Raw genomic sequence first — 72089 nt, forward strand, 5'->3', positions numbered from 1 at the left:
GACATGAATACCTGCTGAGGAGAAAGTCATGGTGGTAGGACAGTGGTAATTCAGCAGCTTCAGCAAACAGACTCTCAACCAGGCTAGTGTAAAAGGTGCCGAGGGCCAAACAGATGCCACAGTGACGGATAGTGTTGAAATGCCATAAGAGTGACTGACATGAAGATGCATACGCAAAGCACACAAAGTTGAGTTTTGAACGGACAAAGGACTGGTACAAGCAGAGGAGGATGGTTCTATCTGCACCGCAGGAAGTACCATTGAGGACACGTGGGACATTGAGGGACCGCTGCCAGGTAAGACGCATTGTAGGACCAAGAGAGTTTCCTTTCAAGCATGACCCCCAGGAATTACATAGTTCCAATGCATGGAAGAGTAACAGGCCCAAAATGTAAAGGTGGTGGGAGAAACCAATTGCGCCACCAGAAATTCAAAGAGAGAGTTTTGTGAATGGGAAAACGAAAGCCATTGTTGATGCTGCTGGAGTAAAGACAATCAAGAAATCGCTGAAGACGCCGCTCAGTGAGACAGGCCCGCAGAGAACTACAATAGATGGCAAAATCATTGACAAAAAGGGAGCCAGAGATGCCCGGCAGGAACAGGCGATTACAGGGTTAATGGTGATAGCAAAGACGATGGCGCTCAGGACAGAATCCTGAGGCACACTGGTTTCCTGGATAAAGGTGTCCGACAAGGCAGAACCCATATGCATCTTGAAAACTCTGTCTTTTTCAAATTCCTGAAGGAAACAGGGCAGGCAGCCATGGAAGCCCTACATGTAAAGAGTATGGATGGTACCAGTTCTCCAGCAGGTGTCTTAGGCTTTCTCCAAGTCCAAAAACATGGCCACAGTCTGGGATTTCCACAGAAAACCCTTCATTACATGGGTGGATAAAGCAACAATATGGTCAACTGCAGAATGCCGCCGCACTCAAAATCCACCCTGTGCAGTCATTAGTAAATTGCGAGACTCGAGCCACCATACCAGCTGGCGTTAATCACACGTTCCATCACCTTGCAAACACAGCTGGTGAGAGATATGGGGCAGTAGCTAGAAGAAAGGTGTTTGTCCTTACCGGGCTTAGCTATGGGTATGACAGTGGCTTCACACCAACGCCCAGAAAATTTATATTCTGAATGGACAGCATCTGGCTTTGGGGCAGAGGATCGGGAGGAATTGAGAGCACCATCTAGCTCCCTCATAGTAAAGGCAGCATTGTAGCACTCATAATTCTGAGAAGAGAAGGGTATCTCCCGAGCCTCCTCCGCTTGTCTCCGATGGAAGAAGGCAATGTGATAGGGGGAAGGGTTCGAAATTTCCATAAAATGGCGGCCCGAGGTGTTGGAAATAGCAAGAGGGTCCACGATGACATCGCCCGCTACTGTCCGGCTGGAAATTTGTGAATGGATCTTGGTCCCAGAGAGCCATTGGTGGTTGGCCCACACAACTGAGGAAGGGGTGGAACTGTTAAAGTAACTAGTGAATTAAATCCAGCCAGCATTTTTTCTACCCTGAAGAACGCAATGACGTTTTGCATGCATCTGTTTATAATGAATGCAGTTTTCCATCATAGGATGACTGTTAAAAACGCGGAGAGCACATCTCCGCGGGCAAATTGCGTCATGACACGCCTCAGTCCACCAAGGGACTGGGACACAGTGTGGTAAAAAGGAGGTGCCAGGTATGGAATGTTCGGCAGTGGTAAGGATAATGTTTGTGAGATATACCACCTGGTTATCTCAACTGAGGTTATTTTGTTCTTCAAAGTTCGCCAGGGAGGAGTAAAGCCACCAGTCAGCCTTAGTAAGCAGCGATTTTGGTGTGCACGCATGTGGGGCAGGAGTCAGCAGATGGATAGCACATGGGAAGTGGTCGCTCAAGTAGGTGTCAGAAAGAATAGATTACCCAAGACGATGGGCAAGCCGGGCAGTGCAGAAGGATAGGTCCAAATGGGAATAGGTGCGTGGGAGTCAGAATGGAATGTGGGTGCTCCAGTGCTAAGGCAGAAGAGGTTGAGCTGATTAAGAAGATCAGCCAAGAGGGCACCTCTCTGACAGGTTTTGGGAGAACCACAAATGAGATGATGCACATTAAAGTCACCAAGTAGCAGAAATGGGTGAAGTAGGTGCCCAATAAGCTGAAGGAAGTATGCCTTGGTGACATTGAATGATGTATGGATGTAAATGGTACAAAAGGAAAATGTCAGGTGAGCAAGGAAAAGGCAAACTGCAACAGCCTGAAGATGCATAGTCAGAGGATGGGTTGTGTGGTGTCACCGCCAGACACCACACTTGCTAGGTGGTAGCTTAAATCGGCCGCGGTCCATTAGTACATGTCGGACCCGCGTGTCGCCACTGTCAGTACTTGCAGACCTAGCGCCACCACATGGCAGGTCTAGAAAGACGGACTAGCACTCGCCCCAGTTGTACGGACGACATTGCTAGCGACTAGACGTACGAAGCCTTCCTCTCATTTGCCGAGAGACAGTTAGAATAGCCTTCAGCTAAGTCCATAGCTACGACCTAGCAAGGCGCAGTTAACCATATCTGGAGAGAGTCTTACTTGTATTCACCATAAACGATGTATACCAAGGATGAATTAAAGTTAAGTATTCAAGGAGCTGCATATTTTTCTCTATAGCATTCATCAAGTATCCTGTTCCATAACTCACGCCAGCCGGCGTGTGTGTACGCGTGCCTATCGGTAACCTCACCCTGTGTCTAGACTCTTGTCTAGACACAACAGGTTGACTATGAATGTCATCCTGTATGAGCAGCATGATGCCTCCATGAGACGGAATGTCACCTTTAGGGGGAAGGTCAAAACGAACTGTGAAGAAACATGAGAGCCCAAAGCAGTCATGAGGAAGCAATTTTGTTTCCTGAAGGCAGAGTACAAAGGGATGCTGCAATGTTAAAAGCAGCCATAAATCGCCTTTGTGGGGCCAAAGGCCACGAACGTTCCATTGGATGAGAATCATGAGGTGGAAGAAGTAAAGGGGTCACCTCAGTGGCTGCCGAGTGACAGTCTGCGAAGACACTCAGCTACAGGGCACAGAAGCATCGGCTTGCTTGTGCTGTTGGTCTGTAGAGTCCAATGCAGAAAAACAGGTGGTGGTGTCCACCGGTGACACGGAGACCAGCCGGGCTAAGGTATAACATGGCAACACCATCAAAGAGCATCATCTTCAAGTCTGGAAAGGAGAAGATTGTTTGCCTTTGTTGGACTTATTTGAGCCTTTACGGTTAGCAGAGGAAGACACAGGTGTCAGTTGGTTGGAGGGACATAGGATGTCTTCACAGGAGTACTCCTTCTGTCCTTTCTGGCCTCCTGGTTGTGTATCTGGTAGCTTCGCCCCTTGAGGCGAGAGTTTGATAGCTTGTTGTACAGCTGGATGGAGGGATGGTGATGCTACCTTGACACTGGGTGATTCCACAAACTCAGAGCTGAATGTAAGGACACACGGCTCTGTGGCCATGTCCTCCATGGAGCGAGAGGTAGCAAGAACAGAACTGTAAGTGCCAGGTGGGAGAACACAGGGTTTGCGACTAGACAATAGCTTGCAGCCGACTGGGTAAGGCACTTTTTCCTTTACCTGGATCCTCTGCACAGCCTGCTCATTAAGATACATGGAACAATCCCCAGAGAAGGTGGTGTGGCCACCATTGCTGTTGATACAGTGGGGAGGAGGTGGTGCATAATCACCCTCATGCGCATCCCTACCACATGTTACACATTTGGCTACATGTCGACAATACATTCTAGTGTGGTTGAAACAATGACACTGGTAGCAGTGCATTTGGCTCGGAATGTACAGTTGGACTGTGATAATTTCACAGCCTGCTTTGATCTTGGATGGAAGCACGATTCTATAAAGGTGAGAAAAAGAGTGCAGATGGGCACTAAGGAGGAATCTACCTTTTTTCATCACCTGATGGACGGCAATGATACTCTGATCAGAGAGGTAAGACTGGATTTCAGCCTCTGTCAGACTATCGAGCAGCGTAGTGTAGGTAACACCATGGGAAGAATTCAGAGAATCAGAAGTTGTCTCCGAAAGCAAGTGCCATTCCATAAACGAGAGCATGATTTCACAGGGCCAGCAATACCATCAACACCTTTCTGAATAGTAAACGGATTTATCGTTGTGAAGCACTGACTGTCTTCATTACACGAAAACATGAGGAACAGTGGTGCAGCTGGCAGTGTCTTTGAACCATTATCCTCATTCCATTTACGTTTTGTAGACGTTGACTGTGAAGATGATCGGCTCATTGCAAGAAAATCCCCCATGATTTCCAGTATCTCTGATGGCCACTCCTTCCAACTGGGGGATCCCTTCACAAGGGGGCGCACCCACCTTAGGTGATTGTTCACACCTCAGGTCACACTTTCCAAACACCTGACAGAGGGACCAATCAGCAATATGGTAAGGTAGCAGCTCAGGCAATCACCCCTCCCTGGGCCTGGCCTGTGCCTGTCAACCTGGGGCTAGGAATTACCCAGGCACCTGTTCTGAGTCAGAGGTATGGGCTTGCCATCAGGAGTGCACAGGGAGGAAGATGAAAAAGAGTGATCTCTAACTCTGAAACGGAGGAATGAGACAAGAAGGGAAACAAAGAAAGGAAAAGGAAACAAATTACAGTGGTGAGACTGTTCTTATGTCGGCGACACACAATGTGGATCATTCCAATAACACACCAGACATTTTCCCCAAGAGAGGGGAAAAAGAGTAGCAAGAGGATAGACATACAACACAGAAGGGAAAAGATTCTGCAAAGGCCGGGGCCCATGGTACCCAAGCACGAACCTGCCACAGAGTGGCGTGCTCCCTCGGGGGTGAAGTATGAGTGCCTAAGATGAAAGAGACACTTAACAGGTGGATTACTATTAGAAGCATCAAAGCACAAGAAAGACAGGATCCAGAGTACCGGCTGGCAAGGAGAATTTGTAACAGCTAACAATGCTACATATACAAAAAGTAAGAGGTCAGGGAAGAAGCAATACATTCTCCATTGCTTCTTTCTTCAAATTGATCCACTACAATGTTCAGTCTCCCTCCAACAAACCGAATTAAATAAAAATCTTGTTAAACAATGTGAGTGATTTCTGTTTCATGCTTTACTGAGCACTGGTTGAATAAAGACTTGTTAGAACAGTTCAAATTAGTTGCCAAATTTTGTAAATTCTCAAGCACTCTGGTAGCTGCATATGTGTCAGATAATATATAATCCTCTACTATAACGAAATTTGACAACTCTCACACAGAATGAGACAGTTGTCAGATCAAAATATTGTGATCTGTGTATATAGACCACCAAATTTTAATAAAGTTTTTTATTATCATACCGTTGTTGTTGTTGTTGTGGTCTTCAGTCCTGAGACTGGTTTGATGCAGCTCTCCATGCTACTCTATTCTGTGCAAGCTTCTTCATCTCCCAGTACCTACTGCAACCTACATCTTTCTGAATCTGCTTAGTGTATTCATCTCTTGGTCTCCCCCTACGATTTTTACCCTCCACACTGCCCTCCAATACTAAATTGGTGATCCCTTGATGCCTCAGAACATGTCCTACCAACCGATCCCTTCTTCTGGTCAAGTTGTGCCACAAACTTCTCTTCTCCCCAATCCTATTCAATACTTCCTCTTTAGTTATGTGATCTACCCATCTAATCTTCAGCATTCTTCTGTAGCACCACATTTCGAAAGCTTCTATTCTCTTCTTGTCCAAACTATTTACCGTCCATGTTTCACTTCCATACATGGCTACACTCCATACAAATACTTTCAGAAATGACTTCCTGACACTTAAATCTATACTCGATGTTAATAAATTTCTCTTCTTCAGAAACGCTTTCCTTGCCATTGCCAGTCTACATTTTATATCCTCTCTACTTCGACCATCATCAGTTATTTTGCTCCCCAAATAGCAAAACTCCTTTACTACTTTAAGTGTCTCATTTCCTAATCTAATACCCTCAAAATCACCCGACTTAATTCGACTACATTCCATTATCCTCGTTTTGCTTTTGTTGATGTTCATCTTATATCCTCCCTTCAAGACACTATCCATTCCGTTCAACTGCTCTTCCAAGTCCTTTGCTGTCTCTGACAGAATTACAATGTCATCGGCGAACCTCAAAGTTTTTATTTCTTCTCCATGGATTTTAATACCTACTCCGAATCTTTCTTTTGTTTCCTTTACTGCTTGCTCAATATACAGATTGAATAGCATCGGGGATAGGCTACAACCCTGTCTCACTCCCTTCCCAACCACTGCTTCTCTTTCATGCCCCTCTACTCTTATAACTGCCATCTGGTTTCTATACAAATCATACCATAGAGTTGACAAAAAATTTCAACATCCTCCAGATAAATATAATCATGCGTTAAGACTAACACTAATTTCCCCAAATCCAATACATTCCTTGGCTTAAAACCAGCTGTAACTAATCCAACTCGTATAACCAGTACTTTCGAAGAAGGAAAAAAAAAAAAAAAAAATAAGTGGTTTGTTAGACTACAACTAGGAACTTCATGGAAAAAACAGTACAATAACTGACCCCACTGTAGTGGCTGGTAAATTTTAAAGGTACTTTTCAAATATAGCACAACACCTGCTTACCAAACATAACAATACACAAATCAACAGAATAAACCACAACCAGATTCAAAAATCTGTACAAGAATACATTTCGTGCCTCCTATAACACCTGAGAAATTATCTAATGTTATAAACAACTACCCAATAAAAATATCTTGGGTGCTGAAGAAATACCGGATATTATCATCAAAGCAAGTGTATTCATTGTAGAACATATTCACAATTCGTCAGGCACGAGTGGCGTATTGCCTAAAAATCTGGAAACTGCAAAAGTAACACCACTGTACAAGAACAGAAGACGTGTGAAGCTGCAAACTATAGGAGTTTTTACACGCTTCAGCAAAATTCTTGAGAAACTGTTTGTTAGGCGATTAACAGCCTTCCCAAATAAAGGGAGGATAAGCAATTCACAATGTGGATTTCAAACTTGCAGATCAACCCTGTCAGCTGTTTTTGCCTTCCTACACAAAAACAGCACGTTTCCGGCATACTCCTTGACCTTGGTGAAGCTTCTGATGTAACTAATCATGATATTCTGTTGCAGAAACGAAGTAACTATGGAATGCCAGGCCTACCAAACAACTGGTCCAGTCTTACCTCCATTATCAACAACAAATCACTCAAATTGAATACTAAGATACAAAAACATACAAAATTTCTAATTTATACAACTAAGTGCAAAAAAATCAGATGAGGACATTAAAGGACAGTTCTTGTGTTCATTCTTTTCAATCTCTTAAGTTAACAATCTAGCAGAAAATGTAACTAATGGGACCACAGAACTTCTCACAGATGACATAAATACCCCAATTAAGTCACACCATGAAGACACTTAAAAAAGTTGTGGATTTAATAGAATACTTAACACAATGGTTCAGAACTAAGTGGCTAGTAATAAATATCTGAAGAACCAGTGACTCAGTTCCTACACTGCAAAGAAACTCAACCCTGCAACATCTATTTTTTAGATTAGCGGAAAAACTGTCATTGGTGAGTGAAATAAAAATTTTAGTGAACATATAAAAAATAACTAAATCTGAAATGGGAGAAACAGCTGGATAAAATAAATGAAAAATTAAATACACTAACACATGCTACAAAAATGGGTTAACGGAAACGTCCGATTCCACCAGTCTGCTCTGAGTAATGATTGGCAGAAACGACCATTCACAACAACTCCCATATCACAACTATGACATCATTACATAAACATGACAACAAACAGAAAAATAGATCGAAAAACCATGAAACACATATTTCTCCAAAAACAGAAAGAAACTAACGGGACAAGCAGGGGAAATTAGGGGTTTTTGGGTGGGGACAAATTAAAAAACACACGCACTAAACCAAACGATAAAATAAAATTACCACAACCTTCCCAAAATCAACTGAAAACAATACCCACTGGAATCTAACACTTCCCTTGCCCTATACAGGTCAACAGGAACTACCGGGAAAAAAAACACAATAATCACTACCTCAAAAAAGACAACAAGACAAAATTGGAATCTAACACTTCCTTTGACCTATATAGGTCAGCAGAAAATACAGATATCAAACCACCCACAGCTACAGCCACAGCCACACATTGAAACTGAATACTTCCCTTCACTTATAAAGACCGACAGAAACTCACAATACCATATCACAAATACACCCCCCCCCCCCCCCCCCCCCACACACACACACACACACACACACACACACACACACATAACCAACCATATAAACAAACAAAAAATAAACAAAAGGAAACAACTTGCCACAAAAAAGCTCTGGCACTGCCCTCTAGGCCACACACACACACACACACACACACACACACGCACACACACACACACAAAATCAAAACCCTTGAAACAAATAATAACCAAAAACAAAACAAAAGACATCAGAATCACATACTACAACTAAGAAACTACAACAAAACAAATCCTCCACAGCATAATCAAAAAACCACGACCACCCCATACCCACCTACCTCCCCAAACCTTACCAACACCCCCACCCCCTCCCTCCCAAGCCTAACTAACCCACAACCTTCAACCTATACATCATACTGACAGCCCTTAAAAAAATCCCTAAAAATACAACAGCCTTCAGGGACGCTCTTCCGCCAACAGTACTCATCTACATGAGCCTGAAGGCTAGAAGAGCGCCTCTTCCCCCTCCCAATAACAGATTTAACAGCCTCGCAAAACCCCTCTATAGTATTAGTACAGGCTCCACTCTCAAAATTCTTAAACTCGACATTGTGGTTAACTACTAACCCCTCCCGACCCAACCCGCTATAAGAAGAAAACCCATCTGAAACTACAGTACTACCCTCTTCTACATATTCCTGAACCAAACCCACTAACTCCCTTTTTGTACAATGCTCAACAACTCTAAAAACACATTCTGAAGACCCAGCCCCCAATACCACAGCTCCCCACACCCATAAACCAACCACAGGCTTATCCCTCCCATACTTTCTCCTCCCAAACTGCGACTTGTCAATCTCTATAACCACCCCAGGCCCACCCAACTTACCCCTGTATTTAATGTATTCAGAACAAACCTCATGACAAAAAGAATACCAGTCAAGCACCGTTCGCTCAATCACACCCACCTCATGCACACCGAAACTGTGAGAGGATTGATAGCAAAAAATGATAACTCATCAACACATTCTCACGCATGTCCAACCTAGATTTCTCGAACCAGGAACCTCAACATATGGAGCGCTATACGTTATCCCTCCGACAGCTCCACATACAGCTGTCCCTGGTCCATGACACCAGAACTTTGGTAAGCATCATAGGTTCTCCACACAACAAACGCCGCACAAATTCTGCCAAAAGACCGAAAAATTGTAGGAACTCTAAAAGCGACAAGCGAGTGTCGCCCATTAGCCCCCATAACCAAAAACTATTAATCTTCTGGGTCATATCCATACCTAACAAAGACATAACAACAGTAATATAAAAAATTCACACACGGCAAACCGAAAACGACACTACAGTAACTTAGGCATAAAAAAAACTACACCATCAACTCACCGCAAAATACTCCACTAGACACAGTCAGCACCACAACAAAGCCCATCAACGTCTACCACTCAAATGAACCCAATACGACACACAACCCACAAACACCACCAGATAGCACCGCCAACTGCATCAACCTGACACCTACAAACACGCGAAGCTCATGAACTAAACTTCACGCCGTTGTGACGTCTCACACCACAACCACCTTACATCACGGGTCAAAGCCGACGGGTGGAATTGGTCACTTTGGTTGACCCATAAAAATCCTTTCACAAAAAAACAATGTACCAGCAGTCACTGTGTACCATGGCACTATCCAGTCATTAGCCTACTGCTGCATGGAATTATCTTATGTTCCTTCCTTGTTTATGAATCTATGAAGTACTTATCTTCACAAAAGTAAGCACATTAGCAGAAGAAAATATCTTCAAGAATAGCTGTGATTTTTCACTCATATTATGCAGAAGCATAACCTACATGCCAAGAGTTCATACGTACAAATATTTCTGTAGTAGCGTATGATACTGGTATGTTGTACAAACACATGTCATCTCTTCTGAAACAGGATACCATATTCACGTAAGTTTAAAGTGAAAATGGAAAAGTACATGCTCGACCACTGCTTCTGGTCTGTTTCTCTGTTTTTGGAACACCATAAAAAGCAGTGTAAATAATCAAATGTTCTTAACCATACTATTCCTTCTATCATATTATATGTTTTTAAAAATATGTTTCTGACATGTGGAATATATACTCTATTATTTTTCAAAAGCTTAATAGGGCCTATGTACTTACCATATAAAACCTGATCTGTCCCATACTGTGTGGGAACTATGTACTAAATTACTATTTGCATGGTCAATAAAGAAATACAAATATTTAACAGTATTGGCTAGTAAATGGATGCATCATCTGTATCAACAGCATGGTCGCGTGATAGTCCAGTACGCATGGAAAATGCAATTACATCAGATTCAGAACCTCAAAGGTTGGTAAGTTTTGATCTTTTGCGTAGATGTTTTTCTAGTTTAAAAGAAATTAATTCTGTGGGGGTTCTTGCATAATTGCAGATACTTGTGGGCATGTGCACTGGCTTACCCTTCTGCAGAATAAACTGCAGTCTTTCGAACTTAAAACTTTTGATATTTTTGTAGGTTTCAATTTTCCATTTCTTGGCCTTTTATTTTATTGATATGCTAACACCATGCTCCGTCAACGTGACACGAACAGCGCAACTGTTCAGTTCCTGGCCCACACAAACAACCTACACTATGTGATCAAAAGTATCCGGACACCTGGTTGAAAATGACTTACAAGTTAGTGGCCCTCCATCGATAATGCTGGAATTCAATATGGCGCTGGCCCACCCTTAGCCTTGATGACAGCTTCCACTCTCGCAGGCATACGTTCAGTCAGGCGCTGGAAGATTTCTTGGGGAATGGCAGCCCATTCTTCACGGAGTGTTGGACTGAGGAGAGGTATCTATGTCGGTCGGCGAGGCATGGCACGAAGTCTGCCTTCTAAAACATCCCAAAGGTGTTATACAGGATTCAGGTCAGGACTCTGTACAGGCCAGTCCATTACAGCGATGTTATTGTCGTGTAATCACTCCCCCACAGGCCTTGCATTATGAACAGGTGATCGATCGTGTTGAAAGATGCAATCGCCATAGACGAATTGCTCTTCGACAGTGGGAAGCAAGAAAGTGCTTAAAACATCAATGTAGGTCTGTGCTGTGACCCAGCTAGCACTCAAGCTTATTTCAAGGTGGATATTGAGTTTAGGTTCAGTTGAAAATTCAAGATTGAAAAATCAACCTGTTACACAGTTTACATCAAGCTGTAAAAATTTAGCTTGAATTAAAATAATTTTCCCAAGCTTGAAATAAACTGTAATTTCCCTGGAAGGCTGTACAGCAGATGCGCGCGCAGCATAGCTTCCATAGACGTCCACGGGAAGCGCCACAAGCGTTTTTTTTTTTTTTTTTGTGGTTTTAGGGCGCAAAACTTCTATGGTCATGAGCGCCCAGCCCGTGACTTAAGACAGTAAAAAACCGAAATGGAAAACCAGCAGCAATGGGAACAAACTCAGAAAATTGGAGAAACTAAAAGTAGAAAGAATGCTTAAAAATCCACTACAGACAGGGGGTGAGTGTCCCCACAAAAAAAAAAAACTTCAAATGACTGACGTCATTTCACTGTCACTAATAAACTGCAGAACGCGGTCGGCTGAGCGCGTGTCATCTGCTAAAATCGACGATAGATCAGGCGATAGCTGTAGACGGGAGCGTAACTGATTAAAATAGGGGCAGTCAATTAAAAGGTGTCTGACCGTCCACAGCTGAGAGCAGTGGGGACAGAGTGGGGGAGGATCGCCGCTTAAAAGATGTCGATGGCTAAAACGACAGTGCCCTATCCGGAGTCTAGCTAAAATTACCTCCTCCCGACGACGCGTTCGGGAGGAAGAGGTCCAAGCGCAAGGAAGGGCTTTCACTTCCCGCAATTTATTACGGGGAAGTGTTGACCAATGCGCATGCCATAAATGAGCAACTTGGCGACATAAAACGCTCCGTAGATCGGTGAAGGGAAGCGACTGAATAGCTGGCCGAGGAAGAGAGACTGCAGCCTTGGCCGCCATATCGGCCGCCTCATTCCCACAGATACCAGCGTGTCCCGGGAGCCAGAGGAACGCCACCGAGACGCCCCCCAGGTGGAGCAAGCGCAGACAGTCCTGAATCCGGTGGACCAGAGGGTGCACAGGGTAAAGAGCTTGGAGACTGAGGAGAGAGCTGAGAGAATCGGAGCAGATAACGTACTGTATCCGCTGATGGCGGCGGATGTAGTGGACAGCCTGGAGAACAGCGTAAAGCTCCGCAGTATAAACCGAACACTGGTCGGGAAGTCTAAAGCGATTTGGGGTGTCGCCAACAATATAGGCACTCCCTACACCTAAGGATGTTTTCGAGCCGTCGGTGTAAATAAATGTGGCGTCCGTCATTTGTGCACATAGAGCAGCAAATGCCCGACGATAAACAAGTGTAGGGGTACCATCCTTGGGAAATTGACAAAGGTCATGGAGTAGGCAGATCCGGGGACGGAGCCAAGGCGGTGCTGTACCCCAAGTTGTCAAGAAGGTTTTCGGAAAGCGGCAGGAAAGAGAATGGAGCAATTGGCGGAAGCGGACTCCCGGGGGTAGTAGGGAGGAGGAGCGGCCTGCATACCCTACATCAAAGGAGGCGTCGAAAAAAAGGTCATGGGCTGGATTAGCAGGCATGGAAGACAGATGGCTAGCATAACGACTCAGGAGGACTGCTCGCCGATTGGACAGCGGAGGTTCAGCAGTCTCAGCATAAAGGCTTTCCACAGGGCTAGTGTAAAAAGCTCCATACACTAAACGTAATCCACGGTGGTGGATAGAGTCGAGACGCCGAAGAATAGACGGCCGAGCAGAGGAGTAGACTATGCTTCCGGAATCCAATTTTGAGCGCACTAAGGCGCGATAGAGGCGGAGAAGGACCACTCGGTCCGCTCCCCAGGAGGTACCATTCAGGACACGGAGGGTGTTAAGCGATCGCAGACAGCGAGCCGAAAGATAGGAAACATGGGAGGACCAGCACAGTTTTCTGTCAAACATAAGACCCAAGAATTTAGCGACGTCTGAAAACGGAAGGTTGACAGGACCTAGATGTAAGGAGGGTGGAAGAAACTCCTTCCGTCGCCAAAAATTGACACAAACGGTCTTACTGGGTGAGAAACGGAAGCCGGTTTCGATGCTCCACGAGTGGAGGCGATCAAGACATCCTTGAAGACGTCGTTCAAGAAGGCTGGTCCGTTGAGAGCTGTAGTAGATCGCAAAATCGTCCACAAAGAGGGAGCCCGAGACATCAGGAAGGAGACAATCCATAATTGGATTTATGGCGATGGCAAACAGTACAACACTCAGCACGGATCCCTGGGGTACCCCGTTTTCTTGGGAGAAAGTACGGGAGAGAGTAGTGTTCACCCGCTCCCTAAAAGTGCGCTCTGCCATAAATTCGCGAAGAAAAAGGGGCAGCCGGCCTCGAAAGCCCCAAGAGAACAGTGTGCGAAGGATGCCTGTCCTCCAACAGGTATCGTATGCTCTCTCCAGATCAAAAAATATTGCTACCGTTTGGCGTTTCCGGAGAAAATTGTTCATGATATAAGTGGAGAGAGCAACAAGATGGTCAACTGCAGAACGATGCTTCCGAAATCCGCATTGGGCTGGTGTTAAAAGACTGCGGGATTCCAGCCACCAAGCTAAACGGTAATTCACCATACGCTCCAAAACCTTACAGACACTACTCGTGAGAGAAATGGGGCGATAGCTAGAGGGGAGATGTTTGTCCTTTCCAGGTTTCGGAATGGGAACGACAATAGCTTCCCGCCACCGTTTAGGAAAGGTACTGTCGGTCCAAATTCGATTATAAAGGCGAAGGAGGTAACGCAGACTAGGGGTTGGTAAATGCAGCAACATTTGGACATGGATACCATCCGGTCCTGGGGCGGAGGAGCGAGAAGATGAGAGGGCATGTTGGAGTTCCCGCATGGAGAAAACAGTATTGTAGCTTTCGTGATTTTGGGAGGAGAAAGCAAGAGGTCGCACTTCCGCTGCACGTTTCTTCGGGAGAAACGCTGGCGGGTAATTTGAAGAGCTCGAAATCTCAGCAAAGTGCTGACCCAACGAGTTAGAAATTGCGACGGGGTCCACTAAGGTATCATGCGCGACAGTGAGCCCAGAAACCGGGGAGAAACTAGGCGTGCCTGAGAACCGTCGAAGCCGACTCCAAACTTCCGAGGAGGGAGTGAAGGTGTTAAATGAGCTAATAAAGAATTTCCAGCTTGCCTTCTTGCTATCGCGGAAGACGCGACGGCATCGCGCACGGAGCTGCTTATAGCGGATACAGTTGGCCAAAGTAGGATGGTGACGGAAAATGCGAAGAGCACGTCGCCGCTCACGTATTGCGTCACGGCATGCCTCGTTCCACCAAGGAACTGGGGGGCGCCGGGGCAATTCGGAGGTGCGTGGTATTGAACGTTCCGCAGCTGTAAGGATAACGTCGGTAATGTGTGTGACCTCATCGTCGACGCTGGGAAAGCGACGGTCATCGAATGTCGCGAGAGACGAAAAAAGTGTCCAATCGGCTTGGGCAAACTTCCAGCGTCGCGGGCGCATATATGGCAGTTGAGGCTGCAGTCTGAGGACACATGGAAAGTGGTCACTCGAGTGTGGATCATCAAGGGCGAACCATTCGAAGCGCCGAGCTAGCGGAACAGTACCAACCGCAAGGTCCAAATGAGATAAGGTTGTCGTGGAGGCAGACAAAAATGTGGGGACCCCAGTGTTGAGGCAAACTAGATCCGCTTGGTGGAAGACGTCTAGCAATACGGAGCCACGTGGACAAGGGTGTGGAGATCCCCAAAGCGGGTGGTGGGCATTGAAGTCCCCAACCAGCAAATAGGGGGGTGGAAGCTGACCAAGAAGATGAAGGAGATCAGCTCGTGCCATTGGTGTGGACGATGGAATGTATACAGTACAAAGAGAGAACGTGTATCCGGAAAGTGAAAGACGGACGGCGACAGCTTGGAAGGAAGTGTTTAAGGGGATTGGGTGATAATGGAGAGTGTCACGGAGAAGAATCATGAGTCCTCCATGGGCTGGAGAGCCTTCAACAGAGGGGAGATCATATCGGACAGACTGAAAGTGAGGGAGAACAAAGCGGTCATGGGGACGCAGCTTTGTTTCCTGAAGACAGAAGATGACCGGCGAGTAGGAGCGTAAGAGGACCGACAATTCATCCCGATTGGCTCGAATGCTGCGGATATTCCAGTGGATAATGGACATGGGGTGAAAAGAGAATGGAGGAATGTGACCAAAGTTGCTGTCAACTCAAGGACTGCTCGGAGCTAGCAACCGACAGCATGGAATGGCATTCAGCCGAAGGCAGAAGATCCTGATCCATAGGTTGGTCAGGAGCAGTCCCTGCCACCAGCGATCGGCCGGTTGACCAGCCACCAGCAGTGCGCCTCGGCGACACAGAAGATGGCCGAGGGCGATTTCCGCCAGGTGGTGCTGTAGAGGGGGCACGCCTTGGCGGAGAAGGAGAGGAACTGGGTTTCTTTGTAGCCTTCTTGGAAGAATGTTGTTTAGATGAAGGAGGAACCGATGGTTGTGAAGCTGCGGTACGTAAAAACTCTTCACGAGTATGCTCTTTTTTCGAAGACTTGGCGTCCGACTTTTGGGCTCGAGATGTAGCAGAACTCGACGAAGGGTGAGCCATAGAGTGGGCAGGCGAAAGTGGTGAGGTTGAACGAGCGATCTTTGCGCTGGCCGATCTGACGACCGTGGTACTAAAGGTGAGGTCGCAAGTCTGTGTGGCCGCCTCCTTTGTTGGCCGAGGAGAAGCAAGGACAGTGCTGTATTTTCCTGTCTGAGGCACGGTGGGCTTGCGACTGGCGAATAATTTTCGAGCAGCAAAGGTCGACACCTTTTCCTTCACCCTTATTTCCTGGATGAGCTTCTCGTCCTTAAAAACGGGGCAATCTCGAGAGGAAGCAGCGTGGTCACCCATACAGTTGATGCAGCGAGGGGATGGAGGTGGACAAGCACCCTCATGGGCATCCTTGCCACACGTAACACATTTGGCTGGATTGGAACAGGACTGGCTGGTGTGATTGAACCGCTGACATCGATAGCAACGCGTAGGGTTTGGGACGTAAGGGCGAACGGAAATTATCTCATAGCCTGCTTTGATTTTTGATGGGAGTTGAACTGTGTCAAATGTCAAGAAGACAGTGCGGGTTGGAATGATGTTCGTGTCAACCCGTTTCATTACTCTATGAACTGCCGTTACGCCCTGGTCAGACAGATAGTGCTGAATGTCTTCGTCAGACAATCCATCGAGGGAGCGTGTATAAACGACTCCACGCGAGGAATTCAAGGTACGGTGCGGTTCCACCCGGACAGGGAAGGTGTGGAGCAGAGAAGTACGCAGCAATTTTTGTGCCTGGAGGGCACTGTGTGTTTCTAACAACAGGGTGCCATTCCGTAATCTGGAACAAGACTTTACAGGACCTGCTATTGCGTCGACTCCTTTCTGAATAATGAAAGGGTTGACCGTGGAGAAGTCGTGACCTTCATCAGACCGAGAAACAACAAGGAACTGTGGCAACGATGGAAGAATCGTCTGTGGCTGAGACTCAGTATACTTACGTTTGTGAGCAGACTTAGTGGAAGGTGAGGATACCATTGCGGAAGAATCCCCCATGATTACCGGCGTCTCCGATGGCGCGCTCCTCCCTTGTGGGGGCCCTCTCTGAGGGCACTCCCGCCTTAGGTGATTGTTCACACCTCAGGTCACACCTCCCGACAAACGGACGGAGGGACCAATCGGCATTTTCGGAAGGTATCAGCTCGGGTAATCACCCCTCCCTGGGCCTGGCCGTTACCAGGGGGTACGTACGTGTCCTACCTGTCTACCCGGGGCGGGGAATTACGCGTTACCCCGTCACCGGCTACACACGAAGGGCGTGGGTCGGCCTTCAGACACGCACAGGGAGGAAGAAAGAGAAAGGGAAAGGAAGGAAGAGAGGTCTCAAACGCCGCAGCGGAGAAAAGAGAAAGAGAAGAGGTAAGGAAAAGAGAAGGACAAAGGAAGGAAGAAGACAGAGAAGGACAAAGGAAGGAAGAAGACAAAAGCAAGGAAGGCAAGGAATGCAGTACATTTACGAGCGTCCGTCTCCAGACGTAGGCACAAACCATACTCCCAGATGGGGAGAAAGAGAAGGAAAGAGCGAGAGGTGAGGGGAGGAGGGGCGAAGATAGGGATGGGGAAGGATGCGGAATGGGAAGGTATGCAGCCCGGAAAGGAAGGAAGGCCACATTAGCTCGGGGTCCCGTGCTCGCTACGCACGTATCCACAAAAGAGTTGTGGACCCCCTGGGGGGGCCACAAGCGTTTATAAGCCATGACCTACGGGTGTTGTGTGTGACGTCATGACGGCGCGGAGTTTGGTTTGAGTGTGGCTGTCTCCAGTTCTGTTTTATCTTATTTTATTTACTTTTCTGAGCCTTACTATGTTTACGGCCATTTTACCTTTGTGACGCGCGTTAATGGTTGTGGTTTGTTGACAAGTTTGTTTTATACTAGAAAACAGTTCGGTACGTTAATGTTACAAGTTAAATATTACGTAACGTAAAGGAATACCATATTCTTTTACGTAGAAAAATTGAGCCTGGATAAAAGTGAAATGGATTACCAGCTAAGAATACATATTACAAGTTGTTGAGCAAAAAGAGGCCATTTTAAACTAACTCCCTAATACGTGGCACAAATAAATTAAAACTTAATGTGTCAGTCTTTATTTACGTAGCTTTGTCTGCTCTTTACTTTCGGTAATATGAAATTTCTTCCCCGTTAGTATGACACTCTTGCACAAAGTAAACATACTCAAGAAATTCAAGTCAAAGAAGTCTTAAAGTTGGGGCAACAGTGAAATCAGAGTTGCAGTCAGTTATTACGCCCTCAGTCTTGAGAGATTTTGTTGAAGCTGTTAATTCTTTCATTGATGATGGACACAAAATTTGTGACTAATGCCTGGCAAAAGTTAAGCATATTAATTTTCGATCTGGGCTGTACTGTGAAGGATGAATCTATTGAGAATGATTGTAGTACTGTTGAGAAACCTTACCATATTCCAACATTTATGAACAACAGGGGACACTTCTCATTTGACTAGAACTTTTTAAAAATCTGAGTTTATTGTGAATATTTGTACCTTTTTAATGTTGTATTTAGCTTAAATAGTGTGTGTTTAGTTGCACTACATATTGCAATTTAATATTCTATGCAAATCATACAACAGACAATTTGTCCCACCCGTAACTATACAGTTATATATAGTGTCATGCATTGGTGCAACCTAATTCTTTTTGTAATAGCAACATGTTTCTTTAATAGACGAATGTAAGCTTCATTTGTATGTGGCTTGGCTGAGTTGTGGACACTATCAAAGCAGAAATATTGTTCGGATGTCAAAATTGTTCAGTTCTGTGTCAGATTTGTCCCACCCATAGCACTGGTATTATGTATTGCATTACAGACAGTTCAGTATGTATATTTGAACACTGTATTTTTTTGGAATGAAGAGTATCAATTTGTTGCTTAAAACAGTAACTTCACTTAAAATAACTTAAGATTCCTAAATGTAAACATGAAAATACTAGCATAAATTAGTACAATGTCCCACCCGTAATGCTGGCATTGCTCTAAAATTTTCAACGAAAGCATGGAAGTTAATAAACAAATTTATACATGCTTAAGAGACGTTTTTAATTTTATTTTTTCAAATATGGATTCTTTAGAGGCCTGTATTAAATAGTAATTCAAATTAATATTCCATCATGTAACCTTAAAAAAAATATTAAATTTCACCAACAAATTCAGTTTATGAATGCTGAATAATAATAGCTCTATTTTTTCTTCCCTGAGACATCCATTGCTTCCATATGTAATTTTCCTTATTTTGTCAATCCCAACTAAATTATTCTGTTTTATTTCAGGAATGTCAAACAGGAAACTGTTCAATTCTCTTTCTCGGGAGGGGAAACGGAAACGGCTGTTGAAGCTTTATGAGAAAAGTGTAGGGCACTCTGCTGTAGCTGGTGAGAGAGATGTTTCCAATGATCCAAATCCTGGGAGTCAACTTCAACCATTATCGTGTAATAGTGCCACTGGATCATCATTTAATAGTGAACCTTCTGAAAGTAATGATAGGGCCTCAACATCGAACCAGGTTTTTGAGTTGTTGGATCAATATCCTTTATCATACGGTTCAGACAGTGATGACTGCTTTGATTCCAAGTTTCAAATGGAAGAGCTCAAATCTGAATTAGCTAAATGGTCTGTTCAGTTTAGCATTACAAATGTGGCATTGACAGCTTTTTTGTGTATTCTTCGATCACATGACTGCTTTAAATCTCTTCCATCAGATGCAAGAACTATTCTAAAGACTCCAAGATGCATTCACATAAAAAATGTAAGCCCTGGCCAGTACTGCCACATTGGTATTTCAAACCAGTTAAAGAAAATGTTTGCTAGTGCACAACATATTTTCAGTTCTTTACAGCATATTGACTTAATGATTGGAATTGACAGATTACCTTTATTTCACAGTAATAGCGGTGAGCTGTAGCCAATTTTAGGCTCTGTATTAAATATTCCATCCTTGTCATCAACTGTTTTTCCTACTGGCATTTATTTTGGATTAAAGAAACCCAGTAGTTGTTTTGAATTTCTAAATGATTTTGTAGAAGAAATTGTTGGCCTAATCAGGAATGGTTTAATTTGTAATGGCAAAAATATAGCTGTCAGGATCAAGGGAAATTGTTGTGATGCCCCTGCCAAAGCTTTTATTTTAGGCATTAAAGGTCACAACGGATATTTCTCGTGCACCAGATGTAAACAGGAAGGGTCTTTCTTTGATAATAGGATGACTTTTCCTATATTTGACAGTCTGCCTCGTACCCATGAGGGATTTATAAACAAAGAAGACACAGAATTCAATACTGGTGACACCCCATTGACCACCATCCCTAGTCTGCATATGTTATCATCTTTCCCACTTGACTATATGCACTTAGTGTGTTTAGGGATAATGAGAACAATGATTTATGTTTGGATGTTTGGACCTGCCCCTTTAAAACTACCTAGTAGGATTATTGACAGTATAAGTTCTAATTTATTATCTCTAAAAGCAAGCATTCCAGTAGAATTTTGTAGAAAACCCAGAGGTCTTGATGAAGTGAAAAGATGGAAAGCTACAGAATTTAGGCAGTTTTTGCTTTATACTGGACCACTTGTATTGTACGATATTTTGTTGCCTGAACAGAAAGAAATTTATAACAACTTTTTATCTCTCCATATTGCCATGACCCTACTCCTCAGTAAAAAAATTTTATCAACACCAGGAATATGCCAAAGGTCTTCTTCTTCATTTTGTACAAACTTTTCAATCATTATATGGGCAGAAGTATATAACACACAATTTTCATGGACTGATTCATATTGCTGATGATATATCAGTATTTGGCCCTTTAGATGGATGCAGTGCCTTTAAATTTGAAAATTTTTTTATTTTCTCTGAAGAAATGTGTTAGAAAAGGAAATAAACCTTACCTACTATGCTGTCATAGTAGGAGGAGAGGTGATACTCCTACGTGGCGCGTCCCAGGTGGCGGATAGGGAAGTCCTCACCGGTTTACTGGCGGACTTGAGTGAAATAAAATAGCTCTCGCGGACCAAACACACCCTCTGCGGTTAACAACTGGAGTTGTAAATCGGAGCTTGCTCCAACTAAGGTTCACAACCTTCGACAGTAAAAAATGGAAAGGTCTTTTAGGAAAAAATTTCCACCGTCCTGCTCAAAAAGGCTACATCGGATTCGGTGGGTAGTCAACTAGAAGATAGCAACGAATTGGAGCGTTTGCAACCATCCAAATGCACACTAAAACACAAAAAGAAGATTAAACATGAGCAAATAAATTATATAGCAACACACAACATAAATTCACTACTTCAGACCGGAAAACTCAAGGAGCTCACAGATGAACTAAATAAACAAACAATTTTAATAACAGGGATCCAAGAAATGAGAAACACCACAGAGGACCCGTTCGAATCACAAGGATACAGAATTTATAATGGGAAACCAGGACCAAGGGCAATGAAACAATGTCCCCAGTTTGGAACAGGGTTTTTAGTAAACATAAAAATAATAGATTCAGTAACGGATTTCCAAGCAGTATCACCAAGAATTGCGACTCTAAGCTTTAAAACAATGAATAAAACCTATACAATAATAAATGCTCATGCCCCAACAAATGAAAAAAATTGTCTAACAAAAACAAAGGAAGAGGTAGATAAATTTTGGGACCTTCTAGAACAAACTGTGAACAGAGTAAATAAAAAGAATGTAAAAATCTTATTGGGAGATTTCAATGCTCAGTTAGGAAAAGAAAGGAAATATAAAGATATAATTGGAAAATGGAGTCCACATAAATTTACAAACAAAAACGGTCAAAGACTTTTAGAACTCTGCAGAGAACACAACCTTATATCTAAATCAACATACTTTAAGAGGAAGCCAAGTAAACTTAAAACATGGAAACATCCAGACTGGAGGAAGGGCGAGTGGCAGCTAGACCATGTCTGTATGGACAAAAATTTTCATAAGGAGATCCACAATGTTAAAGTACTGAGAGGAGTAGACACAGGCTCAGACCATTATATGGTTAAAATTAAAATCAAATTCACACCGTTGAAGAAGAGGACCGGAAAAACTAATAAAATAAAAAGGAGGTTTGACCCACATCAGCTAATTAAAAATAATAAGTACCAACAAATAACACAAACCATCAAATTAACAGATGATCTAGAACAACTAGTGCCTAATCTTAAAAAAGAAGCAGAGAATCTAGCTCCCTTGAACCCACGAAGGAAACATGCATGGTGGACATCAGAATGTGACAAACTCCATGAAGATAGACACCAAGCATGGTTAAAGTTTCAAACACATAAAACTGAAGAAAATGCCATCAACCTAAAAAATGAAAGAAAAAAATTCACTCAAAATATTAGAAGAATCAAGAGAGGATTTCATAAAGATATTATAAAGTCTATAGAAGGTAATTATCATAAAACCAACTCCAGGAACTACTACAAAATCTTTGGGAAACAACTACAACAATATGAGGCCCCTACACTAATACTGAAAGATGAAGATGGAAGAATGACACACAGTAACAAGGAAAATGCAGAAATCATGGCAAAAGCATTTTACAAACTTCTGAATTGCAAGGAACCCAAAGAACCCTTACAAATCAACATAAATACCCCAATAAAAACCAAACCTATCAAACTAGACCCTCCAACTTTCCAAGAAGTAGAAGAAATTCTTAAAGAACAGAAAAATTATAAGGCATGTGGAGAAGATCAGGTTTTTGTTGAAATGTGGAAATATGCAAGTGACACAGTCAAGACCTCCTTACACATGGCTCTAACAAATATTTGGGTAACAGAACAATTTCCCGAACATTGGACCACAGCTATCATCCACCCACTACACAAAAAGGGAGATAAGAGCAACTACAGAGGAATCTCTCTCCTAGATTGCACATATAAAATTCTATCCAAGGTCCTATATGAAAGAATCGAGGAGCAATTAGAACAGGAGTTAGGGGAATATCAGGGAGGTTTCAGACCATGGAGAAGCTGTGCAGAGCAGATAATTAGTTTAAAATTGATTATGGCATACTACAAGAAACGGAACAAACCTCTGGCAATAACATTTGTAGATTTTAAGAAGGCATATGACTGTCTCCACAGACCTTCAGTATTAAAAATTTTAAGAAATCTAGGACTCCATCCAAAATTAATTAAAATAATACAACTCACTCTAACCAACACCAAATCAAAAGTGAAGTTTAGAGGAGAAATTTCGGAACCATTCCTCATAAAAACAGGCTTAAGACAAGGTGACTGCCTGTCACCATTACTTTTCAACTGTGCACTGGAATACATAATGAGAGAATGGTACAAGGACAATCCAAAGAGGATAAGAATTGGAAGTGCAAAAGATGATATTAGCTTAAACTGCTTGGGATTCGCTGATGATCTTGCTCTCCTAGCCAACACCGTTCAAGAAGCCAGGCAACAAGTGAAATCACTACAAGAAATAGCAGAGAAAGTAGGCCTTAGAATATCATTTGCAAAAATGGAGATTATGCTAACTGATCCACCACTTGCAAACAAAATTACAATAGGAGAACAGGAAATCAAAATTGTTGATAAATTTAAGTATTTAGGCGAAATAATAACATACAATCTAAATGAGAAGCCATCATGGCAAAATAGAATAAAAAAACTGAACTATGCAAATTACATTACCAAAACTACATACAACAAAAAAAAGCATATCTATAGATGCAAAATTAAAACACTATAAAACAGTTACACAACCTGAAATAACGTATGCAGCTGAAACTATCTTCAAAACAACTAATACAGCAGAAATTGACAGAATACTAAAAATAGAAAGAAGAATAATTAGGACATGTATAAATAAACAGTATAAAATAAATGGACATTGGAGAATAGCATCAAATGAAACAGTATATAAGAAAATAGAACCAGTCATGAGCACAATCAGGAAGAAACGCATCTCATTCTTTGGACATCTGATGAGAACTCCAGAAAACAGAATTAGTAAAAAAATAATACAAAAATTGTGGAATAGCAAGAGAGACATTAAATGGATCACAGAAATTAAGGACGATATAAAAGAACTTCAAATTACAGTAGATGACCTAAAAAACAAGACAGAGAAAACCAGAATACTGCAAGACCCGCAAACCAGACTACAAATGAAAATCAATAAAAGGAGTACAGGAAGAGTTGTCTCAGATGAAGAAAGAAAGAAAATATCTGAAAGAATGAAGAAATATTGGGCAGACAGAAGAGCAAAACACCTTTCATATAAGAACAGCCTCTAATAATTATATTACCTAAATATATTAAGTTATTTTTGAACGAAATTGTATCCATTTGTAACAACTTGTTTAGAACTTTGTATTTTTGACTACAGTGGTCCAATGAAGGCCATAAAATAAATAATAATAATAAACCTTTGCAGCAAGTTGTGAAACGTTTAGCTGAAATTTCTAACTCCACCATTAGCCCAGTCAGTGACAATGAAGTCAATAAACTTTATCCAATTTTCGAATGTCAACATTATTCTGGACCTGTTTTTGATGGTTGTAATCCTGATCAGCAGTACAACACAGCAAAATTTCAAAATTTTAAAATAACTACATCTACTCCAAACTCATGCTGTATGATGAATGATGGAAGTATTGTTATTGTTGAAAACTTCATCTATTCCAATTCCTTGTGTACAATGGTCATTCTTTGTAAACAGTTTATGACTGTTTGTGATTTTTTTGGACACCCTTTTTGTAAAAGTTCAGATGTTAATATTACTGTTGTACGAAATATGTCTGAAGTACACATAAGGCCAGTCTCTGACATTAAGGAGAAACTGGTGCTTTTAACACTAGGCAGTAAAAATGTAACACTACCTCTGCTGCATACATAAGAGTGGACTAATACAAGTGATAAACAATTCAGTTCTACAGGATTTTCTGAAAAATTATCAGGAAACAAACTAAAAACTTTGGGAAACATCCAGAGTTTTATTCATCCACAAATTTATCCAGGTAATAAGAGATGTCATGTATTTTATTGTTTGTTGTGTAATGTAATAATATATTGGACTAAGAGGTTATTTTATTCTCTTTAAAAATGTTTTAAAAAATCAATACTGTAAATATTGAAAGGTTCGGGGACCTAGCTAATTAGATACTAATTTTGTCCAAATTTTGAATTATTTTATTGCCATTCTGAAAAATTATCTGGAAACAAACTAAAAACTGTGGGAGACATCCAGAGTTTTATTCATCCAACTATGCTCATTCATCACTCTCACTAGTCATGCTCATTCAGTGAACATATTAACCATGTGCTTATACTTTACCAGCTGATTATATTTTTAAAAGTTCTGTTGTTGGAGTTTAATTTTGAAATTTATCTCCATACATCCAGTATTAAAATTCTGAAATTTTAAACCCAAAATAAAAAATAAAATACTTAAAAATATAACCAGTTACAGTATAAAACCTCCCTCGTGTCTTAAAATACTATCCTATAAATTTAATTATTTACTATAGTTATGTTTAGGTATAATGAAGTACTTAAGGTGTGTGCATGAGTACACACAGACAAAGTCTGAAATCAAAGTCAATCATTCAGATATTTTGTTCATTTTAATTACTGATGTTTTGTTTTTATATGGGTTAGGAAATGGAGCTGACAAATGAAAAATACAAATTTGCCATAGTAAAATTTCCTGAAGAAGATGATGCTCGAGGAATAATAGCCTTATGCTGGATTCAAAATGATGGGACCACATGTTTATACCCACCTGTGACCACTGATAGCAAAAGAAATAAATTATTGAGGGAAGAAGCCTTACCATTACAATCCTGGAGTTCTCATAAGATATCTTTAATGAAAAAATATGGTAAGTAAACTGGTTTTAAATACTATAGGCTTAAGTTTACAATAGCCGACACATGCATAGCTCAGACTCGACCAATGTTGGCAACAGCACTTTCTTCCCAGGAATATTGTTAGCCAATAGGGTGATAGAGGACAAGGGTATTACATCGAGAACCTGTCAACCATAGAGGAGGAACAGTGTGAATTCACTTTTCAAAATGTGCCACAAATTCAGAGTGCTATGTTAAAACAATGTTGCCAACTTTCTGCACTATGCATGTTGGCTATTCTGCAATTTTACCTTACCTAATCTAAGTAAATCCTAATGTCATTTGATCTCAAGAATCTAATGTTATTAAAACTCAGTTACATATAGTTTGTCAGTTTGAGTTTCTTTTTTTCTTTTTTTTTTTTTTTTTTTTTCCTTGAAATCTAAGTCACATCATATAAATTTATATCTAAGCTTGTATAAGTGCGAGAAATAGAAAAATTGTATTACACAGTTTAGTTTTTGGAAAAACCTTCTTTTTGAATTTCCTACAATTTCCATCAAAAAACATGTATTTTATTATTACATAGGTCAAACTGTGTAAAGTTCACTTTCATAAAACAATTTGAGTGATGCAGTACATTTGAATTAGGCCTATAGTTACTTTGAGCCTGTTGTGGCAATTTAATGTCATGCAGTACCAGTAAATGTATTTATGCTTATTGACAACTGTTATTGCCACCAATAGCTTTTGACAAGGCTATTTTGTCTATGAGATGAAATTGCAGTTAGGGCTGTACACAAATTAAATTTATTCTTTGTATGAATTGTAGCAACATACAACGATGCAAGAGAGCATCTTCGAAAAGCTGAAGAAACATCAAACCTTGAAAGTGAAGAAGAAATTGGGGTGAAGAGAAAAAGGAAGGCAAAAGACATAATGTTGCCAGGAGAAGAATCGAGCGATGAAGATTACATACCGAAGAAAAAATGTAAGACCAACCGTGTCACAGTTCATCCGTATCCATCTCTTGATTCTTTTACAGCTTCATTCTCATCCTCACCATCTACTGGTATGGAAGTTCGTGAAATGTGGTCTTCCATCCCTCCAAATTCATTAACTCCTAGGCCTAGTTCATTCTCCAATGCCAAAATTCCTCCAGCACCACTTGCTTCAGCACACTGCCCGAGAAAAGAAAAATCTGCACCACTGGGTAAGTTTTTGTGTTATTTCTCTGTTAAATAATATTAGGCCTAGCAGTGAAACCCATTTTGTGTACAGTGTTTTCTTTTATATAACTAGCCTCAGTGACCAGCTTTACCCGCCTGCTTCTAGTAGCAATAGTGTGAAGTGGGTCAGCACAGATACTTATGCCAAAATGTGTGTAATACAAAAACCACTACCTTTTTAAGGCATGTTCTAGGGAATACACATTATGTGTGTTATATATTTCAATTTAAGCATAGAAATTTAAATACTAACAATTTTTCAATTAATATTAATTTTCTGAAACATTTTTTGGGTTTAGTGGCTGCAAAGAAATTTAAATCAAAAGTAGATGCTATTACGCTTGCTAAATGGTAAGTAAACTTGAGCAATCATCCACCTATGTTGTAGATGTTGAGCGGATCTGGCTCATTCTTGGCCAGTTACAAGCTGCAGCAGCTAGCCAGTCTGAGGAAATCTCTCAGCTGAACAGAAAAATTGACCTGTTATTGGCTCGAGGATGTGTCAACAGTACTTATCAGGAGGTGGATGAAAGTAATGAGCAGGCACTAAACAGTCTCCCTTTATCATCAATGGAAGAATTTGATGAATTTGAGGAAAAATTGAAACAACAGGAATTCAAAAGTCTTGCGGTAATTTGTCCAAATATTATTTTATCATAAACATTTAGCAATTTCATTAATGATCCTTGCTAGAAAACAGATTTTTTGACTTAACACGAGGTATCGCACTCATCTACACTCGCAATTCATTCATATTTATTTAAAATATGCACTCACATGTGTTGCCAGTGTCTTAATATGAAAATATTGGACAATTTGTATTGTTTTGTTTCTTGAAGAATCTTAATGATATAACAGCTTCATCAAGAAAATTTATATTTTCAGGTGAAGTTACTTGCAACCCTTGGTGGTAAAGATGCAAAATTGTTAATTTTCAATTGTATGGAACAATGCCTGACGTCAGAGATAGGAATGAAGTTTTCATATACAGGAAGGTCTCCAAAGACAAGACGAAAGAAAGGAAAAGAGCTTTCTGTTCAACCTTGCTTTGTGCAGCAATTCAAAGTAAGCAAAGATTTAAAAATATGCTGGTTTGGTTTATATATCGTGCGCATTTTTTCCAAATGCGAACTTCAAATTTGTTACTTCAAAATGTTTTAAACACTAATATATAAACACAAATATATGGACAGTGTTATGCATCATGAGACCAAGTGCCATTACTTAACATTTCCGATGTGAGCGCATTTAGTACTGTTAAGTAGGTACTTGCGGTGAGATTTTTGTACTAAGATAAAGAACACTAACCCTTCTTCGGTCCAAAAAGTTGAGAAACATTAATAAATACATATATTTTAAGGGAATGCAGACTTTAGGTTCCATTGTGTCACATATGACATATGGTGCTTCGACTAGTGATGCATAACACTATTCATATAACCTTCCCAAAAAAGATAGATAATACCTTAATATAGGCCTCAACAGAATTAAATTTTCGGGAAGAATATAGATTAGCATTGGCATGGTTTTTGTGAAATTTGGTCAGATTCCACCTTGTGGATCCACCCCATTGGCCTTAAAAGTTGCAGTGTTTATCTTATGGAGAAAAATTTGTTTTGATTTGATCATATTATTTGGATATTTCATTTAAGTTAAGAAAACAACTGATGAATTCATACTTTTAGTATTATCAGGAAAGTAGTTATGTTTCATTGATGTTCAATGGGTTGGTTGTTATTAATCAGATGTTTACAGGGTTTAGAGAAATAACGGCTTATTTGAGAAGAGCATTTTCACAATGCTATGTGCACAATTCTCGTTGGTGAAAATCAATAGTTTACAGGCTGGCCTGATACCGTGGCTTTATAATTTCAACATTGTAAAAGTAATTTTTGTTCCAGTGTAAATCTCTAACACTTTCCACTACGATAAACTCACTTATGTTTTCAGGTTCAGTCAGAAAAATATTTCCTTTGACAACCGAAGAACAGTTTAAAACCAACATAGGACACTGGCTTCAACAGTCAAAAAACAGAAGTCAAACCCCACGGTAAGACTACACTAAATTACAATCGGTGATGGCTTAATTTTGTTGTTCCCTAGGTGAAATAATACTGCAAGGCCTACTGGTACTTCTTACTTTTATTGTTATTTGTAATGTGGCTAAAATCTAATAAAAAGCAATATTAAAATATGACAAGGAGAACATTTTTTGTTCTTTTACATTGCAGTTCCACTTAACTGGTAATTTCTTAAGTTCATTTTGATGTCATCTTTTATTTTATTTTGATTCAGTTTTACTCACCAAAAAATAATTGTGGATAGAATAAAATGTCTACATTTTTCTAAACAGTAGTTTCCTTATAAACTTACAGTATGAGGTGTGTATGATTTCAGGTAATTGTTTCTTTATACACTCCTGGAAATGGAAAAAAGAACACATTGACACCGGTGTGTCAGACCCACCATACTTGCTCCGGACGCTGCGAGAGGGCTGTACAAGCAATGATCACACGCACGGCACAGCGGACACACCAGGAACCGCGGTGTTGGCCGTCGAATGGCGCTAGCTGCACAGCATTTGTGCACCGCCACCGTCAGTGTCAGCCAGTTTGCCGTGGCATATGGAGCTCCATCGCAGTCTTTAACACTGGTAGCATGCCGCGACAGCGTGGACGTGAACCGTATGTGCAGTTGACGGACTTTGAGCGAGGGCGTATAGTGGGCATGCGGGAGGCTGGGTGGACGTACCGCCGAATTGCTCAACACGTGGGGCGTGAGGTCTCCACAGTACATCGATGTTGTCGCCAGTGGTCGGCGGAAGGTGCACGTGCCCGTCGACCTGGGACCGGACCGCAGTGGCGCACGGATGCACGCCAAGACCGTAGGATCCTACGCAGTGCCGTAGGGGACCGCACCGCCACTTCCCAGCAAATTAGGGACACTGTTGCTCCTGGGGTATCGGCGAGGACCATTCGCAACCGTCTCCATGAAGCTGGGCTACGGTCCCGCACACCGTTAGGCCGTCTTCCGCTCACGCCCCAACATCGTGCAGCCCGCCTCCAGTGGTGTCGCGACAGGCGTGAATGGAGGGACGAATGGAGACGTGTCGTCTTCAGCGATGAGAGTCGCTTCTGCCTTGGTGCCAATGATGGTCGTATGCGTGTTTGGCGCCGTGCAGGTGAGCGCCACAATCAGGACTGCATACGACCGAGGCACACAGGGCCAACACCCGGCATCATGGTGTGGGGAGCGATCTCCTACACTGGCCGTACACCACTGGTGATCGTCGAGGGGACACTGAATAGTGCACGGTACATCCAAACCGTCATCGAACCCATCATTCTACCATTCCTAGACCGGCAAGGGAACTTGCTGTTCCAACAGGACAATGCACGTCCGCATGTATCCCGTGCCACCCAACGTGCTCTAGAAGGTGTAAGTCAACTACCCTGGCCAGCAAGATCTCCGGATCTGTCCCCCATTGAGCATGTTTGGGACTGGATGAAGCGTCGTCTCACGCGGTCTGCACGTCCAGCACGAACGCTGGTCCAACTGAGGCGCCAGGTGGAAATGGCATGGCAAGCTGTTCCACAGGACTACATCCAGCATCTCTACGATAGTCTCCACGGGAGAATAGCAGCCTGCATTGCTGCGAAAGGTGGATATACACTGTACTAGTGCCGACATTGTGCATGCTCTGTTGCCTGTGTCTATGTGCCTGTGGTTCTGTCAGTGTGATCATGTGATGTATCTGACCCCAGTAATGTGTCAATAAAGTTTCCCCTTCCTGGGACAATGAATTCACGGTGTTCTTATTTCAATTTCCAGGAGTGTAATTCAGATTAAATGGCCCTGAAACTATTAGAAATAGTGATGTATGGCTTCTTCATGAAGTCATCGCAAAATTACCCAAATGTCATCTTTACTTTATTTTAAAAAGTTATTTTTCTGATGTGGGGCATAAATTATATTTAGGTTGATTAGTTTCAACTTTTTACATTTTTTATGTTTAGGTATGGCTAACATTTTCTTTTACCTGTTACAGGACCATTATACCGGCAGAAGCCAGTGATTTTAGATCCTGCTCTGGTCTGTGTGCTGGGGCTGGAGGGGCTTCCGAATAATTAAATTTTAAACAGTTTGAAAATAAAAATTTTTAAAGATATATGTCTTCATAATTTTTTCACACCATTTCCATTCTGATATTTATTTAATTAATTAGGTTCAATAAATTCAGATTAATATTTATATAACTTAAAAAAAGCTGTAAATACCAGGCTGTATTCCACGTGTGCAGATACAGCTGGAGCCAAGCTTGATAAGTCAAGATAAGCTTGAAATACAGCTTGAACTCTGCCAACTTTGATGTTTGTTTCAAGCTTGAATCCAGCTAACAGGCCTGAATATTCCAGCTTTGATCAAGCTTATATACTTGAACTTTACAGCTGGAAACAAGTTTGAAACCGGCTTACTGTGCTATCTGAGGATAGTGCCATGCAAAACAACAAGGGATGCAAGCTCCTTCCATAAAAAACACGACCTCACTATAACACCACCGCCTCCAAATTTTACTGTTGGCACTACGCACACTGGCAGATGACGTACACCGGGCATTCGCCATACCCACACTCTGCCATCGGATTGCCACATTGTGTACCGTGATTCTTCACTCCACACAGCGTTTTCCCACTGTTCAATCGTCCAATGTTTAGGCTCATGTGTTAAGAACGCAGTCGACCACGTCTGACATGTGCAACTGTGACTTTATTTCTTCGCCACATAAAAGTACAAGGCGCATGGGAAGCCTTACCTTAAATCATCAAGCACTAATAATGTATAAAGCTGAATTCTGTAGCTATCCGTACCGCGCATATCATCTAGCATCTACCCAAACGAAACCGCTATAGTACTTCTTCCGCTACTCTGTTTGACACTGATTTGATAAAATCAGAAAATCATGTTTGTCAATTGGGGGCAGCGTTGCCAACTGTGTTTCGTCTAACCAACTCCATCTGCCGGAAATCGACCAGAAGGCCCGTCCACACGCAACGATCTGTCTGCGCAAACAGATCGTTGCGTGTGGACAGAAGATTTGCGCCAACCTGAGGTGTGTGCAAACCTGGAAGTTGGAGTCGGAGGTTTGAGCGAAACCTCTCAAATCTGTGGGTTCAAACCACATCTGCGCAGACAAGTTGGAGCATGTGGACAGGAGGTCGCCGCAAATCTGGCGCGAAACAGTTGTTTGCTCAGTCTAGTGTTTGTATTTGTGCGCACAGGGCATTAAAATGACTGATATTCGTCAGTATTCTCGAGAGTTTGTAAGTGAATTCATTGAAATATATAGAAACCACCCATGTTTGTGGAAGATTAAAAGAAAAGAATATAGTGACCGAGACAAAAAGACAGCACCATTCAATGCTCTAATTGAAAAATTGCGGGCAGTTGACGCCTCGGCAAACAGAGAAACGGTAATAAAAAAAATTCGTTACGAACTGGCGAAATTATTTGCAGATGGATGTCGAAACTTATAATTATCTGTTAAAGCTTGTAACCCCTCATATTATGAGAAAAAAATACTTGTATGAGAAGGGCAATTTCTTCTCATAAATGGCTGGCGTAACATTAAGATTCCTAGCAACAGGAAGGAGCTACAAGGATTTGGAATTTTCAACTGCAATATCGAAACAAGCGTTGAGTAAAATAATACCCAACACATGTGAAGCTATTTACGCTGTCCTGAAGGATGAGTGCATGAAGGCAAGTCAAGTAAATTAAGTCTGTCAGCGAACTGATTACCGAAAAGAGTTATCCAAAGCTCAGAAATCTAGAAGATCTGGTGTAAGAGTATATCAAGTATACTAGCCCACGTTATGGTATGTTGATGTGCTTGGCTTTCTTAGTGATCAAGAAACGCCAAGACGAAGCAGGAGTACAATTGAAGATGAAATTGGAGTGTCAATGTGCCAGGAAATGGAACACGAGGTAATGTAAAACAAAACAGGTTCGCCCTGCAACTCTCACAGTAAATGAACGTGAGAAAACTGCTTTCGCTTTAGCAGCCACTGTCTACACCATTTTGACCTCCTTCTCTGTTTCCTGCGGTTGGTCTGAATGTTGTTTGCAACACAAGTTGCAAACACAGACCACAACAGAACTTCCTCCATTTCTATATTTCAAAATAACTGAATTAAGTTTTTGACGTTTACGGGGAGCGTAGTCGCTTGCCACTGATATTTCTTTTCTACACCGACAGATGGCGGGCGAGTAGTAGATTGGGGTTTGTGTCGTGTGAACACACCACATTTGCAGCGATCTTTTGCATGTACAGACATCTGCGCCAATGTCTGCGCAGACAGATCGTTGCGTGTGGACTGGGCTTTAGGATCATGCTTTACATATATTAAAAGCACTCTATTTTTTTGCATGCTCTTTCTTTCTTCCGACTAATGAATATTAACATTTCCATATTACGATAACACTTTCCCTTAGTACCGGTATAACAAGTGAATTTTGAATGGAACAGTTCACTCCATATGAAAAACAGGTCTATCGTGGTAATCCACTTCTGTTTCTACAAACTGTGTTAAATGTTGAGGCTTCTGGGTTGTCACTACTAACGCCACTACTCTTACCATAGGCTTGGATGGTACCTATAAAACAAACAATATTTATTTGGTAAAGCATTGTAGTGTGGTAACCCAAAACATTTATAAGTTTTTGCAGTTATTTATTTTTTCATAACTACCTCCTTAAACTGAAAGTTGTGAAACACGTTCAGAGGCGCTGAAGCCCAGCACGAATCTTTAGAATAAAATTGAGCGTGGTGCTCCCCATCCTGCTCGCATACGGACTTTTGGCAATATTAGATTCACTGAAGCATGTCTCTTCTTTTGCATTTGACCAAGGCAGAACTAGAAGTACCGTAACCAAACTGCAGAATTCACTAAAAGGCTTCTGATGACTTGCATCCTCATATTTTGATACGTCAAAGCATTATTCAATCGTGTCTGTCACATTCTCCCACTCCAAAAAGTGGATTTTCTGCCATTGGCGTTCTAAGAAAGACCGAGGCCAGTCTGATACCTGTTTCCAAAGCTAATGGTATGATACTGTCCTCTAATTTTCTGGTCCTGTAGACCAGGGCTTAACAACTGGCAGGTTTTGAGCGCGAGTACTCGCGTCTGCTCAGGCACGTGCTCGGGAGCAGGTACAAGGTCGCGGAGTAGGGAAGGTGGGGAGGGAGGGGAAATGCGCGCGCGCGTTTGAATAGGGCCGCAGCATGCCTATTGAATTCGCACCGACTGTGTAACGTTTAAAGTACTACGATCAGCTCTAACAGTCACTTCGCTGGTTAAGAATCAGGTCAAGTCGCCGTTGTGTAACCCCAACCATGCTTTCGCAGTTCAACCCCCATTGGGAGGAATTGTATCTGTTGCAAAATGTTTAGTATGTCACAAAACGCTGAATTCTTTTAGGAAATTTAATTTGCAGCGGCATTATATGTCGTACCACGCGAAAGACTGCGGAAGTGGAAAATGTGATGGATCAGATCGTGCACACGAAGTTATTAAACTTAAAAGGAAGCTATCCTAAGAAGATCTGGACGACGAAGAAAACTCAACCGAGGCAGCTCTCAGAGTGAGTTACAAAATTACTTTGCTTTTAGCAAAATCCCTGCGCCCCTTCACTGATGGCGATTTAATAAAAGAATGTTTGGTAACTGCAGCGGAACATTCGTGTCCATCTCAAGTTGAACAGTTTTAATTTGGCCATTTTCTAACATAACCATTATGCGTCGCATACAGGACATGGCAGACGACGTCCAGAGCCAGCTTTCAAATATCTGTAAAGAGTTTATGGCGTATTCTCTAGCTCTGGACGAAAGTGTTGATATCACTGGAACAGACAGCTTGCCATATTTATTAGAGGTGTTAATAGAGATCTTCAGGTGAGGGAGGAGCTCCTCGATGTAGTAGTCATGAAGAACACTGCAACTGGAGGTGATATTTCAAGTAGTGTTGAAGAAAGTGTTGAAAATACAGGATTGTCGTGGAATTCTTTAGTTTCAGTGTCTACAGACGGTGCACCAGCGATGACAGGGAAAACATCAGGTTTCGTTGTGCTGTTAAAGGAGAAAATGTAAAAACTGACCATGCCGAATAAAATAAGCGGCGTTCACTGTGTGATCCACCAGGAAAACTTATGTGCAAAGAGTATCACTCTAAAAAATGTGATGAGTGTTGTTGTTCGTACAACCAATTATATAAGAAAGCATGGGCTACAACACAGACAATTTAAAAGCTTTCTTGAGGATGTAGAAAACCAGTATGGTACGCTGCCTTATTACAGCGAGGTCCGCTGACTTAGTCGTGGCGAATTATTAAATCGATTTTTTTGCCTATTAGATGGGATAAATATGTTCATGGAAATAAATAACATGTGTGTTCCTGAATTGAAAGAGCCTTCATGGAAATGTGATCTCGCGTTCTTAGCAGATTTAACTAGCCATCTGAATGCTTTGAACATTTCACTACAATGTAAAGATCTGCTAATTACTCATTTCATAGATCGAATACGAGCTTTTCAAATAAAATTGACACTTTGGGTGGGTCAGCTGGAAACAGGAAATCTAGCTCATTTTCCTAAATTATTATCCATGCAAGATGTTCACAAAAACTGTGAACGTTATTCACATAGTTTAGTTGCCCTTAAGGAAGAATTTGATCAACGCTTTCAAGATCTGACAGCAGTAGACAGTGATTTTGATCTGTTCTCCTCTCCATATTCGGCGAATATTGAAGAGATTCGTCCTGAGTTGCAACTAGAAATTATTGACCTGCAGTGTGACAGAGAATATGGAGGCAAATTTCAGAACAAGAAAAACATTTTGGAATTCTACCGACACTTCCCTCAGCATAGATTTCCTCGTTTGCACAAATTGGCGGCTACAATAATATCAATGTTTGGTTCCACGTATGTTTGTGAACAACTGTTCTCTGCAATGAAATGTAACAAGACGCGCCTGAGAAACACATTTTCTGATCGAAATTTAAACTGCACACTGCGCCTACAATGCACAAGAACAATTACTCCGAACATAAACGCAATTGTAAAGGGCAAAAAGTACAAGATAACCGAGAATCCCACACTTCAGTGACACCTTTTATTGTGTAACGGTTCAAAAATTAATACGAATGTAGAGGCATACACTAAGCTAATAAAATTATCCGGCACGTGTACATTCTACTTTATTTGTGTCATTTGTCGCAGTAGAATTCGTGAGTGATATCCCTGCAGGTGACCGCGGATTTACATTGACTGGTGGCAGCTGTTGTGTGCCTCACATGACTCTCCCCACTCTCGGCTCTGGTCCGGTAGTGGGGGTAGCGTGCTCGCGCTGCTCCGTGCCCGCGCCTTGCTGCTCACAGCTTTCTCCACGAGCACGTATGTTGTGAAGCCCTGCTGTAGACAATGCCTTGCATAGGACTTCAAAATTCTTAGAGAAACAGGATTGAAGATCCCTGATGATGTATGCAGTAAAGTTAATGCAAAATTTCCAAATTCCCATTTCAATACCCATAGTTATTCTACGATTGGTATGCAAAATTCCTAATGGCTTTTCAAAAGCAGAACCCAAATGTGCCTTTGGACAAAGAATAATCTTAATATTTACAAAAAAGGAACAGGTCATCTTGACATCCTTTTACCTTTACCATTTGTACAAGTGTTGCGATTAAAACAGTGAGATCTTGCAGCAGCTTGGTGAGATAGGCAGATCTAAACTGGAGTGCCTTACTAACAGTATTGCATTCTCACAGAATTGGTCGTAGACATAAGGAAAACAATTTGTTCTTAATGTCTTTATAGATTTTATATAGAGGCTGTTCAGTGTAGCACTTCGCTGGGCTCCCCTGAAGTGTTCCGTCAGAACCACCCACTGATTAAGTACGTGCTCACAGACGGGTTCAAATGAGATTCATCGTTTTCTGGCGATTTGCAGTATCTACAAGGGATCCTGTTCATAAAGTGTATTACATAGATTACTGTAGGCCTTTCGCCTTATAGATTAGCAGCAAAACCAATTGTGTGTTTCTGAAAAAATGAATTCCAAATGGGCTGGTAATTTTTCTTTACACAAGTGAGAAAGGGCCAACTGGATGTAGTGACGAGACCATGATATGAGGATTAGGTATGGAATTGTTCGCTTATGGAGAGTATAACTCCACTGTCTTTGCAGACCATAATAGGAGCATTCTCTGTGCTAATATCATGCATTTTCTGTAAATTCAGTCAAAGTCAAATAATATAGCTTTCAAACATTCAACAGTTGCTGTTTCATCACCTGAGTCAATCTCTAAAAGTTTCAAAAATTTTGATACTACACACCCTTCGTTTTCTGAGAAGTACAAAGTAGAAACACATACCTGTTTCGTAACAGTAATGTCATTGTTCTCGGCCACAAGTATGAAAACAAATTACCATCAACATCATTTCTCAACAAAATTGTTATATATTACATTTTTATCATTTCACTGCTTTTCCTGTGATGTATTTTCGAATCTCTTATTTGGAAACACCACTTGTTCAGCTCTCTGTGGTGGTCAACAAGCTACTTGGCATGAGACATATTCACAAATTATGTCATTCTGACCTCAGTTCTAGTTGTTGCAAATGTCATAACTTTAGGCTGAAAATTCAGTTTAGACTGTCTATCACAAGAAAATGATTTAGCCACTTTCACATGCTTGACAGATTTAGAATGATACGCCAGACCCAAACATTTGCAGTTGAGGAGGCATTGACAAAGACAACACTGCACCTTTATTTTATCTGACAGTACCTTTTTAATGCCGTGTTTTACCTCTTCATCCTTTAATCACTCTTTTCTAAATTTTTACATATATGGAGGTTTCTTTAGCATTTTTAACAAAACGTGTATATTTCTAAGAAAACTGACTTCTTATTCAACGTGAAAAGAGTTAAATACAAGCACTGCAAACGATTAGAGACTGCTGCCAGTGTACTGTTGATAATAAGAATGGCTGTAACAGCATTGAAGACGGTAGTATGTTTTAGCTAGTGTTATTGTCTATACCAGCAAACCACCGTGCCCCACTGCAGTCTGTTATTGCATCAGACGTTATGCAGTAGGCAATAATAATCATAATATGACCATCAAACAATGTACTAAGCTATCTATTCTAAAAGCCCATCCAAAACATCATAATTTTCACACATTCGGTACACACCTAGCCTTTGTCTTTGCTTTCTGTGACTTATTAAAATGTGTGCTGCAGTAGAGAACGCTGCAACTTGTGAGGTACATTCTGTGTAGGTTTTTGTTGGCAAGAAAACTGCAAACAAATTGGAATTTATCGTGATCTTTGTTATGAGTACAAGAAAAGAGTAATGACTGAAAGCCAAGTGAGACAAAAAAGACGGCAATACCAATGTTCACAACGACGATCGCCGTGGTTGGACTAGCCTAGTGACTGACGAACTGGTGATGAAAATCAACGATAAAATTCGTAAGAATCGTCGTTTCACGATTATGGAACTTTCCCAACATTTTCCCCGAATTTCATGGAGTTTGTGGGTGAAACTGTGGTGCAGAAGCTTCGTTAACACAAAGTTTGCTCTAGGTAGCTTCCCAAAATCCTAAGGAAAACCATAAAAATAGAGACTGACTACAGCACTGACTGTCCTCGAAGATTACGTGAACAGTGGTAACAAATGTATCTATTGTATCGTAACTAGGGACGAGACTTGGTTGAAGCATGCCAGTTGTGAAATAAAAAGGCAGTCGATGGAACGGGGACACACAAGTTTTCCCAAGATACCATTGAAGTGTTTTCAAACACTACCAGAAAGAGAGATCATGGTTACTGTGGTTCAGGGCCCTAAGGGAGTCATTCTCGTTGATTTCCTTGAAGTGACACAACAATTAACTCAGAGAGCTACTGTCAGACACTGAAAAAATTGAGGTGGGCGATACAAAAAAAGATTCTATTTCTATTATCAAAAATGTGCTGAGTGATAGATCGAACTATACACTGGAATCACAGCTTTGTTCAGAAGCATTAATGAACCTTCTACATAGTGCATTAGCATTATTACCAACATTAAATTAGTTTGTTTGCTATATGGAACAAAATTATTAAGTTTGTTAATGATAGTGTTTCTCGAACTCCCCTCGAATTTTCTTTTGGTTTTGCGTTCATGTGGCAGCTAGGTCACTGGGAGTGTGTCTCTTCTCTTTGGTATGGTTTTAGATCACGTCTGTTACAGCATAAATGTGGTGCGATCAAATTAATGAGGACTACCATAAAACATTACCAAAGAAGAAGCCTCGTTATATGTGTGCTTATCTTTCAAACTGAGAGAAAACAAATAAACATAAAGTGTACTGTTCCTTGTGTAGGAAAAAAATTATCATCGCAGAGGGAGGGAACATTGACTGCCTACAACACGGATCTACTACAGGTAACTGATCATTTAATGTATTTGGTAGAGTGCAGTATAAAGTTACGTTTGGTTGGCTCATTTCATTTAATGAGTGTATATGTTAAACTAAAGTAAAACATGATACCTGACTTTGAAAAGGTGAAGTAATTATACAGTTTTAAATTCATAGCTCATAAAAGTAACAAAACGAAACAAAACTTCAAAATCTCTACCTTCCTCAACAGGCCTACAGGCTCGGCAACAAGAATTGATGACAAATCTTTAGTCACAGAAGTAGCTATAAATTACCATGCAGTGAAGAACAAATTAAGTTCTAATACTATAAACTGTGGCAGTAAACAGTTAAGAGGATTATCCAGTGGCTGCTGTAGCACGAAAAAAGTCCTGTAAGCTCACAAAGGCACAAAAAATGGTGAAAAATCATGTTAAGTTTCTTTCTGAATGCATATCAAATTGTGTTTGTAACCATATTTGTTCAATCATGTGTTTATGTATTTTAAGTCTGCAAGAATAAAAAATTTGGTTGAACTCATCAAAGTGAAAAACAGAAATACTACAAAAAACGTTGATAGTGTAGTAGTACATCCTACTTCATGTAGTATGTAGACTATTTTAAGAATCTCCATTATTTTCAGTTAGAACATCTGGCAACCCTACATTGAAGATTTATGAAAACACATCGCTCTTGGTATGATTCAATATAATTAGATGTCACATAGTGAAACACCAGTGGTTGAAGGCTACATGAAATCTAAGGTACAGCACAAGCGCTAAAATTTCGCAAATTCATTGCAGAATGGCGATTGAAATTGTGCTGTTTGAAAGTTCACATTTTGCCATGTCAAAATTTTTATTTTCACCTTTGCGTTTCTAAAAGGATATGGGGCATCCTTCTTTATTAATTTATTAGTTAATAAAGGTATTTTATGTCATATTTTATGTTATATAAATAAAAAAATTCTCTTTATCTCTCTCTCTCTCTCTCTCTCTCTCTCTCTCTCTCTCTCTCGGTGTGTGTGTGTGTGTGTGTGTGTGTGTGTGTGTGTGTGTGTGTGTATCTCTTCGGAGTGAGTTGTCAGTGTTGACATTGTCATTAATTTACAAATTAGGTATGAAAAATGCAAATGCAAATACATATTCATAACCTGTACATCATCTGGTAAAACAAATTACCACTCTGAATAAAAAGTATAGGTTATAAGATAAAACAGCTGCTACTTTAATCCATCAACTAGAATGGTGACCTGCCCTTTCTAATTAAAGAGTAACTACTGAAACTAGTTCCCAGAGTCTCTAATAATAAACTTATGTTGCTGAGACGCCATAATGATTATTGTTGAATATATATGTTATTGAATTCAATGCTGCCTGGCTTCAGTTTTTTTGTGAATCAGCAAGTCATTTCACTTTTAGGGTTCATGAAGGTATATTAACAAAAATAATTAATACAAATTTTTTGTGTGTTTCGAAATTCTTGCAAACGCTTTAATACCTCCCTTACCCAATGCCTATTCTACATAAATACAGAACTTTACGTATTTATGAACAATGTAACTTCGAGGTTAATGTACTGTGCAGTAAAGAATATTCGCAACCTCTTTACGTGCAGTGAATGTTATGGTTTTGAACATCGCGTTTGCTTCACACATTGAGAACCCAATGATGACGAAAGTCGATAGACATCTCTTTTTGTCTTCGATTCAGAGTGTAACACCAAACTGACGTCATATGTTTATGAAGCCTTGTGAGCTTTAGGTTACCTGCCCTGCAATCTATAACTAAATTGATGGTGTACAACCATAGAAGATGTGGCAGAAAATAACTTAACTGGAATAAGTAATTATTATCAAGTATTCACAAATATATATCAAGCAGTTTTTTCAATAAGTACCAAAAACTACAGTCATGTGTTTGTCAGTTTGAGTACATTGTACATCACTATTTCTATCATACATAATACTGGTGCACAGTGGATTTTTTGCAGAAACCAAAGCAAATGTTATTCATATATTTTGGTGTGCTGAACACAAATATCACAATTAAAACTGTTTCCTAGCTCCGGGTTACGAGTAAGCTTGGGACTTCACGATTCATTTACATTGTTACCATAACCAAAAGGATACGTACATTAATTGTACTTCCCTAGCGTATTCCACCTATTCTTTGCCTTCCTTTTGAGGATGGTGTCTGGAGCACCTCCCTGCATCATCCAGCAGAAATCAGCCAACATGGCAATAGTTCACAGTCCTGTGTACCGATTTCCCCGGAGAGAAATGTACTTGTGGAACCACTCCTTGTGCTCAGTATTGAATGCAGCACAGTTCTCTGGAAATTTTTCGAGGTGGCAGTAAAGCAAGCGCTTGTTCAGGGTCATGTTACAGCCAATGACCTTAAATGTACAAATGAGTTTGTTCATGAAGTCCTTGGTTCTTCTGTTCCCTATGAATGCTGTTGTCACACTATGAAAACAATACGATGCATGGCGCTCATCATAGGTTAGAGTGGACTCAAAGTGCAGGTCCCCCCACAGCTGGGATATCTGTGGACGAATGCCTACTCCATTTGTGAACTGCTGTGTGCTGAATCGTGGAAACTTCTTACACAAATACTGAAATGCTGCTTCATTTCTGGGCACAGCATTAACAAATGAGTCCCAACTTAATGTGCAATGGTGGGAGAAGCATTTTATTCAGATTCACTAAAGGTTCCACAATAATATTTTTTGATGCAGCCACCAGATCTGTTTGTGTTTGTTTTGCACACCTGCGCCACTCATACAGGTAGCAGCAATACTTAGTGTAGCCTCTCTGGCAAATCCAACGGCATCACAATGACTTTGAAATCTCCATATATCAGCCATTAATGCTTACAGTTTTAATGCAGTTTACAGCAGATTACAGCATGGTATAACATTCTTTATCTATCACAGCATACGTGACAGTGATGAATGGCCCTTCATTACTACTGTATAACAGTACTGCCCTCAGTCTTGTTTTTGAGCGTCCCATAAAGAGTCTCCACTTCTCTAGATTTCCAAGAAATCAATAACACTGCAGAATCCGATGTGACCTTCAGAACTGAAATTACACTCAGGTTTTTTTTCTGATGCTGGTGTAACACACAGGTAACAAACGCATGTACTGTGTCAAAGAGGAAATTCCACTACTGCAGTTCTGAGGCCAAGAGTTTGGTTCTAAGCTTTGGAAGATCTAAACCCCTAACAGGTCACTGGGTTCATGCTGAGTGATTTTGTGTGTTCTCCAGATGACGATGTTGGTGTTATGTATGTCAGAGTCACTGGAGGATGATAGTTTCTTATTTGTATATATCAGTTCAGCATCACTGCTAGCACTGGTCGATTGTGGTACAGCAATCCCATGCATGATTGTGGGTTCGCGCCAAATAGCAGGCACAACAAACTTCACGGTGTAAAACAGTTTTGCTAAAGTGTACTGGAAGAATCCATCTCACTTAGTTATGACAAGGGATCCCTTGTCACGATGACTTTGCATGTACGAGGGCAGTTCAATAAGTAATGCAACACATTTTTTTTCTCGGCCAATTTTGGTTGAAAAAACCGGGAATTTCTTGTGGAATATTTTCAAACATTCCCGCTTCGTCTCGTATAGTTTCATTGACTTCCGACAGGTGGCAGCGCTGTACGGAGCTGTTAAAATGGCGTCTGTAACGGATGTGCGTTGCAAACAACGGGCAGTGATCGAGTTTCTTTTGGCGGAAAACCAGGGCATCTCAGATATTCATAGGCGCTTGCAGAATGTCTACGGTGATCTGGCAGTGGACAAAAGCACGGTGAGTCGTTGGGCAAAGCGTGTGTCATCATCGCCGCAAGGTCAAGCAAGACTGTCTGATCTCCCGCGTGCGGGCCGGCCGTGCACAGCTGTGACTCCTGGAATGGCGGAGCGTGCGAACACAGTCCTTCAAGATGATCGATGGATCACCATCAAACAACTCAGTGCTCAACTTGACATCTCTGTTGGTAGTGCTGTCACAATTGTTCACCACTTGGGATATTCAAAGGTTTGTTCCCGCTGGGTCCCTCGTTGTCTAACCGAACACCATAAAGAGCAAAGGAGAACCATCTGTGCGGAATTGCTTGCTCGTCATGTGGCTGAGGGTGACAATTTCTTGTCAAAGATTGTTACAGGCGATGAAACATGGGTTCATCACTTCGAGCCTGAAACAAAACGGCAATCAATGGAGTGGCGCCACACCCACTCCCTTACCAAGAAAAAGTTTAAAGTCATACCCTCAGCCGGTAAAGTCATGGTTACAGTCTTCTGGGACGCTGAAGAGGTTATTCTGTTCGATGTCCTTCCCCATGGTCAAATGATCAACTCTGAAGTGTATTGTGCTACTCTTCAGAAATTGAAGAAACGACTTCAGCGTGTTCGTAGGCACAAAAATCTGAACGAACTTCTCCTTCTTCATGACAACGCAAGACCTCACACAAGTCTTCGCACCCGAGAGGAGCTCACAAAACTTCAGTGGACTGTTCTTCCTCATGCACCCTACAGCCCCGATCTCGCACCGTCGGATTTGGCCCAATGATGTACGCAATCCGTGGGAGGCACTACGCGGATGATGAAGAAGTTATTGATGCAGTAAGACGTGGGCTCCGACATCGACCAGTGGAATGGTACCGTGCAGGCATACAGGCCCTCATTTCAAGGTGGCGTAAGGCCGTAGCATTGAATGGAGATTACGTTGAAAAATAGTGTTGTGTAGCTAAAAGATTGGGGAATAACCTGGTGTATTTCAATGCTGAATAAAACAACCCCTGTTTCAGAAAAAAAATGTGTTGCATTACTTATTGAACTGCCCTTGTAGCTCTCATAATGTCCTGTAAGTGTGACTGTGAAACGTTAACACCTTATTTTCTTGTAAACCTGAGCTAGGAGACAATTTCAACCTTGATATTCGTGTTCAGTGCAATTAAATTTATAAAGTATCCCTACTTCTGTTTCTGTAAAAAATAAAAAGTGGAAATTTGTGGACCAGTGTAATGAAGACATTGGCCATATGATGCTGATACTAAGTAACTGCTAAAGCCCAATTTACACTAGCCATCATGTCACATCATGTCACAGCACTATCACATCAGAGTGTATTCAAAATGTCTGTCTCATAATATTACATCAGTTTGCTTAGCCCAATATTGAATGGTGAAAGTTCATTAATGGCCTAAGCAAACGTAAGCTCTTGATCAATTTTGTCTGGTAAATTGCTGAGAAACTAAACAACATTTCAAAGCATAGACACTTATTTGCTAGCAAATGTATATGCGTGCATACACATCAAACAGTATTCATAATTCAATAAATAAAGCCAGTGTACTTAATCCATTATTTTTTCTTAGACGATTAATATTGTCATAACAACTGCATTTTTCTCCTTATTAGAGCTGAATTATTCACACAAAATCTTGTTTAATGAAAACTGCTTCATAAACTTATGTCCTTATTTGTATACTGTGTGGGTGTCAGCTCTGTTCAGTTATCGTAAAACCTAAATCATTTTTCGCTTTCAGATATCTGACCTCCCTTGTGGAAGAACTCGGAATGAAAGAAAATTTCAGGTCGTTACGAAATATTTTCGATTTGCCACGAAAAGAAAGCGTAATAATAAAATAAAGTTGACGCAACAGTACCGAATATACTACTAGAAAATGACTGAGCATGGCCAAAACAGGTTAACTTCCGATGTTAGCAAACGATAACACCGTCAAAACTTTCTTTCCATGAAACTTTTACGTCACGTGACAGTCCGTTGATGGCGTATATTAATGCCACCATTTGAAAGGCACTGTGGAATGTTTTGACATAATGTGATGGCTATTGTGAACTGCCCTTAATACTGCACACCGTATGGTTACTGATGGATGTCTTTCTAATTTTGACTCGCTCTATCAGGTCATCGACAAATCACAGTGAGATTATGATAGGCTTAGTTCCATGGGAATGGATTCTGTTGAGTAAAGGTATAGCGACTGATTGTAAACGTTTTCAAACTGTCTTTACTCTGCATGTATAGCTTCATTATTGTTGTGATTGAGATGACTCCTTTGCATTACTCGGATGCATATTTTGTCTTTCCTTGTTTTGGCACCTGTAGTGTTTATATGAAAGAAATTCACTGAAATAGATTTTGCATGATTGCTTATATCCTTTATTCTTGCATTTGCTAATGTCGTATTTCTTTTGTTTTATACACGAATAAAGATACATTTTAAAAACAATTATCAAGCAAAAATGCTTTTAGATTTCTCCTAAACAAGGAAAAGACAATACACATTATTTTTACTGACAAGTTGTACATTTCAATTCCTTGTAGAAATCGGCTATTTCTATACTGATAAAGATTTCTGTTGCATGGCCAACGATATTCATTTCGTATTTTCTGTTTTTCAATGGACATTCAATTACCAGCTGTTATTACCAACAGACTTAGATGTCCCCTATATGTAGACAGTGCCAAGATTTAAAATATGTGGAGTGCAGGACGAGAGGTCTTCTACATATGTCTTGGCTTTGTACTCATTGTTCTCTCATGGTTCTTTGTAAGTGAGTTGATGACTATATCGATAAAACACTAAATGCTGCTGATGCACAATTTATCAAAGAATAACATTCTGTGAATTTAAAACATGTTGTTGTTGTTGTTGTGGTCTTCAGTCCAGAGACTGGTTTGATGCAGCTCTCCATGCTACTCTATCCTGTGCAAGCTTCTTCATCTTACAGTACCTACTGCAACCTACATCCTTCGGAATCTGTTTAGTGTATTCATCTCGTGGTCTCCCTCTACGATTTTTACCCTCCACGCTGCCCTCAAATACTAAACTGGTGATCCCTTGACGCCTCAGAATATGCCCTACCAACCGATCCCTTTTTCTAGTCAATTTGTGCAACAAATTCCTCTTCTGTCCAATTCTATCCAATACCTCTCCATTAGTTATGTGATCTACCCATAAAATCTTCACCATTTGTTTGTAGCACCACATTTCGAAAGCTTCTATTCTCTTCTTATCTAAGCTATTTATCGTCCACGTTTCCCTTCCATACATGGCTACACTCCATACAAATACTTTCAGAGACGACTTCCTGACACTTACATCTATACTCGATGTTAACAAATTTCACTTCTTCAGAAATGCTTTCCTTGCCATTGCCAGTCTACATTTTATATCCTCTCTACTTTGACCATCATCAGTTATTTTACTCCCCAAATAGCAAAACTTATTTACTACTTTAAACGTCTCATTTCCTAATCTAATTCCCACAGCATCACCCGATTTAATTCTACATCTACATCCACACTCCGCAAGCCACCTGACGGTGTGTGGCGGAGGGTACGCTGACTACATTCCATTATCCTCGTTTTGCTTTTGTTGATGTTCGTCTTATATCCTCCTTTCAAGACACTGTCCATTCCGTTCAGCTGCTCTTCGAGGTCCTTTGCTGTCTCTGACAGAATTACAATGTCATCGGCGAATCACAAAGTTTTTATTTCTTCTCTGTGGATTTTAATTCCTACTCTAAATTTTTCTTTAGTTTCCTTTACTCCTTGCTCAATATACAGATTGAATAACATCGGGGAGAGGCTACAACCCTGTTTCACTCCCTTCCCAATCACTGCTTCCCTTTCACGCCCCTCGACTCTTATAACTGCCATCTGGTTTCTGTACAAATTGTAAATAGCCTTTCGCTCCCTGTATTTTAACCCTGCCAGCTTCAGAATTTGAAAAAGAGTATTCCAGTCAACATTGTGAAAAGCTTTCTCTAAGTCTACAAATGCTAGAAACGTATGTTTGCCTTTCCTTAATCTTTCTTCTAAGATATGTCATAGGGTCAGTATTGCCTCATGTGTTCCAACTTTCCTACAGAATCCAAACAGATCTTCCCCAAGGTCTGCTTCTACAAGTTTTTCCATTCGTCTGTAAAGAATTCGTGTGAGTATTTTGCAGCTGCAGCTTATTAAACTGATAGTTTGGTAATTTTCACATCTGTCAACACCTGCTTTCTTTGGGATTGGAACTATTATATTCTTCTTGAAGTCTGAGGGTATTTCACCTGTCTCATACATCTTACTCACCAGATGGTAGAGTTTTCTCAGGACTGGCTCTCCCAAGGCTGTGAGTAGTTCTAATGGAATGTTGTCTACTCCCGAGGCCTTGTTTTGACTTAGCTCCACACTGTATCATATCTCCAATTTCATCTCCATCTACGTCCTCTTCCGTTTCCATAGTATTGCTCTCAAGTACATTGCTCTTGTATAGATTCTCTATACACTGCTTCCACGTGTCAACTTTCCCTTCTTTGCTTAGAACTGGGTTTCCATCTGAACTCTTGATATTCATGCAAGTGATTCTCTTTTCTCCAAAGGTCTCTTTAATTTTCTTGTAGGCAGCATCTATCTTACTCCTAGTGATATGCGCCTCTACATCCTTACATCTGTCATCTAGCGATCTCTGCTTAGCCATTTTGCACTTCCTGTCGATCTCATTTTTGAGAGGTTTGTATTCCTTTTTGCTTGCTTCATTTATTGCATTTTTGTATTTTCTCCTTTCATCAATTAAATTCAATATCTGTCCTGGTACCCAAGGATTTCTATTAGCCCTCGTCTTTTTACCTACTTGATCCTCAGCTGCCTTCACTATTTCATCTCTCAAAGCTACCCATTCTTGTCAATCGTTCCCTGATGCTCTCCCTGAAACTCTCTACAACCTCTGGTTCTTTCAGTTTATCCAGGTCCCTTCTCCTTAGATTCCCACCTTTTTGCAGTTTCTTCAGTTTTAATCTACACTTCATAACCAATAGATTGTGGTCAGAGTCCACATCTGCCCCTGGAAATGTCTTACAATATAAAACCTGGTTCCTGAATCTCTGTCTTACCATTATATAATCTATCTGAGACCTTCCAGTATCTCCAGGCTTCTACCATGTATACAACCATCTTTCTTGAATCTTGAACCGAGTGTTAGCTATGATTAAGTTATGCTCTGTGCAAAATTCTACCAGGTGGCGTCCTCTTTCATTCCTTACTCGATTCCATATTCACCGACTACATTTCCTTCCCTTCCTACTGTCGAGGTTCTGTTACCCATGACTCTTAAATTTTCGTCTCCCTTCCCTATATGAATAATTTCTTTTATCTCATCATACATTTCATCAATCTCTTCGTCATCTGCAGAGCTAGTTGGCATATAAACTTGTACTGCTGTGGTAGGCGTGGGCTTCATATCTGTCTTGGCCACAATAATGTGTTCACTATGATGTTTGTCGTAGCTTACCCACATTCCTATTTTTCTATTCATTATTAAACCTACTCTTCCATTACCCCTATTTGAGTTTGTATTTATAACTCTGCATTCACCTGACCAGAAGTCTTGTTCCTCCTCCCACCGAACTTCACTAATTCCCACTATATCTAACTTAAAACTATCCATTTCTCTTTTTAAATTTTCTAATCTACCTGCCCGATTAAGGGATCTGACATTCCATGCTCCGATCTGTAGAACACCAGTTTTCTTTCTCCTGACAACAACGTCCTCCTGAGTAGTCCCCACCCAGAGATCTGAATGGGGGACTATTTTACCTTCGGAATATTTTACCCAAGAGAATGCCATCATCATTTAACCATACAGTAAAGCTGCATGCCCTCAGGAAAAATTATGGCTGTAGTTTCCCCTTGCTTTCAGCCATTCACAGTACCAGCACAGCAAGGCCATTTTGGTTAGTGTTACAAGGCCAGATCAATCATCCAGACTATTTCCCCTGCAACTACTGAAAAGGCTGCTGCCCCTCTTCAGGAACCACAAGTTTGTCTGGCCTCTCAACAGGTACCCCTCCGTTGTGGTGGCACCTACGGTACAGCAATCTGTATCGCTGAGGTACGCAAGCGTCCCCACCAATGGCAAGATCCAAAACAACTCTAATTAAGAAATAACATGACACCTGGAGAAGGAAAAGACAGATGTCGAAAAATGTCTTGTGAACGCTATGTTTTAGTTCACATTACTGACTAATTTTGGCTGCTCGTTCCCTTCAAGTAAATATGTTCGTAGATTCAGTAGTAACAGCTCATGCATTATGTGTTAAGGGAACGTGTCAGCGTACCACAAGGACATTGGAATTACTATCAGAATTATTATTATGAAGACTCGAATTTGGCTTTAATTACAAGTGAACCAATAGGCCTGTTACACAATGAGTACTTACCAATATTTTTCTTGCTTTATTTTATGCTAGACTACATGGAGAACTTTAGCTTTAAAATTCGATATATATTTTTATTTTAGTTGTAGTCAGGATTGACCAGTTTTGGGCATTTTCGCTTGGAACTGTTCACTTTAAAACTATACAGAGGCAAGAAAATTTGCCTCGAAATTTTAGTCCTGGACAGCTGTTCCAGTAGGAACCAAAATTACTAATGTTGTGTAGGTCGACAACGCACCATTTTTCAACTACAGAAGCTTGGCGCCACACACTGTGATTGGCCATGGGATTGCCCTGTGGCCATTTGTTGGTTGCAGGGCAGTGCTATGGTTGTCAGTTTACACATACAAACATCCCTCGTCCTGTCACTGCCACATCAAGAGACATTGCGATCTCTGGCAGGCAAAGCATTAGCGGTCATGCATTGCCCAGAGCATCATGTAACAGGGCAATCCCACAGCCAATCAGAGCATGTGGTGCCAAATTTCCATAGTTTAAAAATGGTGTGTTGTCGACCTACACAACATTAGTAATTTTGGTTCCTTCTGGCAACAGCTATCCAGGGTTAAAATTTCGTGACACAATTTTTCTCCATCCTCTACAAGCTAGAACGTATTTTCCGATGTTAACGAAATTTTAACAGGTTATAGTGCAAATCCAAAGTTACAGAATTTTTCAGTCATGGCTTTTTTAAAGTGACTTTTTCTCAGCCCTAGGTAAACCTATGACAGTAAGCGTTGGGTTGTTTTGAAGGTCTCTTTCGTGGTTGTAAGAAGCTGCAGTCACTCTGACCATACAGTGCTACAGGAATTTTATAAAAAGTAATATTGAAGAGTTATTGTATGCCTTTTGGACTGTGTGATTAGCAGGTACTACATTTCCATAGTCATCTTCAAGAGCTGCAGTTCGGAAGGAATGCAGCCTTATTTTTAGTTTGAGATGTTAATTCTATTTTGCCATATTAAAAAATCCATTTCCTCATGTTTTCCCACGAAGGTTCTGGCCCTCTAATGGCAGGTTTAAGAAAGGTTTACTTCCATTTAGAAATATCTTATTGTGCAATTTTTTGCAGGAGCTATTTACATTATTTACAAATTTTTAAGTAATTATGTCTACAAATATTGTTCATCTGAAAATCACAGTGTTTCAAATAATTGGAACCACTGTCTTTATGTTGATTGTGATTGGCTCATCATGAAGGACACTTTCAGACAGTTCATCTTTCTCCCAGTAGTTGTCTTGAAATTTCCTGTCATGATCAATACACTTTATTTCTGGAGTTACAGCATGTAAGGTTCCTCGGTATAAAAAATTGAATGCTTCCATACTTCTGTCGTTTTCTAATATGTTATTGTTGTTTTCTTACTTTTCCCTTTATGTAAGCCCATATGAGATTGATTAGATGAAGATTGCAGTGAGCCACTGACAACCCGACAAGGATTTTTCACTTTTACTGTATTAATTTTGTTTTCTCATGACTAGTTTCCACCTCCTCGGCCATTATTCAGTTATTTTTTGGTTCTGCAACAGAAAAATCTTGAAATTCGAGTTTTCTTTCATTTTAATCCACAACTGCTGCCTTTTTGGTTTGACAAATGACTCAATATATTAACTGCAGTGGTACCTGCTACGAAGGAAAATAAAGTTGTTTTAGTTACTTGTTCCATTTTGCTTACTGGTGTTTGAAAGTAAGGCCTGGCTAGGAGAATCAGCTTTGCATTAGTCAATATGCTAAAATCGTCAACTCCAGGTGTCAGTGAAATGCACTGATGGGAAAAAATTAATTAATGTAGAGTAATGAAATTTCAGCAATGAATTTGTGTAGGTAACATACATAAGGTGTAGAAGTAACTTCGATTGGGCCTAGGGAAGTGTATTGGGACTCTTGCTGTTCATGTTGTATATTACCCACCTTGCAGACAATATTAATAGTAAATTTAGGCTTTTTTTGCAGATGATGCAGTTATCTATAATGAAGCACTATATGAAAGAAGCTGCATAAATATTCAGTCAGATCTTGGTAAGATTTCAACGTGGTGCAGAGATTGGCAACTTGCTCTAAATGTTCAGAAATTTAAAATTTTGCACTTCACAAAATGAATAAACGAAGTATCATATGACTATAATATCAGAGAGGCACCGTTGGAATCGGCCAACTCATACAAATACCTGGGTGTAACACTTTGTATCGATATGAAATGGAATGATCATGTAGGTAGAGTCTTGGATAAAGCAGGTGGTAGACATCAGTTCATTGGTAGAATCCTGGAAAGAGCAATCACTCTACAAATTATTTGCAAATAACTCTTGTGATCAGCTCTAGAATATTTCTCAAGCGTGTGGGGTCTGTACCAGACAGGACTAACAGAGGATATTGAACATATACAGAGAAGGGCAGCACAAATGGTCATAACTGTATTTAATCCATAGGGGAGCATCACAGAGATACTGAAGGAACTGAACTGGCAGACTCTTGAAGATCGACGTAAACTACCCAGAGAAAGTCTATTAACAAAGTTTCAAAAACCGGCTTCAAATGATTACTCTAAGGATATACCACAACCCTCTACACATCTCTCACATGGGGTTGGTGATGACAAGATTAGAATAATTACTGCACACACAGAAGCATTCAACAAACCTTCTTCCCATGCTCCATAGTGAATGAAACATGAAGACACGCTAATAACTGGTACAATTTGACATACCATCTGCCATTCACCTCTCGGTGGTTTGCAGAGTATAGATGTAAATGTAGATGCAGATGTAGACCGCAAGACCGCAGGTTAACATTAAGTGCCGGAAAGCTGTTGCAAATATGAAATGCTGGTACATTAATAGCCAGTGTAACTGCCAGAATGCTGGATGCACACAAGCAAAGGTGCATCCATTGTGTTGTATTGGTGCTGGATGTCAGTTTGTGGGATAGGGTTCCGTACCTGCACTTGGTAGAGATGGATAATGCTGTTTGTGGATGACGCTTGAATTGTTGTCTGATGATATCCCATGTGTGTTCGAGCAGGCCAATACAACATGTCGACACTCCATAAATCATCTTAGGCTACAACAGTGATATGTATGCGATCATTTTCGTGTTCGAAAACACTCTCTAGAATGCTGTTTATGATTGGCAGCACAACAGGTCGAATCACCAGACTGACGTAGAAATCAGGGTCAGTGGGATAACCACGAAAGTGCTCCTGCTGCATTACATTTCTGTTTGCTTTTGAATGGCGCTTAAATATTCCATTCACTTTGCAAAGTAATGTGCTCGTTGAAGCGAAGCAGTCTATGGGGGTAGTGTAACTCAGTAACAAATAATACTTAGCTTGAGATCGGTTCGTTGTCATGGAGATCTTGCCCAAACTGTAACTCCAAATATAGGTCCAGTGTGTCCATCATGTAGGCAGTTTGGCTGCAGGATCTCAACTGGCCTCCTTCTAACCAACACACAGCCGTCACTGACACCAAGGCGGAACCAGCTTTCATCAGAGAACACAACAAACCTTCATCCTATCCTTCAATGTTCTCTGAAGTCGCAAATGGCGGATGTTTGAAGTTAGTGGAATACGTGCTACATGGCGTCTCGCTTGATGCTGTCCGTGAAGCAACCGATTTGTAACAGTTCGTTGTGTCACTGTTGCGGCAACTGGCGACCAAATTGCCGCTTCAGACTCAGTACAATGCAACTGAGCCATATGCCAAACACGATGGTCTTCCTTCTCAGCAGCGCCATCTGCAACTCGGTCTTCTTGCACCTCTACATTCTCGTAACCATCGCTGTCAGCAATCATACACACCAGCTACATTCTTCCCAACTTTTCTGCAATATCCCAGAAGAAACGCCTAGCTTCTCCAAGCCCTATTACGCGACCTCAGTCACACGCAGTGAGGTGTTGATAGTGGCGTCTTTGTCATCTTAAAGGCACTCTTGACTAATATGAACTCACCATATCCAATATTAAAGGTACCTAATGCTCACGACTGTTACGACGTATATTTGAACCAAATCGGATCTGCATACTCATAGTGATGCCACTAGCACCACTCTTACACGTCTGGTGCGAAATGTGAAAACGGATCGTCTTTCAGATGTAGAAACACGCCTACCAACTTTCGTCTGTGTCACACCACCCGTGTCACGATTTTTTTCTTTGATGCTATCCAAGATATGATTTCAACGTTCAGCTTGGGATTTTACACTCAAGCTCATAAATTAAGGATAATTGCAGAATGTGGTGCCACACAACGTGGCATTACACAAACTGGCGCTATTAGCATAGTCACATAGGGAACACACACAAAACAGATATGTAAGTCCATAGTATTGTTGATATGTTGAGAAAACCTTCCCAAAACACATGTGCTACAAAACGCCGCTGTTTCCTGCGCATGAACCCTAACATCAATATAGGATATGATCACCATGCACACGCACACAGACCGCACAAGAGGTTGGCATACTCTAGATCAGGTGGTCGAGCCTCCCATTCTTGTACCAGTGCCTGTCGGAGCTCCTGAAGTGTCTTAAGAGTTTGAAGACATGCAGTGATACATCGACCGAGAGCATCCCAGAATTGCTCGATGGGGTTTAGGTCTGGAGAACAGGCAGGCCACTCCATTCGCCTTATATCTTCTCTTTTAAGGTACTCCTCCACGATGGCAGCTCAGTGGGGCCATGCATTATCATCCATCAGGAGGAAGGTGGGACCCACTGCACCCCTGAAAAGGTGGACATGCTGGTGCAAAATGACGTCCCGATATACCTGACCTGTTTTCAGTTCCTCTGTCAAAGACATACAGGAGTGTAAGTGCACCAATCATAATCCCACCCCACACCATCAAACCACTACCTCCATACAGGTCCCTTTCAAGGGCATTAAGGGGTTAACGTTTGGTTTCTGGTTTACCACAGGTGAAAACCCGGCGAGAATCACTGTTCAGACTATACCTGGACTCGTCCGTGAACATAACCTGGAACCACAGTTCCAATGACCATGTACTGTGTTCTTGACACCAGGCTTTACGGGTTCTCCTGTGACCAGGGGTCAGTGGAACGCACCTTTCAGGTCTCCAGGAGAATAAACCATGTCTGTTCAGTCTTCTGTAGACTGTGTGTCTGGAGACAACTGCTCCAGTGGCTGCGGTAAGGTTCCAAGCAAGGCTACCTGCAGTACTCTGCGGCCGTCTGCAGGCACTGATGGTGAGATATCGGTCTTCTTGTGGTGTTGTACACTGCTGATGTACTGTACTGTAGCGCCTGGACATGTTTCCTGTCTGCTGGAATCATTGCCATAATATTGAGAACACACTTTGTGGCACACAGAGGGCCCATGCTATGACCTGCTGTGTTTGACCAGCCTCCAGTCGTCCTAGCATTCAACCCCTCATAATGTCATCAGTACTTGTTCTTTGAGCCATTTTCAACACACTGTCAGCATTAGAACGTCTGAAAACGTCTGCACACTTACTCGCTGCACCGTACTCTGACATACACCAACACGTATGTAGACTGCTGCCAGCGCCACCATGCGACGACCGCAGGTCAAATGCACCACATGGTCATACCCTGAGGTGATTTAAACCCTCAAACCGCCCACCAGAGCGTTGTTCACCATGTACCAGCATTATCCTTAATTTATGAGCATGAGCGTAGTTAAAGCATCGACCATCTTATGATATGGTAGATGATCTGTAAAATTGCTTAATTTTTGAGGCTATAAACTTAGGTCCTTCTTGAACCATTCTTCATAATGAGCCGAGTCGATTTCTTTGTGGTAATCTCCAACTGCTTTATTCCAAATAAAATAAAGTTATGTTCTATCAAGAAATCCTTTTCATTTCTGGTGTGTAAAATTGTGATGCATTTCCCAGTTTCTGACATTGTCTTGGACCATCCATGCCATTCATAAATTCGGTGAATGTACCCTCGGTATTGACTATTGTTGTCAAAGATATTTGCTAAAGCATCAGCGACATTTTAGTGCCACCTACAGTTCTGTGTGTGATTCTGCAAAGATCTTGTGGCCCTGTATTCGTAGCTCTCTCACTGTTCTAAGGAAGGTATGTTAGGATGCATTAGCTGTCACAGTCCTCAACAGCACTGGCTTTCTCTAATTTTTTTGAAATGGAATCCCATGCTTTTAACTATTTTTATAAGTGTAGAGATTGAAATATCGGGAAAATCTGCCATATTTTCTATCAGTTTCAAGTGGAGATTTTTAATCATGGGGACCATCCTATTCACGTAAAACTGTGAGTAGTTCTTCATATTGTGCACAAAGTAAAATCATCGAATTGGATTTTCGGATGCCCTGGACAAACGCATCGTTTTTTTGTTGAGCTGAGTGACGTATTTTTATCATTCTCCTTTGAAGCAGTTTCGACTCCCTTCACTGTATTATATTTCTACTTGCTTTTGGATGGTACTTAAATATTCCATTCACTTTGCAACATAATTTGCTCGTTGAAGCAAAACAGTCTATGGGGGTGGTGTAACTCAGTAATGAATAATACTTAGCTTGAGATCTGCTCGCTGTCCTGGAGATATTGCCAAGAACTGGTTTCACATTTTGAGTTTGTACAGCGCATAATGTGAAACAATTTCAGGATGCACTGAGAAACATAATACACTGAAGCGCCAAAGAAACTGGTATAGGCATGCATATTTAAATATGAGATACATAAAGAGTCAAAATATGTCTCTGCAGTCGGCAACATCTATATAAGACAACAAGTGTCCTGCGCAGTTGTTAGATCGGTTACTGCTGCTACAATTGCATGTTATCAAGATTTAAGAGAGTTTTAATGTGGTGTTACAGTTGGCGTGCAAGCGATGGGATGCAGCATCTCGAAGATAGCGATGAAGTGGGGATTTTCCTATTGTACCGTGAGTATCAGGAATCTGGTAAAACATCAAATCTCAGACATTGCTGTGGCCGGAAAAAGATCAACAAGAACGGGACCAATGACGAGTGAAGAGAGTCTGTAACACCATAGCTCTAATGCTGTACTGATTTATTTTGCTTTTGTTTCATTTAATGTTACATTGCTGTGCTTCTGTAAATGTGTTTGTTTGAATCGATAACATAAAATTGTATACTCCTTTCTTTGTACAAACTTTGATGCCATGGTTTGGTTCTATGCAAAGTAGTATATCTGTCATTTCAATTCTTTGTCCCATTTGGAGGGAACAAAACTTACTATATATAATTGTAATTTCTGTGTGAATAATTTTTTGTAGAAATGTTAATATGTGCAAATGTTCGGTGTTATTCAATGCGTTTGTTTGCTGTTACGTAAACTGCTGATCCTCACTTAGGAATCTTAGTAATTTTGTGTATAAGTTTGTATGTAAATGGTGTAGTAGTTCCCCTCGGGAACGGAACTGTGTAGCGCGCGCAAATTGTGGTTGGCCTAGGTAGAAAAGGTGGATTTGATAGTCAGTCAGGGACGAGCTACAAGTCGGGGACTGCCATGTAAAAGATGCATATTGTGCTGGTTCCGAGAGTGGCTTTTCCTGCCGCTTTCCAATGCCTTGGAAGAATGGATAAATAGCTGGAAATATTCTGGGATTGGTATCAATCATTGCCACCAAGAAATGACAGAGTCCAGCAATTCTACCTGCAATTCCACCTAACAACATGCAGTTGCCACAACATTGCGCAATCATTACATCGGAATACTACAATGATGTACAGTGAAGGATCAGCTTAATGGATGTGTTAGTGTGCTCAAATATAAGGTAATTTGTATCTGAATTTATGTACCTACCTTGACTTTTCTCCTCTTCATAACACCTCTCAGGTTCCTCTCCGTTTGAGCTAAAGTGATATCCGAGTGTCCTTACTAAAAGAACATTAAAGCCCAGTATTTTGCTCATTAATGCCTCTTCAACATAGTGAAAAGAAAGTTAAAGGTAATGTGGCAAGAGAGTGAGTTAAAGTAAATGTTGTTTGCTGAAAATATTCCTATTAAAACTGCTTATTAAAGTGCTGTTGCTAACTTCAAAATTAAAAGTTCTTAAGACTGAGGCTTATAAAGTAAATGATCACATTGTTGTCTGTAGTAAATTCTAAAAAGTGAGTCAGTTTCTTGCAATTTTGTCAACATTGTGTTTCACTGTAGTAAAAGTGAGAAAGCTGCAGTTGTGAAATGTTATATACTCATGTTTGCTAAGTGTTTGTCTCTCTTGTGTATTAGAAGTGCATATTAATAGTAATGTTATAAAGACCATTCACTTTGTGTAAAACCTGAAAGTAATAGTGTTTTTAGGTGTCTCTTATAATTTTGCAAATAGTTTGTGCTGCTCTAACTGTTGGTTTCAATCTTACCGTAAACATATGTATGTATCAGAGTTCACTGCACTCGTGTGTGACAAAGTATAGGTTGTGTTTATCCATTATTGTTACTTATACCTACTTTCTTAAACGAGAATGTTAATCATTCTCTTGCCTAGTTAGGCTGGCGACCGTTTTCTTTATCAGTTAAACAGTGCAGATAGGCAAAATTTTGTTCGTACTGTTCAAATATTTACGTAATTCTGACTTTCATTTCCGATAAGCCACCTCCGTTAGGTACAACACGGTCAACATAACAAAATTCCTCTCAGGGGGTAACACTGCTCTGTTGCTTTATTCCATAATTGCTTTAACAAAACAGTTTTATTTCACAACCTGTTTACAGCTTTACGGTTATGATACAGCAGTAGCAGACGGTAGTGTTATAAGTTGTTCAACATTACAGAAGTGCAGCCCTTCCCCAAATTGCTGCAGATTTCAATACTGGGCCATCAACAAGTGTCCGAGTGCGAACCATTCAAACTTTGATGATTGCACAACACAAAGCTTCACGTCGCACCTGGGCCTGTCAATACCGACATTGGACTGTTGATGACTGAAACCATGTTGCCTTGTCAGACGAGTCTCGTTACAAATTGTATACAGCTGATGGATGTGTATGGGAATGGAGACAACTTCATGAATCCATGGACCCTGTATGTCAGCAGGAGACTGTTCAAGCTGATTGAGGCTTTGTAGTGATGTGGGGTGTGTGCAGTTGTTGTGATATGGGATCCCTCATATGTCTAGATACGATTCTGACAAGTGACACGCATGTAAGCATCCTGTCTGATCACCTGCATCAACTCATTTCCACTGTGCATTCCGACGTACTTGGGCAATTCCAGCAGGACAATGCGTCATCTACACCACCAGAATTGCTACAGAGTGGCGCGAGAAACACTCATCTGAGTTTAAACACTTCCGCTGGTCATCAAACTCCCCAGACATGAACGTTTTGAGCATATCTTGGATGCCTTGCAACGTGCTGTTCAGATGAAATCCCCACCCTGTCGTACTCTTAAGGATTTATGGACAGCCCTGCAGGATTCATGGTGTCAGTTCCCTCCAGCATTACTTCAGACACTAGTCGAGTCCATGCCACATCGTGTTGCACACTTCCGCGTGCTTGTGTGGGCCCTACACGATATTAGGCAGGTGTAATAGTTTTTTTGGCTCTTCAGTTCATAACATTTTATTCCACAATGTGGTAGAGATCTTATGTTGCGAAAGTCGGAACAAAAGAGACCCCCTTCTCCCATTATTCAATTGCTTTCATGCATTTCATGACAATTGAAATATGGTCGATAGCATAGATTTTGCGAGTTACAATTAAAAATCATCACACCTTGTTGATTTAACATACAGCTGGAAAAGTTGCAATTGAGGGGTTACTAGCAAAAAAGAAATTAATCAAAAAATGGAAAAATGACCTGCTGATGCCATCATGTAGTGTTTGGTGTTCGGCATTACGCACGAGGTTGCACAACCGCTTTTGTCAAAAACACCTGAACTTGTACTACATAAGCCTCTAAAATATGGTGATTCTGCAAAAACCCCACAAGTTTGGACTGTCACTACTTTTACATGCGACACATCTTCCGAAAGACGAAAATCGAATTTCGGAAATGGCTTTTCGCTGTCGTGTTTACATGTTATAGTCTGAGGCGGATTTGCTTGACCAGTTACATATGACGTCTGGATAACAGCTGATCCAGTTTCTGATTAAGTCAATGCAATCGTTATTTCTCTTCACTTAAATGTTACAGGTAGACAGCTTCACGCTCAGTCTAAATTTCTGCTTCTGCTTCACTGCACGATATGCCCATACTAACCAAAGATTCTCAAAACAAGATGTAACATGACAACCCAAGCACGTGTCAAAACCGGTCCGTTTACATGGGAGCGAAAATCTATTGCGTAACTGGAAAACCGGCACCTAGAAGCGGACTTCCTTGATCGTTTTTGACCACCCAGAAGCAATATTGGGAAATCAGTTTACGTAATCTGGTTTTCGGAGCCCCGTGTAAACGAGCTGCGTTGCTAGCGAGAACACCACTAAGTCAGTCGTCAGGCAGTTGCAGCGAGAGTGCTCTGCCCAACTCCTCGTAAACCACTAATGTGTTACAATTTGTTTACAACCACCCTCGTTCTTTTACGTCAAGGCTTCACAACATACGTGCTCACGGAGCAAGCTGTGAGCAGCAAGGCGCAAGCACGGAGCAGCGCGAGCACGCTACCCCCACTACCGGACCAGAGCGGAGAGTGGGGAGAGTCACGTGGGGCACACAACAGCTGCCGCCAGTCAATATAAATCCGCGGCCACCTGCAGAGATATCACTCACGAATTATTACTGCGACAAATGAAACAAATAATGGAGAATGTACACGTGCCAGATAATTGTATTAGCTTAGTGTATGCCTCTACATTCGTATTAATTTGTGAACTGTTACGTGCAGTTTCAATTTCGGTCACACAATGCGTTTCTCAGGCACGTCTTGTTACATTTCACTGCAGAGAACAGTTGTTCACAAACATACGTGGAACCAAACATTGGTATTATTGTAGCCGCCAGTTTGTGCAAACGAGGAAATCTATCCTGAGGGAAGTGTCTGTAGAATTCCAAAATGTTTTTCTTGTTCTGAAATTTGTCTCTGTATTCTCTGTCACATTGCAGGTCAATAATTTCTAATTGCAGCTCAGGACGAATCTCTTCAATATTCGCCGAATATGGAGTGGAGAACAGTTCAAAATCACTGTCTAGTGCTGTCAGATCTTGAAAGCGTTGATCAAATTGTTCCTTAATGGCAACTAAACTATGTGAATAACGTTCACAGTCTTTGTGAACATCTTGCATGGATAATAATTTAGGAAAATGAGTTAGATTTCCTGTTTACAGCTGACTCACACAAAGTGTCAATTTTATTTTAAAAGCTCGTATTCGATCTATGAAATGAGTAATTAGCAGATCTTTACATTGTAGTGAAATTTTCAAAGCATTCAGATGGCTAGTTAAATCTGCTAAGAACGCGAGATCACATTTCCATGAAGGCTCTTTCAATTCAGGAACACACATGTTATTTATTTCCATGAACATATTTATCCCATCTAATAGGCAAAAAAATCGATTTAATAATTCGCCACAACTAAGCCAGTGGACCTCGCTATATTAAGGCAGGCTACCATACTGGCTTTCTACATCCTCAAGAAAGCTTTTAAATTGCCTGTGTTGTAGCCCATGCTTCCTTATATAATTGGTTGTACGAACAACAACACTCGTCACATTTTTTAGAGCGATACTCTTTGCACAAAATTTTTCCTGGTGGATCACACAGTGAACTCCCCTTATTTCATACGGCACGGTCAGTTTTTGCATTTTCTCCTTCAACAGCGCAACGAAACCTGATTTTTTCCCTGTCATCGCTGGTGCACCGTCTGTAGACACTGAAACTAAAGAATTCCACGACAATCCTATATTTTCAACACTTTCTTCAACACTACTTAAAATATCACCTCCGGTTGTAGTGTTCTTCATGGCTACTACATCAAGGAGCTGCTCCCTCACCTGAAGATCTCTATTAACACCTCTAATAAATATGGCAAGCTGTGCTATTCCAGTGATGTAAACACTTTCGTCCAGAGCTAGAGAATACGCCATAAAATCTTTACAGTTATTTGCAAGCCGGCTCTGGACGTCGTCTGCCATGTCCTGTATGCAACACATAATGGTCATGTTAGATAATGGCACAATCAGAAACTGTTCAACTTGAGATGGACACAAATGTTCCGCTGCAACTACCAAACATTCTTTTATTAAATCGCCATCAGTGAAGGGGCGCAGGGCTTTTGCTAAAAGCAAAGCAATTTTGTAACTCACTCTGACAGCTGCCTCGGTTGATTTTTCTTCGTCGTCCAGATCTTCTTAGGATAGCTTTCCTTTAAGTTTAATAACTTCCTGTGCACGATCTGGTCCATCACATTTTCCGCTTCCGTGGTCTTTTGCGCGGTACGACATATAATGTCGCTGCAAATTAAATTTCCTAAAAGAATTCAGCGTTTTGTGACATACTAAACATTTTGCAACACCATCTTTTTCTGTAAACAGATACAATTCCTCCCAATGGGGGTTGAACTGCGAAAGCATGGTTGGGGTTACACAACGGCGACTTGACCTGATTCTTAACCAGCGAAGTGACTGTTAGAGCTGATCGTAGTACTTTAAACGTTACACAGTCGGTGCTAATTCAATAGGCATGCTGCGGCCCGCTACTCGGCTGATAACCCAAGAAGAATTCATCAGTGGAATACGCCGAGAAAGACTGCAATCGCATATAATCGTGGTAAATATTCCAGCCGACCACACCGAGCAAAAACACACCTTGTAAAGGCTACGGAGACCCATATCATGTATTTCTCCGCTGGGAAATTCCTATACTCACTCAAAGCTGATCCCAACAGTAGCTGTTTGCCGTAAGATCTCACTGCTAAGGATGTGCAAGACGATTTCCTTAACGCCTAACGAACAAATGTGCTCTACAAATTTTACTGGCGGATTTCCAGATGTTTCTTTCGGTTGCCCCAGATCTGACACTTGCAAAGAATGCGATTCCCTTCACTAAAAGATAAATGCAGGTAAGGAAGACATGGAGGGAAAAACTTTTGAGGTACAGAAAGCTGCTGACCTAAGCAAAGTGGATGAAACAGCAACATTTATTGTGAAAGCCAGACAGGGAAAAGTTCATTGGAAAATGAGGGAAAGAAGAGTCCCAATGACGCTATCTCAGTACTACTATGTTACAGCATCTGACACTCTGAGTTGATGGAGAAGCTGATTTTCATAAGTGACAGTTGTCCTCAGCAAAACAAAAATAAAACAACGTCTTACCTCCTCTTGTGTGTGGTGCGCAATCCTAATTTTTTTTAAGAGTTAAGTACCTTTTTCCCGCTCATGGTCATAAGTACCTACCAAACGACCAGGATTTTTCACTTATTTCTGCTCAATGGAGGAAAACTACCATCGACAAACTTCCTGAAACCTGGGGTGAAAGGACTCTGAAGCCCTGAAAGCGTCCATCTCCTTTTTTGGAGATATTTACCAATCATTATTTCAAGGATTTTAAAAATTCAACTGCCAGTTTGTTTCTAAAAACCCCAAAGCCAGCATTCAGGCTTTAGGATGTTCAATCTATGCAGTTTGTCTTCAAAAACAAAGATGTACATTTGCGAGCCGCGCACCATGGTATCTGGATTCGTCATATCATCACACCTCCGACGTTCAAAACATCTGACACAATGAACTTACCAGGATTTTTCACTTCCTCTTCAGGAGTGAAACCTGCGAAGGCTAAAAGCGTATAAAATCTTGCGGAATACATCGAAATGTGCAAGCAAAGGGAACTATGCAAGACTGTATGGCGCAGCTGCATCAGTGGATTCACCTGCTGCTAGTTTTGACCATGAAACAGACAATTATGACAATGGTGATGAACGTGAAGACTAATGTTTTGAGATGTCACTGTGTGCTGTACATCAAATTTTTCGTCCTCTGTTTTTAATATATAATTATTTAACTGATACAAGTCTTAAGATATTACTTCAACATGACAATAACATCTGCATGGCACATAACTGTAATAGTATTAGACATTAGTAGCGTTTTCTGTAAGAACACATCTAGCCCAATTCATTTTCATTCTCACAGCTAGGGAATATAATTAGTTTTCACGTGATTAGTCCTGATAACATTCTGAGGCCTACAGAATATTTAGACAAAACAAAAATAAGTTAGCTGCGTAAGGGATAAAGACAAGCGTTTTTCTTCGTTTTTCCAACATTGTGATTATCTGCCTAGTGTGGTTTTAGCTGGCAACCCCTCAATTGTCTTCATTCAATCAGTATACACAATTAAGCCTGGAAACAACGTTTTCACAGGAATTTACAAGAAATTTGCAACACAAACAGCACTTTTTACAGTTTTGTTAATCACACAATAAATAAATTAGGTACAGATTCCTATCATACTTTAGGTGCTTGATTGAACTAACCTTTTTTTTTCAGTATCACCTGAGGTTCTTACATTTGAATGGGAAGTAGATTTTAGTCGTCTGTTTATAACTTCTTATTGACAATCACAAATAAAATTTCATAATTATTCTGAAAACTGGTAAATATTGTGAAATATGTAGATCATACAAAAGAATAACAGCTGTACACAAGACAAGTTAAACTTTGTCTGGGGTATTTTGGCTGACAACTGAAGAGGAGAAACTCATAGAAACATGATTTCATGATCTGCTAATTACAATTTTATTTGCTAATTTCAGACGTTTCTATGGAATCAGATTGATTATATGTCTTGATTGAACTGAGAGTTATGATATTGAACCATTCAGTTTACAATTTAAGCTGATCTGTTACTTTCCAGTACACCCAAAAAAGTGTTGTACATCCACAACATGGACAAAACTGCTCCAGGCAACCCAAAAAACCGAGAAGAGGTAATAGGCACTAACTTTAACGCAGACAGCAGTACTTTGAACATAAGCATATGAAAATAAAGTAATATAGGAAGTGCTATGCAGTTACCCTGTAATTAATATCTTAGTATTATAAGGAACATACAAAATAAATGAGGCATGTAAGGTATTATCTTTCAAAAATCATTTTGCTCCTTCACAAGACTTTTCTGATCACAGCTGGTAATAGTTCTTTCCAACATATCAGGCATTATAGAGTCTTGGAAAAATCACAGTTTAAATCACCATCTCTGTAACTAATGTATGTTCTTGGGTCCACCCTTCTGCTGCTCAAACAAATAATGTTTCAATCACCATGTGTTAAGCTTGTCACCTTCGATGCATATTCTGCTTTGCATCTTCTATTCCCCAGAAAATATTTGATGTACCTAGACCTGTTGGCTCTTAAATTACTTGTTGTAGTTGTCGGAATCTTATGTCACATAGAACTAGAAGCAATCTCGGCAATCCTGTGGAAACAGGTTGAAGATAAATGGAAATGAGAAGGGTTCCACAATGGAGACTACTCCTTATGGAAACAAGGAAAATAAATCTGGATCTCCTAAAACAGAATACATAAAGTAAAAGGAAGACTGGATTTGGCGAAATCTATGAAGAAAAGAAGATAGACTCCAAATACAGATTTCCATCCCATCCCACTCCAAAAAGAACCCTGCCTGTATAAGTTCTTCACCAAAACGCCGGAGATGGAAGAGTGTCAATGTGCCCTACAGAATGGCTCGTTTAGGGCTTCGTCGTACAGGCCTCAAAAACTGACTTCAACAATCCCCTATTGTACATCTGGAGAGAGTGATCAAACACCATGTATTTTTTTAAAAAAGCATTGTAAACCCTAATTCATCAACTGTAAATAGCTTTTGTCTCAAGTCACGAAAACAGTCCTAGTTTTTACACCATATGGATACATTTTCTTCCAAAATAACCCCATTCACATAATTCGTGTGCTCAATATTTGATTCATGTTATAATGAATTCTACTGTAATTGATGAAAGTATGTGAATGCAGCTTGCCGCTAACTTGGTGTAATGTTTTGTCTGTACAGAGGTGTATCTGTCGCCTTTATTACCCCTTCACTCTCACACATAAATCGGTACAATACAGTTAGGGCCTCCTGTTTTATCTTTTGGGCTTATCCGTGATAAGACAGGCAAACAATTATGCTAATTGAGGATTCTGAGTATTTCCTCGAGTTTCATTCGCTCTCTCTCTCTCTCTCTCTCTCTGTCCTTTATCTGTGTACAGTTTTAAATATCTTATTTTATTTACGTGGAATCAGCCCAATAGAATCTCTGGTGGAGCCCTTCGTCTTAATATTCAGTGGCTGGTTTGCTGGAAAAGATCTTTACATTTGTTATTATTCTTAAGCGCTGCATTCAGTTGGGAAAAATCGATCGTTTGAACAATTCGTTCATTTTACGACAGATTTAGAATTTCAGATGTGGACGAAGCCTTTTTGGACGATTTTATCAAAACTCGGAGGCTGCAGGCTCTCTTCGTCACAGCTGAAACTTCCCCACTAATTACAGGGCCAAGACAATCATCAATGATTCAGACAGAGAACTCATTCGTCATCCACTCTAGAATAAAAGGATCACAAACCTTATTTCTGAGGAAAATAGTATATTCAATCCATCTCCATTACATGTTCCGTTTTCTGTTGATTCCAAGTCTTACGTAATTTTCGTTTACCGTTTTTCTCTATCCACCAATAACACGCTAGTGGCACAAACTTTACTAGCTCGTTTTAGCGAGAAGAAGAGCAAATATCTCTTTTAGCAATCCGACAATCTTCCGACAGATACTTCCGAAGCTGTACTCGCTCTCTCTCTGTCTATAATAACCATGGAGAATACATCTATGTATCTCTGTTATTCCAAAGAATAATCTTACTAGAAAAATACCTTGGCGTCGACGAGCTGTCGGCGCATATATTACTAGAAATCCGATCAGATACTTTCTAAAAGTGAATAACTGTGGATGATTTGATTGACCATTATTAATTATTGCGTGGTAGAGGGTAAATATCCGTGGGGAGATTACAATGCCCCTCGCAGCGAGCGAAGTTTGTGAGCTCATTTTTGATTTACCGAACACACTTCGCGAGCTATCTATTAGTGTGGATAACCCGGAAGTGATGATTGTCAGTCCTCCGACTGAAAAAGAGAATATTATATTTAAGACAGACGAAGAAAAGAAATGTTGAAAACAGAAAAAATGAAGAAACAGGTACCGCGGCTGTATTGCTTTTACGTGCATCCAGGTGTTATGTTTGCTGTGCACAACCAAGGAAGATGATCTTTCATGCGACTGTTATCAGGGTCTACCCATTCGGGAACTTTCTTAAGCAGGGAAACCTTGGAAAACCTCTTAAACCTAGACCCCCAGCCTACGGTACATAGAAGATAGGAAAGTCTATAGAAGAAAAAAAAAATAATTTTGAAATAGATCTCTAAAGAGAAGACAGGGGTCAATTTACGTCACGATTTGGAGAAGAGTGGTTTGTGCCTCTAGCAAAAAAAACATTTTACAATAAATAGCGTGAATTTTCGTTTTACAATCTTCTTCCTAGGACAATATCTTGCGGTGCTAAAACTCCCCCGGGTCTTGCATGTCCCCGACGTCCACATTTGTAGTCGGTCTTCTACGCGGGCCCCTTTGTAGTTGATCTTCTATGCGGCCCACAATGGGAAGAGTAGAAGGGACAGGGATACTCGAATTCACATGCAACATTCATCCCAAAAGAATTAGCAATGACCAAAAGGGAAACTCTTCCTGTAAGAGAACTGGTTAGGTTGCACCGTCCAAGATTCTCCTTTTTGAAAGCAAAATCCTTATGGCTTCATGCATCCTTTTTGTTACGACATACTTCAAAGAATTTAGCCATTAACTAATGACGTTGCCCAAAAGCATCATAATATTTACTCTCGTTTGAATACTCTTTTTGACTTTGCATCCCCACTTGTGCTTATAAGTCCAAGAGTTCTGACATAATTTCTATCACTGATTTGTTCTTCGTAATTTAAAGGATTCATGCAACTTACAATAGATTTTGGATTCAAATCATCGAATAATGGATAGTGTAGTTCCTTTTATACAAAGACATAATCCATCATTTTCTTGAAAAGTCATATAATTTATCTATACTCAAAACTTTTTATTCTAAATACATCTATTTCTCCGCTTGATTGCTGTGATGTAAAAGTTATTAGCATTGAGGAATGCAGATTCACTTCTTTCATTTATTCACTGATTCATACGGCGTTCATACATGCACATATATGGAAATGGATCTTTCATACAAAATTCCCAAACGAACACGAACCATTAAATAACTACTACTTCTATGAATATTACTTTCTTTACTCGTTCATTAATAAATTAAAAACTCTTAACTTCTAATTATAACACCTTTTCTTTTTAAAGTTCAACATGAATCAGTTTACCCTCGCGTTTGGTGCGAGTCTCTTACAAAGCATATCTGTGTCGTCTATATCGATTTTAACTCTCGCGCCGACATCAACTGTTTTGCGCGGGAAATTATCTTTGCGGCGTTAACCGTTACTCATTATTCACTACCTCAACACATCCCTTCACACGTTTACACATCTAAGCGTGCACTTGAGATTATATATGAACATTCACTCGGAATCTCTTTTGATTATTCAGCGTCATTTGTGGGAAACATTTCATTCCTCTTGAAGGTCCGTTAGATCCTTTATAAATCTTGATGACATTAGCAATGCTAAAGTTCCATGTTCACCCCAACCACAGGTGAAGCCTATCTCCACTATCTTCTTTACAACACTTGATAGTAATAGTTAGTCACTATTTCTATAATCTATGTCACTGTTTAACTATTTCAATTTAAAGTTTTCTAACACTACACACACAGTTTATTGTTTTTTACGAGCGTTCATCCCTGTCACTCGCAACACCATTCCTCCCTATCTTTTTATCTTCATTAAATTTTTTCAAATCGTTATGGGAAAATAACCCTTTTATTTTGTTCGATCCCGGGTATGCTAACAGATAAGCCCCAGGATTCGGAATTTGTAGGATAATGTATGGGCCAATATATAGTAACTCCCATTTCTTTATACTTTTCTTTATTAAGGATGATTTGGTATGTCTTTTGACTAGTACCTTCTCTCCGACATGGTATGTCTGTACCCTCTTGATTAATTTGTCATATTGTTGTTTTCTCTGATCATCTTTTTTCGTCATATTTATGATAGCTTGTCTTATTTTTTCTTCCCAAGGCATCTCAGTTTCCTGAGTTTTGGGCATATGGTCAGTCCAGAAGTTTTCCTCTTTTGCTTCGAACATCAATTCACGAGGTGTATATCCAGTTGAGGAGTGGGGCATGTTATTGTATATCTGCTCAAACTCTTCCACATAATTTGCCCACGCAGTCTGCTTATTATGGCAATACGTCCTCATAAACAGATTGAATTCTCTAAAAATCCTCTCAACCAAATTGCCTTGTGGGTGGTAAAATGATGTTAGTATGTGTTTCACACCGACTTGAGACAAAGTCTGTTTCCATCGGAGTCCCGTGAATATTTTAGCATTATCTGTTATGATCGCCTTAGGTGTACCAACATGTGGAAGATAATCCCTTATCAATCTTAATACAATTACTTTGGCTGTAGCCGCCTTTATCGGGTATAGCTTTACGTATTTCGTACACACATCGAGAAATGCAAACACATATTTAACACCACCTCTTGAAGTAGGTAACGGTCCACACAGATCACACGAAATTAATTCTTTTGGTTCTTGGACTAATATAGAGCATAATGGGTGCTTAGTCCCTTTTGAATCTGGCTTTGTTTTTCGACAGATTATGCATCTCTTTAAGACCTCATGCACTCTGCGCTTTATGTTGGGAAAATAACAGTACCCACTTATCTTGTCTGCACATTTTGTCGCACCGAAATGTCCCCAGGTTAAATGAGTGAACCATACAAGTTTTTCTATTTGCGCCTCAGGTATACAAACACACCAACGGACTTTGTTTGGCCTTCCGCAGCGGAAAAATAATACGCCATTTACCACCTTGTAATAATTTGCCATCTGATCCGAAGGTTGCTGTTGTTATCTTTGAATGACACTTCCCCATTGAGCATCTCTTTTCTGTAACTGGGCCATATGCGCACACCAATTGACGTAGTACGTCTTAAATGGATTTTCCTGCAGCAGCAATACAGGGAATTCTGAGTTATTATTTATTTCAATCTCTTTGGTTAAACCCTGCGGTGACCTTGATAGAGCGTCAGCAATAATGTTTTGCTGCCCTGAGACATGTACCATCTTAAACTGGTATTGTTGCAGAGCGAGAGTCCATCTAGCGAGTCTAGGGTGTAACAGTTTACACATTTGTAAAAACGTTAATGATTGATGATCGCAATATACGATAGTCTTTGACCCATACAGATAATAATGAAATTTTTTAAATCCCCAGACGACCGCAAGAGCCTCTAATTCTGTCGTCGTGTAAGTTCATTCACAGTTGGACAAAACACGACTAGCAAACTCAATAGGACAGAAGGTAAGTTGTCCATTTATCTTACGTACTTGGAAAAGGCACGCTCCAAGACCCACATTCGACGAATCTGTTGACAAGCAAAATTCTTCTTGCATGTCCGGATGGTACAAAAGCGGTGCATTTACTAATTGCTTCTTTATCTCTTCGAATGCTTCTTGGCAATCTAATGTCCAGAGCCAGGGCACATCCTTCTTCAGCAAACTATTTAGAGCTGCTGCGTTCATCGCCTGATTTGTTATAAATCTTCTAAAAAATGAGCCAAGACCCATAAACCCTTTTAATTGCCTCCTATTTCTGGGTGTTGGAAACTTACTAATCGCAATTAGCTTCTCCTTGGTTGGTAAAATTCCCTTTGCGTCAATTATATGCCCCAGGAACTTGATTCTGTTTAGTGAAAAATGGGATTTCTGTAGGTTAGCAGTTATTCCCATGGTTTTGAACACGTTCAACACCCGACTCAGTAAGGTAATATGCTCCTCCCAAGTCTTCGATGCTATAAGCAAATCATCAACAAACACTGTTATCCTGCTTCTTAGTTCTGGGCCTAGTGCATAATCTAGAGCTGCTATAAAGATTCCAGCACTAATGTTGAGTCCGAAAGGAACTACAGTAAATTGGTAACTTCTTCCAGAATAAATGAAAGCCGTATATTTCCTTGATAATTCATCCAGCTTGACTTGCCAATAAGAACTCCGCAAATCAATGCTCGTCAAATATTGGACATCCTGGAACCGTTGTATAAGTTCGTCTATGTTTTCCGGATGTGTTCTCACTGGAATTATGATTTTATTTATTTCTCTGGCGTCGAGTACCAGTCTCACAGTCCCATTTGCGTTTGGCACGACCAACAATGGGGAGCAGTATGGGCTTGTAGAGGGTTCGATCAAACCCCATTTCAACATGCGATCTATTTCCTTTTGAACTTGAGCCTTTAACCTCCAGGGAACAGGATAAAAAGTTCTACAATACGTTTCGTGCGGCTTCACGTAGAGATGGCATATGTATCCCTTAATAACTCCTGGCCTTTCATCAAACACGTTTTCATACGCTAATAATAATTCTTTGAGCTGCTTCTTCTGATCTTCAATAATGCAGTCAGATTCATTTAACTTCTCATACACTAATTGACCTAAATCTCCTTTGACTTGGAACTCATTATTTACGTGCTGTTTAGAATTTTGTGCCATCCTGATTAGTTGCACACTGATCCCACTATTATATTTTCTGGTAAGGCTTTCTTTTTTCAACAAGTCCAACTCAATTTCTTGTTTATTTACATTTAACCAAATTTTTCCTGTTTTAAAATCTATTCTGCATCCGTATTGACGTAGGCTGTCGACTCCGATAATGCCGTCTACCACCAAATTTTTCACAACAAGGAATGTGCTTAATATTGCTACATTTCCGACTTCTACACTAAGTAGTGACTGCACTTTTACATTAGCCGATCTAGCCCCAACGGCGCCTATTATTCTGCAATTTTGAACCGGAAAAATTGGTACTCGTCTTATATTTCTGATCTTGTTGAATAGAGCCTCCGAAATAACATTTGTGGTTGCAGCTGTGTCTAAAACCGCCACTATAGGTACAGTCTCCAAAATGACTTGCACTTCGGCTACTGCCACCTGTTCCTTATCCTCATCTTGGGGTTCTAAGTCCTCGGTCAATTCATCTGCCAGTAATCGTCCATCATTATACGTTAGCATGGGTACACATATCCTGTTGCCCCTCAACCAATTGTTGACCGCTCCTCCGGGGCACGAGTGGGTCCTTACAAGTTTGTTGGATTTTGATTCGCCTGGTGGTTGACATCTTCCGTCACTTTGGTAATTACCGGTTGATTCGCAGATGTCCGTCCCCACTGATGTTGGTTATTTGAGTTTATTCCCCCCGGTTGATTCCACTTTCTATTAGTGTTATTGTTCCAGGCTTGAGGTCTGAAATTCCTTTCGTTCCCCCACACGGGATTGTATCTT

At 40.7% G+C, this 72089-nt stretch overlaps 1 long non-coding RNA gene across 1 annotated transcript; it reads left to right on the plus strand.

Annotated features, from left to right (window-relative positions):
- Positions 1 to 28002: 28002 nt before the first annotated feature.
- LOC126092518 (uncharacterized) lies at positions 28003 to 31096 on the plus strand. The gene is made up of 3 exons (XR_007521349.1): positions 28003 to 28053; positions 28939 to 29038; positions 31037 to 31096. It is a non-coding gene; the product is annotated as an uncharacterized LOC126092518 (long non-coding RNA).
- Positions 31097 to 72089: the final 40993 nt, after the last annotated feature.

The sequence above is a fragment of the Schistocerca cancellata genome, chromosome 7, assembly GCF_023864275.1.
Source record: "Schistocerca cancellata isolate TAMUIC-IGC-003103 chromosome 7, iqSchCanc2.1, whole genome shotgun sequence".
Lineage (NCBI taxonomy): Eukaryota > Metazoa > Arthropoda > Insecta > Orthoptera > Acrididae > Schistocerca > Schistocerca cancellata.